Source organism: Harpia harpyja, chromosome 2 (genome assembly GCF_026419915.1).
Source record: "Harpia harpyja isolate bHarHar1 chromosome 2, bHarHar1 primary haplotype, whole genome shotgun sequence".
In the NCBI taxonomy this organism is placed as follows: domain Eukaryota; kingdom Metazoa; phylum Chordata; class Aves; order Accipitriformes; family Accipitridae; genus Harpia; species Harpia harpyja.
Genome location: NC_068941.1, coordinates 33,644,095 through 33,705,042, shown reverse-complemented (window position 1 = coordinate 33,705,042; position 60,948 = coordinate 33,644,095). Strand labels below are relative to the sequence as shown.

The following is a 60,948-nucleotide window of genomic DNA, read 5'->3' as shown; positions in this document are numbered from 1 at the left end:
ATGAGGTGAAAAATTATAAAATCTCTAATGAATGGAGGACAATTTTTCTGTTGGCACAGAGAACCATGCTTTTTAATACAAGAACATTAATCACGACAGAATCATTTTTTTGCACTTGGGTCTGCTGTTTGTAAAAGGAAATTTCAAACAAATCACACAATAACTTAATTCTAATGAACACTTACCTATTGCAAATCACTACCAACATTTTTACAACCAAAAGGGGATCTGTATTATCTTACTAATAGCTTGCTAAAATGGTCAAAAGTCCTGTAGACTACAAGAAGTATATAGAAAATTAGAGAAGAAGAGAGGCACTAAAAGTTCTGTGATAACTTTACAAGATCTAATTAATTTCAGTATACGAAAACCTGAGAAATAATTTCAAAACCTTCTCAGCATCACACACAAGTATGATTCTCTCAAAGATGAAAAAAAATTTTAAAAGTTCTCATTACAATTAAGTCAGCTTAGTGCAAATCATTGCAAGGACAAAAAATACACAAATCAGTGACATAGCAATAATTTTTTTGTCTTACAGAAACAATTTGGAAATTGTTTACCTTTCTCTAGACATTATTTTGTTGTTGTATTTACTGTGAGACAAAAATTCCATTAGCTTTCACCCATGAATTGGAGAAGTGGATTTTAGTGCAGTTTCTGTATCCTGTAGGCCAATGACATCAAAGCCATTTGGTATTCTCTAACTAACTAAATACGCTTGACTCATATCATCTCGTCTTATGTTTCTTCTGATGAGATTGGTTTTCTCACTCGTTAGCAGTAGGGGAATGCTACTGTGCATGTTTTCTTCTCAAGAACCAGCCTAAATAGAGATGACTGCTGGTGTCTCTTCAATTGACTAAGGCTAGGTGGATATAAATAAATTTTCTTCTTGTCTTTGATTGTCTATACCACTACTGTTCTACATAATAAAAATATCTGGTATAATAACTAAATGCTTTTATTGAACAGGATTACTAGTTATTATTATTTTCTTTTTAATAACTCAGGCATTGCAAAGACCAAATCCACAAAACACCATGTGGCTAATTTCAGCAACTTCATAGGTCCAACTATATTTTCTTAGCCAACAAAACCATTATGGGCTCCTCCTCAACACTTGCTAAGATGGTAACACAGTAATTCAGAATGGGATATACATAGCTGCCATTAGGAGATATTGGCTGTGAATGATGAGGTAAAGCCATGACAAAACAGATAGCAGAATGGAGGTGATCAGATTTTGAAGTTTCTGAGAAGCAGTATGTTTTTGATCTCAGGCAAAAGCCTTCCATAAATGTTATATTTTTCCATGTATGCAAGGTCTGGATTTTATTGCCGGAGAATAGCATCTTTTTCTCCTTTAAACTAAACCACATTTATGCATGTGTTGCTCCCAGTGTCATTAACAACTGTACATACACAAAAGCTACAGAAAACAATGGACAGGTTGTAACCAATATTTTTTAAGAGAGGGCAATAAACAATCAAGGAGAGTTTCTGATGATACTAGCTGTTGTGATGTCATCAATCTTCTCAAATGGTCTAAAAGATAGCTAACAAATATAGACAGAAGGCTCATATTCTACTCCTAACTCTGTTTCTTGCCACCTTCTGGATAGCTATTTCATGTTTTTTACTTACTTTCCTTATCTGTATGCTATGCTATTTACACAGACCCCCTTTTATGAGACAATTTGGGATCTAGATCTGAAATGAGTACATGAGAACTAAACAGTTCAATCTGAAGTCAACACAGTAACTTAATATGCATTGGATTTTATAGTGACAATCACAAAAGAAATGTTTTATATTCAAAACTCATAGAAGAATCCAATTAAGCACGGGAACAAAGGCAGTACATCATAGTGAAGGTAGGCTGTTTTTTCAACATTAAGTAAAAATACTGACATTTTTTTCCTCTAACACAATCTAAGATTGCAAGTTAAAAGACCGAGCAAGACAGCTAGTAATCAGTAGGAAATTAACAACTATCCATGGAGGTAGTCAAGATAAAGAAAACCAGTACTGAATTGGAATTAAACAGGGTGAAATACCTGAAATGCTTTGCTCACCTGTGTAAGACTTTCAGATACAAAAGGCCTGTTTGTGGTTCAGAGAAACAAAATAAGAATTAAAAGTTCAGAGAAAATGTTTTCCAAATTCTTTGATCTGGAGTTTGGTCTAAAGAAGCACTTCTCCACAAGTTTTACTAAACAGCTTTGGTGAGAAAACAAGCATTTTTCTAACAAATCAATTCTACTTTATATTCTTTCCTTGCATGTGTCCTGTATAAAGAATTATTTCTTGGAGCACCTTAATCAGCACAGTGCTCCTGATGTGTTTTTAGGGACATTCTCCTTATTTTCTTCTACAGAACAGAGACATCCAAAAAAGCTCCCTCCCAAAACATGCTGACCCACCAGTATCCTTAATTTCTAATGGAAGAGGAAAGAGCAAGTGGAATATTGCACCATGGAGCCTGACATGTCACTATTACAGATGCTATTAGTCATCTGCATCAACGATTCTCCCAAAGTCTTTTGTCACATACAAAGACTGCAAATGACACACTCAGAAGACAGAACAGCTTTTTGAGTGTGGTACAGACATCCAGGGCCCTCTTTGGATACTGTAGTTGCCTATACACTGCTTTTCTGATTTAGTCTTCTATCTTGAAGAAGGTAACAATCCTTACTTGAAGTTGTTTGTCCTTAAGAGTCAGGAACTGTCATCTCTCTAATCTATGAATCTTTCATAGTGCTTTCATTCAGAGCAGCATTTAATAGCTATATTATTGAGAATTACATTATCTCCTAAATTTACATGCTATCCATAAATTCAAACTACGTCTTCCCTGAAGTTCACTTCCTATGCCATTCAATATCTCCTATTTTTACCCCAAACCTTAAATGCTGTAGCACTGAATTTTAAAATGGAAGAAGATGGAGAAATTGTGGAGGGTTTTTTAAATTAGAATAAGGCGTTATGATCATAATAGGGACTACAAAACATGTAAATACATTATCTTCTTCAAAAACACTGTAACAAGTAAAAAATAAATAAATAAATAAATAAAAGAATGTATTGGGTACAAAAGAAATGTCATAGGGATTAAGACCTGAAAATACAACGTAACCTTATCTTTGACAGGTGCATTATACCTACTGCTAGCAGACTTACAGCTTTCTGTCTTGTTTTCATTTTAGCAACCTTTGTCAGCTTGCCACACCTGTACATTTTGAATTAAACTGCAAGATAGGGAGAGGAGTTTCTTTTCAAATCTTAGAGAGATAACTTGTGCATCAAGTATTTTAAGAGCTGATAAGGCAACTACAGCATTCCTGGAAACTTCAGGATATTATAGTAAAATAAAAGTCAAGAGCTACAGTATGCATTTGGTGCATATGCATACATAAAATGGTTTGCTGGCACCTACCAATCTATACCAAGTAACCGCCTGCAGAAGGATAATCCAGGTTAGTGCTCTTTTCCATATGTATTTCTCATTTCTGAAATAAAACATGCACTTCTAGAGACAATATTCTCTATCTTCTTTTTCTTTAGTCAAACTTCCATTGAGGAATTCTGAACAATTTTGATCCTTTTGGAAATAGCCTCACAGTATCTGTGCTTTCTTGCACCTGTCACATAGGCTGGAAGCTCAAACACCTGAAGCTGTTGCAGCATACTCAAGGAATCAACTACAGCTGACTAGCTCCCATAACTGTAGAGAGGAGAGTGGGACTCTGTGTCTCTTGTTATATGTTGTGGTTCTTACAGGTTGCCCAGAGTGGTTGTGGATGCCCCCTCCCTGGAAGTGTTCCAGGCCAGGTTGGATGGGACTTTGAGCAACCTGGTCTGGTGGAAGGTGTCCCTGCCCATGGCAGGGGGGTTGGAACTAGATGATCTTTAAGGTCCCTTCCAACCCAAAACATTCTATGATTCTATGAAATCTCTTCACCTGCGTACAGGTAAAACCAGTGGTTTCTTAAAAAACTACAGATTGCAATACAGAAATTAGCACACACAATTGATTCTGTATGTATATCAAATAGGAGGTGTTTCCACTGCTATCATTAGCATAACTGAATGTAATTTATGCATGTTCAAATCATCCTTAAACTATGTAGATCGGGTTTTGTAGCTCTTTTAACTAAGGCAATGCAAAGCTTCAGGCAGGCTGCAAAACTTGGAGCAGCAGGGCCAATACTTCAACATATAGAAGACTCACTTGTCTCAGTTTTTCCTCCTTAGGGAGATAACAAAAATCAAGTCTCCCTTTCAAATGTTTGGATTTAAAGGTGAAAAGTACCACGCAGGTGTATTATTATAGTAATCTGATGAACTAGGAATGGTCAAATGATTTTAAAAAGTCAATGAACTTTCATAGTTACTATAATACATTCTTGTCATACACAAGAGTAGCATTTACAAACAGCTTATATCCAAGGAATCAACAAAAGAAAGAATTAAAGGAAGGAACATGGAGTGCGTGGACTCTTCTTCACAGAAACTATGAAGGCATAAACTGACTAATAAATGCTTTTTCCATACAGCAAATATCATAGACTACTTGTCGTGGTTTAACCCCAGCCAGCAACTAAACACCACGCAGCCGCTCACTCACTCCCCCCCACCCAGTGGGATGGGGGAGAAAATCAGGAAAAGAAGCAAAACCCGTGGGTTGAGATAAGAACGGTTTAATAGAACAGAAAAGAAGAAACTAATAATGATAATGATAACACTAATAAAATGACAACAGCAATAATGAAAGGATTGGAATGTACAAATGATGCGCAGTGCAATTGCTCACCACCCGCCGACCGACACCCAGCCAGTCCCCCCGAGCAGCGATATCTCTGCCCCCACTTCCCCGTTCCTATACTAGATGGGACGTCACATGGTATGGAATACCCCTTTGGCCAGTTTGGGTCAGCTGCCCTGGCTGTGTCCTGTGCCAACTTCTTGTGCCCCTCCAGCTTTCTCGCTGGCTGGGCATGAAAAACTGAAAAATCCTTGACATTAGTCTAAACACTACTGAGCAACAACTGAAGACATCAGTGTTATCAACATTCTTCACATACTGAACTCAAAACATAGCACTGTACCAGCTACTAGGAAGACAGTTAACTCTATCCCAGCTGAAACCAGGACACTACTATAATCACATTTTAACATTTATAACATATTTTAAAATAAGTATAATTTACAACTCCTGTGCAGTTTGCCTTAAAGTTTTTATCAACCAGACACTCAGAGAAGTTATTTTTTCTAATGTAACTACAGATGAGATTCAAATAAAATCTTAAAATAAATCCTTTACCTGATAGAAAATATATTTTAATAGTGAATTAAAAATAAAAGATTTGTCCCTCCTTACTGCCAGGAGATACATCAAGAAACAATATCTTCTTTGAAGTTGTAAAACTTGCCTAAAAATCAATGAAAAAAAGTAACTTACTAGAGTTAATCACAACACTTCCTTCAAAGCTTAGTGGTGACTGAAATGGAATATATTTTTTTATTAATTTCCTTGCACACATCTTACAACACCAGAGTAGCTGAATTGTTTATTTCAGAACAACTCATACATATAAGCATGATTTTAGAAAGTTCACATGCAACAGACTGTGATAAGAGTTTGTATATTTTAGTATCACTTACTTTCACCCAACTGCACACAAGAAAATTATTCAAATTACAAAAAAGCTTACTGGAATGTTGACTTTAGCAAGTTTTTTCTAAATTCCACTTTGTAAAACTAAAAATAAATCTTTAAAAATTTTAACCCAAAATACTGATTTTTAAAAGGGATATTTGTGGAACTTAAATATAAAACACTTTTATTTTCATAAAGTACAAAATGCTTGAACATTTTTAAAATACTCAATGCTTCTAAAATATTATGGAGTTGATAAATTGTCACAAATTTAACACAGGTTCCCTCTAATTAAAAAAAGCGGTTCTCAAAATAAATCAACAATCCCTAGTGCACTTATAAAGAAAAAAAGATCAAAAGCAGTAACTGGTATCTTTCCTTCCAGTGTTAATTAGTAATTAAAAATCTTAGCTTCATTAGTACCTACTCTGAAATAGTTTGATTTTTTTTTTTTTTTGGTGGGAGAAGGGGGTGTTACACAGACAAATCCTGAAACAAAAATCATGAAAATTAACCAGTTTTGAAACTGCTTGCCTTCATCACAGTTAAAAAAGGATACGAGACTCCAGTATTTTTTTTAAAATAAGCATCTTCCTTGAAGACCTCAGCTTTCATTTGGTCTTGAGTTGCATGTATTGCATAATTCTACTGGCCAAGTAACATCCTTTCTCTGACAGTTCAGGTATGTCTCATAATTTTAAGTAGAAATAAAAATACTAGTATCGGTTCTTTGGCATAGTACAGAAGCTGACAGCTCCTACTATTTGGATTGACTGCAAGTCCTAAAGAAGAATTTCCTATATTTGGAGCAAGGGGGACAGGACGGGACTTGTCACCGTTTCAAAACCAAGTAGATTAAATGAATGTCCCTTCATGGATTTCAAGTGTCTTCCATTTGTAATTTACTTGATGTCTTCAGTACTGACTGCATTTTCACTTGCATTATCACAGCTGAATATTTCCTGCATACAAGGTAATCAACAGTATAGCAGTAAACCCCGTTAGTAAACCAGCATTCTGAATAAGGAAGAATGTGAGATCCATCTTTCTTCCTGTCACTTTCTCTCGCAGCATATCATTCATCTCTGGGAACTGAAAAAAGGCATATTTTTAGGTAAGTATTGCCATCTCGTGGTAGCACGCATAACTTAACGCATTAAGAACTGTACCATATTGCTACTTTGGACAGAATATTAGAATTAACAGAGGGTGAAGGCAGTCACAGGAACATGTCACCCTAATTGCCCTGGAAAAGCACTTCACCAAGGACGGTAAAAGGAAAGGGTGTTTTGTTCCTCTCTACTGTGATTTCACCTGGTTGTCTCTCATGCAAATTTCCTCTTTTTGATTCCAGCAGTCTCCTAGGGTCCAACTGTTGGTCCGTATGTTGCTAGGAATAGCTGCCCTTGTATTGCTAAGTGTTGTGTTTCATCCTTCGGTAGTATAAACTAGTATATACTAGTATAAACCAGTATAAATCCTTGTTCAGGTAATGGAAGATAAGGATTATTCTGCTTTATCAATAAGCAAATGAAGTGAAGCTCAAAACATAGACAACCCCTCAGAAATAAGAAACCTGTTACAAATAGAAGGTCTGGTGGGCTGATGAGGTAGTGGTAAAGCAAGGAAGAAAGAACATTGTGAAACTGGTGGTAACACACGCAATATTACATTACAGTGCAATGAAGGGATTCTTCATTCCATAACATGCATCTTAATAGCAACATAATAGCAAAGGATGACTGATCTGCTGTTAACTGCAGAAACAAAGATAATTCCTCCGAGAGCCAATGGAGGTGATGGCAGATGAGCACTGGCAATGAAGTCTTCTGTATGGGGTGATTCAGGGTATGTGTTTGCTGCAGATAAAGTCTACTGCAGTGGATTTTGACAAACATAACTCAAATAAGCTTTAAAATCTTCTCCTGTTGTGCTGAGAGTAGTATGGCCAGAATGCAATGAAGACTGTATATTTCATTGTTAGCTTAGAAACCTGCAGGTTGGGTGACTCAGAAGCTGTATCTTTCTTTGATCTCACAAGGCAAAAACAGCCATTGAAGGTAATGCAACTCTTGAAGAACAGATTAAGGTTAGTGGGAAGTGGCCGAACCTTCCCAGAAATCATTCCAGAGCTCCGTAATCCTCTTGCACAAGAGGCAAAGACCACAAACCAGATCAGCTTCATGCCATACAGCAAGGCTCATTTGTGCACACACCTCAGTGTACACATTCTCATATACCCACAGCCTCACCACACAGTGATCCTACTGGCAGAGGCTGGACTATGCCAATGCTGGAGGAAAAAAAGAACAGTAAAAAGAAAAGGAAGGAAGGAATGACATTCTAGTTAATCCTACCTGCTTCTGGACAAGCAAACCAGAAGTGTGTGAAAATCGTAACAGAAAGCAGAAAGCCAGATCTCTGTACAGAGCAGTTGAATACCCTATTTCAGACTTTTCAGGGGGAAGAAAAATTCAGATAGGTAACTGATACAATCCAAAAACCTATAAAGAGAGAGAGAGAGAGACTGGGGGGAAGGGGAGAAAAAGAGAGAAACAGAGAGAACAGAACAACAGATACAAAGAAAAGAATGTTACCTACTTTGATGGATTTAATAACAAATCTAAGTTGAGCCACTCTAAATTTATGCCATGAGTTTTACACATCATAGTTGAGTACACTACTATTCGTTATATAAGAGTGAGGCTAAATGAAAAGCATTAGCAATTAAGGTACTGCAAACTTGTAAAATAAACTATTTATATTGTTCATTTAACTCTAACATTATTACTTATTAAATCCTATGTTATTACCTAAACTATAAGAGTATTTAATGAAATAGTCGCTACATGACAGTTATTAAATGCATATAGAACCAAACTGGGGTCTCAAATCTTTTCAAATTCAGGCCTTACTCCTCCAGTTCTACACTCAAATGGATTCTCACATGGCAGATGTAAACACCTTTGCAGATACACCTGTTCTTACAACACTCAATTCAACACAATAAAACTTAAAATTCTTGACAGATCTCTCTCATTTTGAGACAAAACATCATCATAAGAGTAAATTATGGAATATTGCTGACTGCATGTGAATCCAGATTTTATTTCCCAATGCCTGATCTGGATCTTAGCACAATTTTTTTGGCTTCTATCTTCTAGAACACTTTAAAAAATAAATGATAAACAGACTGTTTTGAATAGAGTTCAGCAAATTTTTTAGTCTGAACCAAGAAACTGGGGTTGGCACTGTTGAATTTAAACCAGAATAGAATGAAGTCAGGTTTTTCACCTAAACAACCCCAAAATTATCATTGTGGTTACACAACACCTTTGAGTTACACAACTCAAACCTAAATATTTAGTTTCATTGTGTTTACCTTTTTTTTGCTTTTCTTTCAAAATATGGTTTCAGTAGACAAATGAAGCTTTTAAAAATAATTAAATACTTTGCTACTTTAAAATACTGAAACAAAGTATTTAAACACTTTTTACTCTTTGATGAAACCAGCCCAAATTCATGAAAAGCTTGTCTCTGAAACTCCTTTTCAGCAATAATCTGATCAGCCCTATTTGTGAAGTGAAAGGCTTTCACATTTCATGAATAAGCATAACTATTTGTGCACCTCCACTAAGGGTATAATTGATGATTTAACATCTAATAATAATAATAAGGAGATGACATTGGCATGAGAGGGACAAAATACTAAATTCTACTGGAGAGACTTAGTGAAGTCTTTGTTTTCTTGCAGAAAAATAAATATCTGAAAATGAAATTATATCTCACCATATCTGCCAGAGAGATGTACAGGAACATTCCACCGGCTACAGCAAAGATGATGTTAGGAGCAAAGTTGTTGCCTACTAATATACCAAAAGCCATCCCAACGTAACAGGAACATGCAGACATAAAGTTGAAAAACAGAGCCTGCCGAGTACTCATTCCTGCATTAAGCAAGATGACAAAATCCCCTAAAAGAAAAGAAAGAAGATAAAAAGAAAAAAAAATAGAAAAAAAAGGAAAACCATTTTCAGAAAACGATATTGTGATTATTTTCTGATTTCAAAGGAAGGCTGGAGAAAAGACACGTTTTGTATACAAATTATAACCCCCTGCTGTTTTTCTTCATTCAAGTAAATGATGAGGATTTCCCTTCAATACCAAGGTAACTGAAATATTCTATAGCAAGTAAATGATGCACAACAGAGCTAAGGAGCACAGGCACACAGAACTACCTATAATGATTTAAAAAAAAAAAAAAATTAATACAACAGTGCATGTAGCATACATGAACAGGGCAATTAATACCTCTCTAATATACATTCCCAGCTTCCACCCAGCTGCTCTTGGGAACTTCCTGTGCTAGATGTGTATTTTGGTGCTTGCGAGGTTTTTGATTAGTATTTTTTCCATTAATTTGTCTAAACTTTCTTTCAATCTATGCCAACTTTTGGCCAGCACAACCTCTTACAACAGTGATTTCCACAGTAAACAACATGTTGAATGAAGTCCCTTACCCAGTTCATGAGGAAACTCTTCACACAAGATGGCTATGGAAGTACTAAGCCCTTGAAGCAGAGACAAAGTGAAAGAAGCACCAATAGCCAAACCGTCTATGAAATTGTGTACGGCATCACTCAGTGTCACCATCCAAGCAATGGTCCCAATCTTTGACAGTGGGCGCCCATTAAGACACTTGCATAAGCTGCCTTGGGTGGCTTCTTCCTGGAAAAAAATAACATCATAAAGCAATTACATAAAACACTGAATAAAGAAGCCAATGAATCACACTTCATCTTTAAATGAATGCCAAGTATAAAATAAAGAACTACTGCATATGAAGACCAAAATGCTTGGTCCAAGAAGCAAAAGGCACACATAGCAGCAGCAAATGTTTTCTTTTCAACAAGTTAACACACAGGGCCTAATCACCCTTCTGACTACCAAGCTTTATCTGAATGCCCTTCAGCTGAGGCAGAAAGCAATTCAGACCATCTCTCTGGAGTCTCTGTCAGATTAAGAGAGTGCCAAGGCTCCTCACAGACAACTCAGCCATCTCTATTAAGCATGTACAGTCAGAAGGATATGATCACAGTGACTGACAGCATCTCTTATTTCCTACCAAAACCACATCTGGACCAGCTAAATACTGCCAGTACATCATGCTCTCAGAGACACACTTAGCCGCCACAGTAACAGCCAGGTACATGTGAATATAGACACACATCCAGATACTCCATAAACTTTATTTCTAATTTTGGGCAATGATAGTCAAGCCGAGCTATTCAAATTAGTTTCTACAAAGTGAATGTTTAATAAAAACTGCAGGGGGTAATTCTGACTGTGCGAGTTGAAGGCTCAGAGCATGAAAACAACAGGCTAATATAAAACTGCAATGCACATACACACCAGGGATCTCAATAATTCCTCCCAGAAATGGAAGTAATTTATACATGCAGTGCCATGAAATAATGAAAAACTTGAAGCAGATAAAAGGAACTGCCATTTTAGCTGGGAGCACAAACTAACCTCCACTAAAAAATTCCTGATGATCCATTCTGATAAATTTCTGTACACACATATACTGCAGTTATACAATATTTGGATCATATTTCACACACACAAAAAGGATTTGCATATAAGGCATTAACTAGTGCTTACTTCCTGGAATACATAAGCAGTAATATATACTCCTGTGTGCCAACAGACGTATTTATACACCTCTCCTTCTCTTGTAGGAGAAAGGTGTAGAGGAACACCTCTTCCTCCTTACAAAAAGGACACAGATTATTCCAAGAAATTTTCCTTAGTTATTAAAAAGAACCTTGCAAATTGTTTTAGTTTTGCCATATCCAATGCAAATGCTACCAGGCAACTGAATTTCGAACTTCATGGGAATATAATGATTAATAAATTCTTACAAAATCTTTAAAGACAGAGCAGTAAGGTCTCTGTCATTATTTGCTTACCAGACTCTTATCTGACATACTACATCCTTGTATGTAGGAGCGCCTTAGGACAGGACAGAAGTTCAGGTCAAGGATTTCTGTGTCAGATGCCTACTGCACTACTTGGAACTCATAGCTAGTACAGGCTTGGTTGAGTTATGCCACAACTGCCATTAAAGCACACATACAGCTCCTATTCAGTGCATAGGATACTCTGAAAAAATACCTTTTTGATGTGAAAATGAGCAATGGTATCCAAAAATTGGGAGTTTCCCTGCTGACTCAAAGACATAGGTTTTAGACTTGTACTATGTGCTTGCCTTCAGTTTTTGGAGGCTTTCCTCTCAACATTTCATCTAACACACAAGCAATGCCAATCATATTTTGGGGATGGTTAATTTGTACCTGTACTAATTCTGTTTGAGATAGGATCATTTACAAGCAATAGACCTCTCTCTTAATCCACAAAGGCAACTTGAACTTCACTTTTGAAAGAAATATTACAAAGCAAGCCACATAAAATACATATATTAGGTAACTGGAAGTAAAAAGAAACATGATTATGAGAAAATTCAAATACAATTAGTGAAGCTCTTCCACCTATTCATCCAGCTCCCTGAGCTGAAGTTCTGCTCCTCTGTGTTTTTTTCTGCTCCCCGGTGACCATCCTTCAAGCTGCCTAAGAACTGATGGAGGCATTGTTTTGTAGATCGTCCTGATTTCTGCCAAAAGCACATCTTCTTTCTTGGGCATGTTTCTAGCTTCACTAAGGAATGGGAGTTTGAGACAATGCACAGATTTCCATTTTGAATAATTCTACTATAAAAGAACTTGTTCTTTTGGAAACCACACACACAAAAACCACAAAACCCCCAGCAAGTGTTTTCTGATAAAGCAACAATATTAATCTTGAAAAGGTGTATTAGCAACTTCTATTATACATGAGAAAGAGAGGTGGTGGTGGTTTTTGTTCTGTAAAAACTTTCTATTACCAAAAAATTCACACACCAAATGCCAAGCATCTCATAAAATAAATGGTTTTATGAAAAGAGGTTATTAGGATGAAAATTCCTAAAAGAGCAATGAAAGCAGTGAGCAAATAATACAAATGTGCAAAAATGTCACTTGTACATACTTGTTTATGCTTGTTCCCGTCAAAGCACATTTGTTTTATAGAATCATAGAATCATAGAATCATTTAGGTTGGAAAAGACCTTCAAGATCATCGAGTCTAACCATCATCCGTGCGCACTAAACCACGTTATGGAGTACCTCGTCTACGTGCTTTTTTAATACCTCCAGGGATGGTGACTCAACCACTTCCCTGGGCAGCCTATTCCAATGTCTGACAACCCTCTCAGTAAAGAAATTTTTCCTAATATCCAATTTATTTGGGAACCATGTGCGTGCCTACAGTTTTCTGAGGGCTGTAGGGGCATAACTGGCTTGGCCACAGAGCTTAGTGAAGGACCCATTTTATGGCACCAGTTGCATGGTTGAGAATTCCAATGACAGTCCAAAGCATTGCATATGTATAACAAACACAAAAATCTGATCTGAAGGGCTTTTGCATTGAAATAAAAAATTTACAAGTATATGTGCTGAACTTTCTGTGTGTGTATGAAGAAAAGGAACATTGGAGTAAGAAGATGCTATTAAGAACTAGCTGTTGAACTCATCAAGAATGGAACTGACTCTAGAAATGTGCTGAGGTTTGGGTTGTTTTACCTATGTACTTTTTTTTTTAATTGCAATTAATTTAGGAGAACAGTGTTGATTTACTTCTAAAAATTACTTTCTTGATCCAATCTTTCAAAATGCAGAGACAACTGTAGTTTAGAAACTAGGAATCAGTTTCTGAGATGCTTCTGTAGTATATATATGGCTATCTGCTGTTTACTGTGCAGCTTTGAAGTATCATAATTCTTGCGTGTAACCTATTTTAGATAATATCTTGACTTCTTCTGTAAATTATATAAAGTACAATGACATTGCTTGTCTGGGTTTACATTCTGAACTCTACTAGATTGTGTGTCCGATAGAAGTAGATGAATGACTAATACATATTCTTAATGTTTAAGATAAGGCAGACTACTGACAAATTTACCCTACAAATATATAGGATTCCAAGGCAAAAAATTAACAACATCTGTCTCTGCTGGACCGTTACCACTTTGTCGTGGTAGTTCAGCAGACATCACAGAAGAGATGCCAGCTAAGGAGCTCTGTAATATCCAGCTGGACTATCAGGTCAGACTTTTATTAATTATTAGTGCAGTTCTGTATTATTTGTATCTCCGCAGTTTATGGTAAACCAAAGACATCCTTGGTATTTTTACTCTTCTGAACGCAATTTTTTCTTTAAAAGTAATGGCCTCTCCTTTGTTCCCAAACTTAAGAAATTATAGAGACTCACTTATTTTATCCTATGATATCTCATCAGATTACTATTGCTATTTCTAATGCATCTCTGACTCCCTCAGACATGAACCAGACGTGTTCTTTTGTGTCCTCTGGAAGTGCCCGCAGGACCAGGAAGGAATCCTGACAGTCCTCCAGGGCATAAATAAAGGCCACCATAAAGTTTTGTTATACAACTCTAACATTGTGCACTCCAGGATACAGACATTTCAGCAATTTATCTCTAAAACAACTTTTCTTCAAAGTTACTGTTGTCAAGCTGTGTAATTTTAATGCATAGTAGATACAAATTTTGGGTAAGCACAAAAGAGGTTTCCAAGCTTGCAATTACTGCTGCAAGTGAAATCTGAAAGTATGTGACTAATTAAACATTTAGATTTACTCTGGCAGTCAGTCTGTTCTGGCATTAAAAGAGATCCCTATGGCTGAAAACAGCTACCACACTTTGGCACAATCGGACTTCAAACTCCCTTCTTAAAGCTTAGATGATGATTTCTGGCTACACTGTGTTTGCCCTCTCTAATAAGCTTTAGATTACAAGGACACATTAAAATTCTGTTAGATATATAGAATCATAGAATCATGTTGGCTTATGCCAAATGGTTTCTTCATAAATACCAAATGCCTGTAAAGCTGAATGCATACCTACCCTCATGGCACTACACTAGCTGCCCCTAGTGTAGTAACCCCTCAGCCACACTGGCCCTCCCCTGCCCCTAATGATTCTGAAGGCTGCCTGGCCCCTTTGAACCTGCCTGGAGGAGGAAAAGAGTAACGATGGCTTTTTTGTTGCTGCCTCCAGTATCAGCCGCGGGCTATCTGCCACTGGGGATTTCCTTGCAGCCAGCCTTGGCTCCAGAATGAATTTTACCCTGTTACTTTCAGAAGGTTTTAATACAACATATTCTCTTCCTCATTTCGGAGAAATGGAGAGGAAGAAAGAATGGAAAGCATGAATTTTCATAAGAACAATAAGTAGAGGAGAAGAACCTTTGTGAAATTTTAAGTTCTTAAAATCAAGACTGCATGTAAAAGGAGATTCATGAATATTCCACAATGGATCTTGGGGTGACCTACAATACTTTATGATCACAAGCACTGCATCTAAACTAGTTGCTAGAAATAAATGCTATACAGTTACATTTTATTATTATAATATATGGTATGATTTTGTTATGTTTACATTATGCATAAGCAGATGGCTAGCCAAAACGTAATAATGGAATAGGTCCAGATAAAACTTCTGGTAAACAGGGCAGAAAAACAACACCCATACCACTGGAGATGACTGTCTCCCCACAGAGCGGAGGGTTCTTTTGTTTGTTTTATAAATCTACAAAATACAGTTTATGGACACTCATAATACTAATTCCCTCTTGGTGCCCATGCAATTTTAATTACTAAGCGCGTTTCTCCTGGTTTTTAAAATGCCCAGTATCCACCACACTTCATGACACTTCTACAGTAAGGACAACTACAATTCTGGTACTTTAAAGTATCAAATGCCCTGTGAGCCTGCAGGGTCAATGCAGAACTGTAAGATTCTCTCCTGGCTGTTAGGGCCTGCCTCTGGCTTCCTCTCCTGCTCTTCACTACTCCCCACAAATACCTTACTGGCTAAAGAACATGGGTGGCAAAACGGAAATCTTTACTACGAAAAAAATCTGCCTTAGCCATCAAGGAATTGTTTCTATGTGTTTTTATTTTTTTAAAATAAGGGACAGTACTGCTCCTCCCTGCACAGGGAAAAGAGTAAAGAAGCACACCACCTTTCTCTTCCTGCTTCCGTTTTCTTCTCAGACAAAAGGAAGTCATATTTGTAGTATGAAAACAAATACAGAGAAACATAGAGAACAAATCTGAAAGAAAATAATACTTAAACCAGGAGGAACGGCTTCTGTCTCAACATATTACCTCCATAATTCCCACAGTATCCAAATATACTGGACTAGCACAAGCAGTGCTCACAATATACTGCATGAAAGTTACTGTATTTAGTTTTCCTCATTAATCATTAATTCAGAGGAATCAGGTTCTCACACTTACAGCTTTATGTAGTCAGGAACACAATATGGATCATGCAACACTAAAACACACTATCACGCTTTATGCAAAACAATAACAACAACAAAATCAAAATTAACTGAATTATCTGATTAAATATATATCTCTGTCCTACCCATCCTGACACTGATATTAATTAGCTCTTCTGTTGGCTACAAACCAAATGCATCATTCGGCTTTTGTAAGCTTGCCCCCAAACCCCACTTTTTTTGTAGGACTCAAGCAAGTTATAAGCTGTAAGTCTACAAAAACTTGACAAAAGTAATAAAAATTCATATTAACTCTCCCCTCAGATATACTTACATAATTGTCAAGGATAAAATAAGTAAATAGACACAATTTTCACACCTGTGCTGAGACCACACTGATGCTGTCAAAACCAAGATTTCCATTGCTCTCTATGACAGCTGAATTTGCATAACACGTCCCTCCATTGCTGGATGATAGTGGTTTGGGTGGGTTAGTCTTATCCGGAGAACAATTCTGTTCGCCATTTTCAGAGTCAATATGGCCAGTCTAGGTGACAAATAAATAAGTAGGTAGCTAATTAAAACAAAAGCAAAATAAGAAACATAAGAAAATAGAGACCAAAAAAGAAATGCTGAGGGCATCATATCCATGCTGCCTTGCTTTCAACACCAAGTAAATGTTTAAATGGGCAGCAGTAAACATTTAAAAGTTTAAATGAACTCCAAACGTATCTAAGTTCCTAACTTATCTCTTACTTTTAGCTAATCAGAATACATGTGAGGATTTTTCATTTTTATACCTTTATACAGAACCTCCTAAACTGAACATATGACCATAAGTGATCAACGATTACTAGTTATTCGTGGCTGCTTGTCAATAGAGCTTATTAGCCTTTGTCAACTGTTCCCAAAAATAAAGGGCAACAAATTCATTTTTTCTATTTATTTCTTTGGTGCAGTTATTACAAATGAGGGACAGATGATCTTCATAATCTTCAATATCAGCAACAGTTTGGGAGGATGGACCTTAAATAAGGTAAGAGTAGGAAGACAGGACAGTTTCCTTCACAAGACATGAGCAGAGAGGACCAGAAATTTTGAGAGGCCGTTCTCTGAGACAAATACAGCTTCACTCATGTGAGTACACAGAAAACAAGTACTCTGACACAGGGGTAGAAAGCAGAGCCCTGTGCAATAGGGATAACTGCAGTGTCAGTAAAGCAGGTCTGTGTACCAGAGCACAGGGAAACACAGAGCTGAAGTTACTGACGGTGAGATTCAGGCACTGTCAGCACAGTTACACTTTACAGATTACTAATAAGGTATATATGTTACATTGATTTCTCCTGCCCAAAGGGGAGCTCCAGGGGCAGACTCCACTCTCTCCAGCTCTTACATATTTCCACTTTTTTCTGATGCATTTATCTAGCACGGCAACAACTTGGCCGTTGAGAGCAACTAGAGCATACGCCAGTGACAGCAGACCACACTCACATCTGGATTCTATTCCCAGTTCTGCTTTTAACTCCCTCAAAAAAGTGAGATTGCTTCCCCCATCCATACGGATTTTAAACAGATATATCAGAACATGCGGTAAGGCTGAATTCATCAGATAAAATGGAAAAAAACCCCACATTTTATTAAACTATCGAGTATCTCATAAAATATAACAGGTACTTCAAGGCAAGGCTTGTTCAGTTTGTGATACATTTCATTACCTGGTTATAGATCTTCAATATCACTTTAAGAATCCTTTCCACAAAGAAGAGAATATAGAATCCACCAAACACAGCAACTGCTTTCTCAATATAGTTGTCTACTTTTGGGTCAAACCCAAATGCCTAACAGTGAAGAAAAAAAGCAATGCAAATTAGTCTGTAATGTTAGTACGTTTCCAGAAAAAACAAACGCCACACACACACAGATACTCCTCTAAAATACAGACTGTCTTTCTACTGACCTTGAGTTTCCATGAGGATGAAATTATGAAAGATCCTGATCTTTTTAGATTTTTTTAACTTGGATGAAATGTTAACCGTCTCTGAATTCAGTAGAACTTTACATACAGAACATAGTAGTAAAGTGCAAGAAGAGGAAGGTCTAACCTGTAGCCCACTAAAGTTCACTAGAATTTTATCCAATGCATTTCTCTGTCTAGAAGCAGAATAACCCTTGATCTTTCCCGTGGCACAACTACACACAGATCTTGATGGCTCTGCTCACCCAGCCAGAAAGAGATGGTAGCTAATGGCACTGAGGCCCACCCACAACTCTTTGGAGACTGCAGCCCACACACAGAAACCCACTGCAGCATGCTTCTAAAATTAATACACTTTAGAAACTAGTATGCAAACCAAATAATGATTCCCCTTGCTTACCTCTGGAATGAGCTGGAAAATTGCATTAGAAAAGAGAGTACCAATGGCCAAGCCCACAAAGTAGGTTAAAACCTTGGGGAAATACGACTTCCTTAAGAGAGGAGTTAAAATCAATCCCAGAAGTGATGCCAAGTTAATGATAGTCACAGCCAGGAACCCAAATCCCCAAACTGTGGATAAACAAGCAGAAAAATAAAATATTTTAGTATAACACCCACTTCGGGCTGTTCATGATTTTTCTAACAGCTAATTTGGCATGGAACTGGGAAAAAGAGTGGCTCCCTGGTTGAAATTATATTTCACAAACACAAAAATCTTAAAATGCATAGATAATTAAGATGCATACCTGCAGAAAGTAAATATCTGGAAACATTGTCTGGGACTACCATATTAAAAAAGGAAACTGTGCTAGTGTAAGATCTGGGATAGCCTATCTGCTGCTACTAGTATAAATCAGGTCTCTCTACAGCCAGTGAAGAATAAAAATTCAGGCTTAGGCCAACAGTCAAAGTAGCTACAGCATAGACATAAGACAAAACTTCTTACTAGTCCAGGGTTAGATCCAATTGTCATTTTCTCCAAAGGAACTCCAAGATAGAAAGTCTGCTATCTTGGCTGTACTGGATTCACAAATCCTTCCTGATAAAGGATGACTCCTTCAAATCATCCTGAGGTGGTAACTTTCTGTTCCTAACAGTCCTCCTTCTCCTCTAATTCAAAGTAGTTCTGCTGGCTGAAAACGCTGCCCATCACTGCTTATCAAACAGGTGAGGTGGCAGATAGCTCATAGTAGAGACAATTATAATAGAGAAATGAAAGCATATAAAAAAAGATGTTCTAGGTTCAAAAAGATGGACATGTGATTTAGGCACACAATGGGGAAAACCTTTCCTAAGAAGTGTCAAATGTACCAGTGTTCACCATAACTTGGCTTCCTTCATCATAAGCATAGTCTCAGATTTTTAGAGTTCAGACACCAGGACTTGTACAAAGCCATACCATAATTATTCTGGAGTCTGAATTATAGGTTGGGGGTGGGGGGGGTGGTTGCTGTTGTTCATAAGCAACACAAAGTTGTGCCTCTATGCATGACTACTGTTTTTCCCAGTGACATCTCAAGTCCCTGTGAGCACAGAGAAAAAAAGCTTTAAAGGTTGCACTGAGGAGGTCTACAACATTGCCTCAAGTGATGTCACAGAACCACAAAGTTACCACATAGACAGTGGGTTTGTCTATAAAAATAAAACACGAATAATAAAAGCCAACACAATGTTGGCTATATGAGAACAGTGTGGTATAATCCAGCAAGTTGCATCATTATAAGCTTTACAATATGTATGCAGAGTAGTTACCATAAATTCCTTTGTGCATAGCAGAAACTAACAGATCAGATTACAATCTGCAGCCTAACTATTCCTGCAACCCAATCAGCAAACACACTAAACCAGATTCCTCACCTGCAGCTGGGATGGCTCTACTTTGTTTGCACAGTGTCACAATTTTTAGATGTAATGAATTTTACATTATGTCAGGAACAGAAAGCATTAGAAACATTTAAAGCATTTGCAGAAGGTAAATCAATGCCAATCAGAACATTCATTTGCCATTTTTGAGAGAGACAGAGAGGGAAAAACACACAACTAGATATGGGTAGATTCACTAAGCTACACAGGAGATTAATTTCCATTAAAATATATGACAATTAAGCTTGTAAATATCTTTTTGGAATCAAATCTATAATAAACAAATGGGCTTCCAATGCCATCAAGAGTCACAAACCACTGTTTACACTTTGGGATTACTATACAAGGATGAGCCTCTTTCAGTTTAGTATATGGATGACAACTACACATTATTCTGTGCAAAACGTACATTTTAAAATGAGTTAACAAAATAAAAACCCCATTTATCAGATATGAAGCATTTAGTGTACTTGCCCAAATTACTTCATCAGACACATGAAATTAGAACAAGTTTAAAAAAAAAATTAAAAAGCCAGTACTAATTACTTTTTACAACAAAAGACAAAGAGGATAAATTTACAAGTTGTGTGTGTAGATCAGTGGATGACAAAAATGATAGGATTATGGAGCTTAAAACCAAGCACAGTGTCATGGTTTAACCCCAGCCAGCAACTAAGCACCACACAGCTGCTCACTCACTCCCCGCCCCCGCAGTGGGATGGGAGAGAAAATCGGGAATAGAAGTAAAACTCATGGGTTGAGATAAGAACAGTTTAAGAGAACAGAGAAGAAGAAACTAATAATGATAATACTAATAAAATGACAACAGTACTAATAAAAGGATTGGAATATATAAATGATGCACAGTGCAATTGCTCACCACCCCACCGATCGATGCCCAATTAGTCCCTGAGTGGTGATCCCCCCACCCCCACCAGTTTACATACTAGATGTGATGTCACACATTATGGAATACCCCTTTGGCCAGTTTGGGTCAGCTGTGTCCCCTCCCAACTTCTTGTGCCCCTCCAGCCTTCTGGCTGGCTGGGCATGAGAAGCTGAGAAATCCTTGACTTTAGACTAAACATTACTGAGCAACAACTGAAAACACCAGTGTGTTATCAACATTCTTCTTATACCTAACTCAAAAACGTAGCACTACACCAGCTACTAGGAAGACAATTAACTCTATCCCAGCTGAAACCAGGACACACAGAAAAATAGGTTATTGCCAAATTGTGAGAGAAGTTCTCACAATACTATATGCTTCATTAACAAATGGTCTAACTTTCATGCTGGTACTCTTTGTTCAGAACAGCAAAACATACTGGGACAATTCACTTGAAGTACATGTTATGCATGATACAACTGTCACCATTTTGTACGCTTAATGCAACGGGAGATGTCTCCTAATGTACTAAAGGACCTGTGCTCACAAGTAGGGACATATTCTAATCCACTGGTATGTATCCCCTTTTGTCACAAAAAAAAAAAAAATGGAAAAGGAAAAGCCTCTATTCTTCCTGATTTATCAGGGATTAGGGGTGCCAGAAGACAGATGTGATTTTACATTTAAAATTATGTTCTAGATCTGGATGGCCCAAAGAACTTGGGATTTTACATATTGATATTTTGTTTCTGATTTACTCACCCAGAGTGGAAGAATAAGAAAGAATTAAAATAAGCTATTAAATAACCTCAGACAGTGAAAGAATAAATTAAGTATTATCCACCCTAGGCATTCCACAGATCCTGCAATGAACCTCAGTAGTATGGGGACTAGTTTAAACTAATGAAATTTTTAAAGGAATAAAATAAATCTAAGATCTTTCTTATGTGTTCTCCAGGAAGGTGCTTCTGGGCCTTGTGGCAAGCTTCTCTTTGAGTTCAGAAAGACCTGAAGTGTAATTGGAAAGAAAAAGAAAAAAAAAGATCACCCCATAATTACGCAATTATGGGAACTGGTACTTCAAGAAAAATACCACAAATTGCGGTGGGGGTGGGAGTGATAAAATTCCAATGCAATCAATGTTGCCAAAGTTCCTGCATTATGGACCATATTTCACAATATCATGTATGCACTGCTGTCTCAAAATTGGTTTTATTCACTAGGACTCCATCCACACTAAGCTTTTCATGAGTCCAGGCATCTCAGAAAGCTGGCTAGTCTGACTTTACGTATCAGAGCAGAGCATTCTACTCAGGATGCACACTCACTCCCCCTGACACTGGTGACACGGTCAGCTTTTGTCAACTTCTTGCCAATTATTCTTTCTGTCTCTAGAACCGTGGCCCCAACAAAGAGACAGCCAAGATATCCAAAGCCACAAGAAATCCAAAAAATAAAATGGCAGGAATGCAAGTAACCTTCCTGAGGCAGGCTCGGGGTCTTCCTTCGCCTTTTCCTAGGATGAAGAGGAAATAAGGGTATGAATACCTTTCTGAAGAAGCCAAGCAGAGAACACAGAACCTGTTTGCCTTGGACAAAAGGAATGCCACCGGGCATTTCCAGCCACTTCATGCAGCTCTATACACCTCCCTATTATCTTTCAGAGAAGCAAGAAAAGGAAGGACATGAGTGGGCGCCTCAGGTCAGCTAGGTTAGACATAAGTTATGCAAACCCCAAGGAAAAAGACATGCTATATGCTGCCTTTTAACTTCTACTGTGCTTCGGCAGCACTTTTTTTTTTATTGCAAGTAGCTGTCCCATAAAGCTTACTGTTCTAATTTCTTCTGTATGTCTTGCCCGTTCATATTTTGGAAGACAGAATATTGTTAAGTGTGTGTGAGACTTTGGGCAGAAAATTCACATTTAGTGCAGCTGGAAACATGCACAGAGGATTTTACTTCATGGGTAGTAATTGAAATCAGCTGGTCTCAATGCTGCTACAATACAAATTCATTTTGGGATGGGGTGGGGGTGTGCATAAATCAATATCTGCATTTGGCACCAGGCCTTTCTGTGAATCTCCTTTCAAAATAGGTACCACCATGTGTCACAGCCTCATACACTTGTGGTTTTAAAATACCCTAACCACGGGCCTCGCAGATTTCTTGTGCTGCAGCCAAGGGAGGGGCAGGGAGAAGGCTGTCTTGCTTATCTGGCTACTGGACATTGCTTCTGAGCTGGAAGGATAAAAGAAAAACAAGAGGGATGGTCTAAATAGCTCAGGAGGTTAACTATAGGCCAAGCTTTCCATGTACAACCTACTTAAACAGCCCCCAAACAAAAAAAAAGAGAAAGACAGGTCCTACCCTCCAGTGCAGATATTATGGACTTCTTGACGATATGTGCCCTTATATGGTATAAGCAATCTAGAACAACCATGGTAAATTGATGCCATGGTTTCAGTGATTAATCAAATATAATTCTAATTATTCACTGACACAGCTACGTTTTAGGAATGATCTGTAATTCTTAATAAATATCATCACTTATATTAATCAGAATGTTATTAATACTAAAATTTCAAAAGTTATGAAAAACACTGCTGTATCTCTGCTCATAAATACTGTCATTAGGCACCTGCTCATCCAACATCCTAACTTTTAACTTTAATTCAGCTGACTCCCTTGGAACAATAAATTTATTTGGAATACTGAGTAAAATAAATAGACCATTCCATATTTGATACTTATTAGTGCAACAAGTGACTTCATTAGCCAGCTGAATCTTCCCTCTCCTACATTTTTTACTGCACTGTACAGTTCTGTCACAATAAATACAGAAATAATAGCGAGAAAAGTAGGAGGAAGGAAGATTAAGGCGACTCAGCCATGTGATGATGTTCCATGTAGAAGGGGCAGCACAGATGATGACATGAAAGCAGGAATTGAGGTTTGGAAAGAATGTGAGTATTTTTCCTCAGTAAAACAGTCACTGGCTCCCCTGATGTCATGACTTCCCCCTGCAAATAATTCCACTCGAATGCAGTAAATAATTTTACCTTGAGTTGCCTTGGTACATGCACATCCCACTAAGTCTGATTTCCCACTGCAAATCACCTGTACAAACTTCCCTTCTGTACTCCAATCTTCTCTCCTATTAACCAGCTATTAGCGAGTCCTTATGCTTCAAGGCACAAATCATTTATCCAAATAAAATGGGTCAGAAAGACTCTTCCTTTAATGGGCAACTTATTCCATAACTAGCTACTTGGTTCTTTCACCTTTCTCTAAAACATTTTGAATAGGTAACTGTCGAGAGATAGGATATTTGTTTAGATAGTCCGCTGACCTGAAACAGCATTTTAACATTATGTTCCCACTTTACAACTATATCCTCCTAAACAAGACACTCCTGTTAATGTATAGATAAATGCTTACCATTCCCCTAAAACCCCACTCCAGTTGCAGTATTAATGCAATTAATATTAACTAACCTTGTAAAGAATGTGGTTTAGACGTATCCAGAAAGTTCTCCCAATGATCACACGGGTGAAAAATCAGCTGTTGCAAAACAGCAGGACATATTGTAGAGAAGCTTGAATTTGATATGTGACTGTTGTTGGGTATCCCATGCAAAGAAAAAATTTCCTCACCGGTCAAGCACTGGAACAAAAAGAGATTTTGCCAACTTAATACATTATTGCAAAACCAAAAAATAAGTCATACGCTGAGAAATCCAAGAATTACAACATAAAAATACTGTAACACATTTTCAAGGAAGTGTACACAGTGTTTGTATGCTGTGGATGAAAACACTGTGATTGCTTAATGTGACGCAGAAGTGATTCAAAGTATTTTAAGTAAGATAAAATCACAAATCAATGAAACATGTTCTAAACAGACATTTGCAAATCTTATGCCCCATGAACGAGGACAGTTAAACTTTACAATATATTTAGAAAAATAGCTTCAATGTAATTAAAATCTCATGTAATTACAAAATAATGAAAATTTAAGAGCAGACTAGATACAGTTAAAACCTCAGTGACAAATGATTGGTAATTCAGTGACTTCTTATTCATGTAAGTGACCGCTTCTACTTTACAACAATGCTTCTTATTTATCTCCCCAAATTAGCTGTTTCAAAATGGTCTGAACGTTAGCAGCACTCAAAATTTTTCATTCATTTTATAGCAATAATTGTTAACAGTAAACGTTGTTTTGTAAAACCATCCCATACTCCAATGAGATAAACTCTTACTTGGGATCTTCACTTTGCCTTCAGCTCAGGACATAACAGTATCTAATGGGTCAAGGATAAATGTACTTAGCTATGCTAAACCAGGCCAGTGGCAGGGCTTGTTGCTCTGTTCATTATTTTCAACCAAAAAGATACAAGACAAACCATGAAATATCTTGAAATATACATCTACAGAAAAATTGGATATTTTTATACGAACAGTTCTGTACTGCTGAAGTCTTTGATCTAACACTCTCCGTTTATTCACATTCATTATTTCCTACAATGTCCAATAAGGAAAGTGTGTTCTTTTTGGGGTGTAAACAAAAGTGATTTGGCTTATTGCTATACAACAAACACACACCAAGGTTGAGTCTCAAGACAAAAAAAAGTCAAACGTTTTCCTTCCATATGAGACATCAAGTTAGAGCATAAATGCCACTGTAGCAAATCTCAGTGTGGTTGTAAACATAGAGCACTGGAAGCCTTAGCAAAATAAAAACAAATGGTCATTCCCTGCTCTTTTCAGTTTCGCTAGCCTTCGGATTCCACAGCACTCCTCCAATAATTCAAGATTATTATTTATAAAGCAAATTCTTTCTAAAGGTAAGCCAAAGCAACTGCAAGTCATTTACTTCAACAGAGCTACTTCCACTTCCGTTAATAAATATTTTTCTAATACTGTCCAAAAGGTGAAAGGCATGCACACATCATTTGAATGTGACTATCTCTGATTTAGCTTGGAGGAAGAGAACATGCAGGCCTATTCAAGTGACTTCAGCTAAACTACATGCAGGATGTTTCTGTCCTTCCTCTTTAGTGACCCAGTCTAGCAGAGCACTCAAGTACATGCTTGAACTTAAACGCAAGTATAAATTTTTTAAGGCCATGAGACGTTAAAGACTCAAATATATAAAAGTGATGTGCATATGCTTTCATCTTTCAATGTCAATGCTAATGTCAAGGTATCACATACAAAATAAATATAACTAGATAACAGAAAATGTTTTTTCTGTTTTAAAGCATGTTGCTCCATTTAAACTCAATGGAAGTAGTGCAGAGAGAAATCATCACTGAAAATACAGTCTTTAACAGCCCAATGCATGAACCTCTGGAGCTTTCTAAACTGGTCATGTGTCTAAACATTTTACCGTTAACTCTGCATTATGGAATAATGCAAAATACATGGCTAATGTGTCCAGTGTGAAACAAAGAGAGGATAGTTGTGGTCTATAGGAATAGTTCCTATATGGTGCTTCTTGTATTACTGGCTCGTAGAGCCATTTCTGGAAGTCTGCAGTGAAAAGCCCTTAGGAAAACAAGCCAGCAGGAGCTGAGAACTCGTAACATAACTATCTCTAAGAGAAATCATCTTTAACTATCTCATTCCTAGAAATAAAGAATGGATTACTAGTATTTTAAAATACTAATATGTTAGTATTAATATTAGTTCACAAAAATCCAAACCATGTTGTAGGTAGAAAAACAGATTATGGAGAGAAAATAAATCAGACACAGCATGCATTAGTAAACTTGAGACTTGTGACTTTGGCTACATACAAACAAATAAGCAAGAAATACCATTGGACAAGAGCTCTTTTATGTGAAGATGAGAAACAGCATTTTATTTAATTACTATTATTATTTTCATCAGGGACAAACCCAGAGGATAATGATTCCTATAAATGATTCATTGTTATAAGTCACCTCATCCTCTCAGTAAACTGCTACATACATCCAAGAGCTAAAAAGCAAGCTTGCACGAGTTCACTGGCACAATTAAAGGATTAATTAAAAGATTAAACCTATTAGAAGCCTTGGATTGGAGCTACTCATGTTTGCACACTGCAAAACTCTGCATTTATCTTTGGAGGATAAATACATTAAGACAGCCACACTGCTGTAAAAACATAAACTATTTATTTTGTAAGACTGATGGATGATCTCAGGAGAAAGGAAATATAGCCTCATGGAACAGGGAACTGGGAATGATGTCCCAGCTCACCAAGTCTACCGTCATGTCTGTCCCCTGCTATTCAGTAAGCCTTGTCATAGCGATTAGGTGAGGGGACTGGCTGTAATGTGACTGTCACCCAGTGTTTAATAAACAATTGCAAAAAAGATATGACATAATTGTTCATGTCCCTGAACTGTTAAAAAATAATTTTAAAAATGCTTTCATCAAAATTGGGGAAGACTTAAGTCAGTAAAATTTACACAATTACAAAGTATTCAGACTTAAAGAAATTAAACCATCAACTGGGTTATTCAAACAGATGTTTACTTTTCTCCTGGTAAGGCTCTCCCAAAAATGATGGACCAATATGGGATTTTTTTTTTTTTTGTTAAGATGGTAAATGAAATAAAGTGATGCCCAACTATCTAGAATCTCTTTACATCAGTATCTTTATAAATGAAAAGCAGATGCCAGCTCACCACATCCTTTGAAGGAAAGGATGGGATAACTGCTCAGACAAAAATAATGCAGAGATGACCTCTAACTGGGAAATTAACAAAAAATGCTACAGTAACAACCGTCTTGTAAATGTCTCAGTCCCTTTTCTGATCCTCTAACATATTCTTATCTTTGCTCTACCTTTGTTTTATCTGTAGCATTCCACATGTGAAGTACTAAGATACCCAACAGCAACCTTGTCTGCAGTTTCTAGATGTTGCCAGATTAAATACTAGCCCAGCCCACACCAGGGCTGAGCAGTGGGTCACACAGTAGCAACAGCAAAGAAAGAATCCAGTGAATACCTACCCGACCAGCTTTTTTTTTTTTTTTTTAAATTAGCCTGAGCCTGGATAAGGCAAAATAGAGACATATCACTATGACTTCCTCAACTTACCTGTAACAAATTAAAGCATCTAATGCTGATGTGGTGACACCTTCTTGTCACTCAGCACACGTAAGAACTGGATGCTAGGAGATGACTATGCCTTCAATAGGCAGCACTCCATGAGAAAGAGTCAAACCAGATGAAGCTGCTTGAATGCACTTGTGTGCTTTAGGGATTTCATACACACCCCAAAATGTTCAAGGCAGCTGTTCATGCTGGGAGCTGAAAACTGTCCATGAATGCTGAAATTTGCTGAAAATATTGTAGAAATAAGACACTTAGAGGGTAGAACAACTAAGCCTATTTACCTTCTCACTGGCCAGGCAACATCAGATCATGGTGTTGGATCAAGACCATAAGCCGCACTCTGTCAGACCATTCCCCCTTCTTTCAAAAAGCCCAAGTTCGAACTAGTGAAATACTACCAAAAAACCCAAAATCAAAGTAGATACTAGCCTGGTTCTAGTCTATCTGAAACACTAAAGTTACTGAGTTTTGACTCATCTTGAGGTAAAAATTTATTATATCTGATCATGAATATTAATAAAGATTTTAACTTCATTTTGCTCAAATGGTTTTTTTGAAAATTAAAATGCGTTATATTACAACACAGTACTCAGGCATAACATCTAGACTGGCATAAACATAGATTTGGAAAAGTCAAAGAAGGAAATTGGAGCATGATTTTAGCACCTACTGGTTACGTCAAAGCACAAAATAAAGGTGATGTTAACAAGCTTTCTTTCCAATGCCCGTTTACCTTCCATGTTGACCAAAACTTTTGAGAGTGTAATTTAATCCTAACAGAAAAATTGAAGAGCAAGAAAATATAAGCACAAAATAATTATAAAAGTGCATGATGAAAGGAAAAAAAGAAACCAAAAGCATAAGGAGTTGGAGACAGTTCAATCAACCATTCCAAAACAGTACTCAAAAATTTTGTTTTCTTTTTTGTCTTTTACAGGAAAAAATTAGCATCTTCATGGACAACATAGGGCGCAAGTTAACCATCAATGCCTACATGAGTATACGTTCAAACGCCATCATCAACAAACTAAATCATTTTTTCTTCTCCCTTATCTTTTCATGTCAACCTCATATCAAAGGAAAACAGAAATCAAGCATCCATCATCTTCTGGCTTCACATCCAGACTCTTTCAATCTTTAAGAAAATGGATCAGCTTCTGGTGGATCTTCTCTTGTGAGATTAATAGGCTTACCAAAAATGTTATGAATGAAACATTAAAACTAAACACTAATACTGGGATAAAAGAACAGAGACTGTTCCTTCCTGCCAGTTTTTGAAGTGCTGTATCACCTGTCCCTTACAGATCAGCTCTCCACTAAAAATTACTTCAGGCTTGTATGAGGGACTCTCTGATAGAGCAGGGGTGCATTGATTGGAAGAAAGGCCTGGGAGTCAGGCTCCTGGACACCCACCTGGACACTGAAGTTAAGAACTGAAAGTCTAAGATAAACCTTGTTTCCTCCTACAGTCAGATATTTATGCAGCCTGAATGGATTCAGCCTACCTGAGAAAGACCTGAATCACTCTCCAGAGGTATTTGCTTTCCTCCATAGAAAATCGGTATCCCTTAGGCTTCTGATGCCTTCCAATACACAGTTAGATTAGGCTACTTGATGTATTCTGTCATAACCAGTAGATACTCTAAATTATCAAGTTGTAAGCACAAAGAGTCACGGTGTTTGAAAATGATCATGTATGATTTACTTGGTATGAGCATGCATTTGCATGCACCAGCTGCCCAAAGTCATTGATATACCTAACGTCCGAGAGGGATCAAAAGCCAGGAGGTAAAATGTATTTGCTTAAATGGTACTAGCTGATGGAGGAGCCGTAAGGCCAATTTTAAGAAAGAATACAAGTCACTCATCAAAAAAGTATACACATTTCAGTAAGGTACCCTAGACATTATTCAAAATGGACACAACTAGAAAAGGCCTGTAAAAAAATTTGTTTCAGTTAAACTTCAAATGATTTATGAGGAACGTGCATTTACAGTAATAAGAAAGAGCATTACTTTTTTTTTTTTTCTTTCCTCTGTAGCCTGTGCCAAAGCCTGTGTACGAGAGCTACGTGCTTTTGCAGAGGGAAAACCTGAAGGACTGAAGAATCTACTCATTTCTATGCCCTTTTCAAGAAAGCTCCTTTTCATAGCCATATTCAACACCACAAACTTGTATTTAGTTTTGTGGCTGGGAATGTTTATGTTTTTAATACACTGTGTTGGAACAGTGTTCAATTTGTGAGATTTGAAAGCAGTGACTCTGGCAAATATTGCCATGCTTATACTGAATACTACATCGATTTCGTGGCATTAACTCCCAATTAAACCTCTGGCATTCTTTCTAAAACAAAGGGAGCTTATCCAAGGTTTGTCTCCTTCACAGAACAAGCAAAAGAGCTACTACTCCAAACGTAAAAAAATTTTCTCAAGGTCTCTAGAACCATGCCTCTTCTGTTTCTTAGGGAGTGGAACCAAACCAGAGCAAATAGTCACCCCTGCTTTCCTTTCATTTTCATGACTGACTTCATGTCCCTGATTCCTGAGCAAAAGGAAATCTCCACCAGCCTCAGGATTCCCCCTCAAGGAAACAAACTTAGTCTAGGACACTACAGAGATGTGAAATTACCTAGACTTTAAAAGTAGCAGCGAGGTCCGAGTTTTGTATGGTGACACCAGAGTAAAATATTTTCATGAAAAGTAATATTCTGATGATATTTAGTCAGTAAATTAAACACCATTTTAAACAGGTTTGAATAGATTAATTGATGGGCGTACACTTTGCCCTCAATTTAGATGGAAGATGTGAAAAATTCCAAAAAAGTTTCTTTACGCGAGTAGCCCTGTCTATAATCAAGTTTGCGCTACCACACCACAATTGTATTTTAACAAGTCCTGAAGATTTGCTCGTACGACTCCCGGAGGGAAACACTAGCTGATTCTCATAGGCTTTTTGCTGTCGGCCAAATGCTATCTACCCAGGAAAAGTGCCAGCTTAAGAGCGGAGCAACGAAGAGGTAGAGCTAACCCGCCGGGCAGCCCCGCACGGCGGCAGGGAGCAGCTCACGGATGCCGGTTTCCCCCCCGCCGCAAGCCGGTCCCACCAGCGGACCGGTACCTTTGCCCGAAACCCGGGCCCAGCGCCTCAGGACACCTTTGCTCCCTCCCTCCCCGCTTCAACGTGAGGAAACACGACGGCGACGAGATGCAAGAAACCACGGAGCTGCCCACCCGGCTCGGCGCCCTTGTCCCTGGACGTGCGTTTCCAGCCCAGCCCAGCCCTCCCCTCGCCTCGCCGCCGCCGCGCAGCCACAGCGGCTCCCGCCGCCGCCGCCGCCGCCACCGCCGCCGCCACCGCCGCCGCCGCCACCACCGCCGCCACCACCACCACCACCGCGCCGGGGTCCGCCGCGGTACCTGGTTGTGGTGCAGGTGGGCCAGCGGCAGCACCGCGCCCAGGGCCGGCGCGGCGCCCAGCCGGTGCAGCAGCCCGGCGAGCTGCCCGGCCGACAGGCTGTGGTTGGCCCCGAACAGGCGCAGCACGTCGTCGGCGAAGGTCTCCGCGGCCGGGGCGACCCGCGCCCCCGCCGCCGCCGCCGCGCGCGCCAGCATCTCCAGCCCCGCGGGACGCGGCGAGTGTCGCTGGGCGCGCAGCACGGCGCAGCCCCTCCGCACCGCCCTCGCGCCGCCTCTGCCCGCGCGCCCGGGGCTCCGCGGGGCGGGAGCGGCGCCCGACCGCCTCGGCCCCTCCCCGGGGGGCGTAGTGGGGGGACGGGACGGGACGGGACGGGCGGCGCGGCGGTGCCCCCGCCGCTCCGGACGGGGCGGGCGCCGTCCCCCCGCCGGCCGTCCCGCTTTTCGGTCCCCGCCACGCCGTCGGGCTGCTTACCGAGAGTCAGCCTAGTCCCGCCGGCCCGGTGCCGAGGGCAGCCGCAGGGCCCCCCCCCCGTAACCCTGTGTCACGACAGAAGGGTGGCACGGCGCTGCCCGGAGACGGCCTCACGCCCCAGCAAAGGGGGGAGGCTGCAAAATTCCCGGTTGCTGCCAGCCCTGGCCCAGGGGCCAAGAGTCGCAAGACCGTCAGAGGCGTCCGTGAGGCACAGAATCTTCCCTGAACTGCCCCAAGCGCCGTTTCCAGACCTACACCTGCTGAGCTCGGCCTGCCCGCCTTCCCCTACCTGCCGTGCGGCACCCTCCCCCCCGCCTGGGCCCCACGAGCAGGCCCCGCGCCCACCTGCCGTGACGACCCACGACAGGCCAGATGGGACAGTCGAGGCCAAGGTCCAGGCCCCGGCCAGGCGCACAGGCAGGTAGGGCCCCGCCGTACACACCTCACCGGCAGTATCTCCGCCGCAGTCGAGGCACCTGGACCTTGGAACGAGCCGTTCCGTTCGGCTGGCAGCCGGTTAGGCAACTCGCTTCTCTCGGGCCCCCTCCCTTCCGCAGGTTGAGACAGGGATTTGTGCCTCGTCTACCATTTTAGGAAGGTTTAATGCGCCAAAAAAGCGTGTTATTTCACGCGTGCTTTTTAACAATCTGAGAAAATTGCGACTGGTCACAGGTATTATCCCGGGGGCTGTCACTCAAGTGGTCTAGATGAAAATGCTCATGCTTCAGGACAGCAGCCGTGTAGTGGCAGCTCCAGCTCAGGAGAGATTTGTACTGTTAACGAGTTATTCTGTAACTGCCTGTTACAAAATTTCTTACCTATATCCCTGTAGTGGGCGGAGACAGCACATTTTTAGAGGTGAGTTTTTTAAACAGATTCTCATTTAGACCTCTGTGGAACTGTGCTGAATTACATGAGCTGAGATGCTGTCCCCCATTCCAAATTTTCCGAAATCAGAATTTTGTACTGTGTGTGCCAAGCGGTCTGGGTAACAGTCTAGGTAACAGCACTATGAAGGAGGCACGGTTAAAGATACCTCACAAGCTGCGAATCTCCTTTGGATAAATTCTTCATAAACAACTTCCATACCACAATGCACAAAGCATCTAGCAGGAAAAAAATGCCAGCAGTGTAACCCACTACCAGGAAATAAAAAATATAATTCTAGATAGAGCTACAATCATATAAATTCTGCTACTGGAAAACCTGTTACTCTTTCTGAATTAGAGCCCAAATACCTAATAGACTTTCATGCTTCCCTCATATTTCCTTGGTGACAGCTGAAAAGAGCCCCAGCACAATTTAGCTGCAAGCTGTTTCAAATGACAGTCCCTGTCTGCACTGGTTACACCACCAGCTGTGGCTGATGATGCTCCACCCCACCCACCTCTCCATGTAAGTGTGCATTTTGGGTCTCTTCCAGAGAAATCAACACAAGATTTCCTTTGCTGCTAAGGGAATCACAAGATTCTTCTTCAGGCAGCAGCTATATCAATAGCAGAACTGGTACCTCCTATACTTTCTTCTTCAGTGTGTCTATTTCTAAACACAGCTCTAGTAACAGTCAATTATTGAAGGCATTCTGAAATTTTAAAAAGGTATATTTGAAAAGTGCCTTATGACCAGTAGATAAACTGGAAACAATGGCAAACTGGTTAAAACAGGTAAATCAAAACAGGTTGCTGGTTGCATCAAAAAGATTTGTCAGTGCTCTGTTTTGCAGGGCCGAAAGGTTAATCTCAAAATTGATTATTTTAAGACTTCCTTTTTATCAGTAACAGAAATATAAAGGATTATTTAAATTAGTGTAATTAAACTCATATTTGCATTAGTTCTTAGGCCCATATTTGCATAATGCTGAAAAGTTCAAGGAAGTCCTGGATAATTCCATTAAGAATTATTCTCTGTTGCCAGTCCTCTGCAGAACGAATCCTGCTCTGAGAGACAGCCAAAACTTATCCTCAAGGAGTGATGCATTCATACTGCTCTAGTTTAAAAGAAATAAAAAGTTTCTAAACTGAGTGTTACCAAAAAAGACCACAAGAACTAGAAGGGCATACTAACAACAAGACCAGAGGCCACGTACCTTTCAAACTGTACATATAGCACTTGAAGGACTACTCCAAATTTTGTGTATATTCTGTACAGACCCAATCAGAAAGTCTGATCTCTGTTCATGTCAAAAATGATAAAGCTTAGCCAAATACTAACAGAGCCAAATTCTCTTTCTTCAAACTGAAAGAACAATCTGTTTGTACACTGTAAACCAAGTATTCCCCAACAGTACTTCACGGTCCTGATTCACTATTGTTTTGTTTCCTGCTTTTCTTACACCTGCGTAACTTTACTGTTGCATTTAAACCACCCCAAGGTGCCAGCACACCAGATGGTGACTGCCAGTGGGCAAGATGACACTCAATCAGCTTCTCCAGTTTTCCGAAGGGCCAAATCCTCTCTGAAGTGGGTTTCTCTTAGGAAATTCAGTGAAGCTGTAGCTAATTACATCAAAGCTAGCATGATTTGTAACTGTATGTGTTATTTACTTATCTCAAAGTCAGAAGAACCCTCTCTGTTTATTGTCATTCAAACCAACTGAAATAAGTCTATTTGAAAATAGCAATCATATTATAATTCTGTCGTTTGGCAGGTAAAATAGATACACCCATCCCTTGGATTAACATTTGCACCCTTTTTCTCTCAACTCTTACTTGGATGAAATATTTAAATGGGATTAAAAAATGATATCCTGTAACTAAACACCCTTGAATGAAATGACATACAGCAATTAAAGTATCTAGGCAGATATGTAAAAATATTGGACTGACACCTTTTTTTCACGTATTTTCCCTAACTCTTTTCATTGTGGTAAGTGAATTCCCAGCAGTTCTATTTTGTTCCTTTTTAGCTTGGCCAGGCAGACTCAAACACTCACAGCCACTGTATTTTAACTTCCAGAGCCTCACAGGCAAATAAATTACAGATAAATAGCACGCTTAGATAGATATTCAGTTTTCAAAATTGCCAGCTCAGGAATCTTGCAGTTCTCAATTCTGTGCTCTTGCAAATACTGAAAGGGAATTCAGGGATTAGAGCTCTAGGAACACAGTCAAAGGGTACTGTGAAGACTCAAAACCACAGAAGCCAAATAAAAAACATACTGTTTGGCTTAAAAATCTTAAGATAAAAAAGCCTGAATCTCATCAATCTGTGGATCTTGACTCATTTTGGAAAGCTTGGCTTCATAGAACAGCATTAGAAATACTTCCTTATATATCATAGTAGAAAAGTTTCTGAATTACAGAATTAAAAGGAATCTTTCCTTTAAGGCACCTTGGCCAAAGTACCTTTTATTGGTACAGTAAAACATTCAAATGTAAAAGTGGGATCTCAAGTTCTACAGAAGAGTTTGACTCTGTAATTTTAATAGTTTAATAGTGAATTACAAGTGCTAGGGGCATGATATGGACCTCAAAGGATGAGAGGTATAATGGCATTGCTATGGTAAATCAATCATAACTTGCTTATTTTCTGAGGCTGCACTATCGGTACCATTTGTGTATTGTTTACTATCCTGAAAAGCTTGGCTCCCACAAAAGGTTAACATTATGCAATAGATTTCACCCAGCAAGAAGTATTACTCGTTCTACAACCCTCCACTAGCCAGTTCATTAGCTCGCTCTCTGTGAAACTGTAAAATAACCTGCTTCTGATAAGAAATGTGATATATTTGCTCCTTAGGACTAAATATTGTTTAAGCAAGTATCTTTAAAAACAAAAATCTCTATAATAAAATAATCAGATCAAAATCTTCACTGCTTACATTTTCAATTACTAATATACAGAGATATTTAAGGATCTTCAACCACAACAAGAATAAGAGTTGTCTTTAATGGAGACATGCAGATGAAACTATCTTCAGTTCATAGCTGCTCATTAGAAAACTAAGCTGAATAAAAATCCACTGACACTTTAGAAATATTTCCTGTCCCCACCTTGTTAGTTTAGGGTCAAGTTTATTTAGATCATATTTCTACTGTCAAAGCTTAAAGCTGTTTTGAATCTAAAGTTTTGGCCTAGGGCCATCTCTAATTTTCAATTGGTAAACAGACTTCTAAGTTACAAATCCAGTAGCTGTTGGGCTACAGCTTCTGATGGTATGAAGTGAGATAGTGCCTGGAGAGCTGAGCCAGCCTATAGCAGCTGTGGGTCATGACTCAAAGTACCCAAGATAGGTGTGCAGAGAGACAGGAAGTAATAAACTTTCTTAAAAGAGAGCAGTATTCATCTTCACAGTGAATACTGCTCACATTGCCTCGTATTGCTCAAATAATCTTTACCAGATGACTCTTATGGAAAAAATACAGGTCTCTTGCAATTTTGAAAAAAAAAAAAAAGAGAGAGAGAGAGAGTTTTTTAAAAATGCAGAAAGACACTACACGTACTTATCAGTTAAACTTCATTTTGTAAGAAAAGGGAAGTTCAGCAGTTTGGAGTTCTTTTTCAAGGTAGCCTTATTTAGAACTGTAGCATTATAAAAAAGAATACAAATTCAAAGTGAAACATTTCAGCTATTCTCCCCAAGTCCTGCAAACACACTTTGAAATTTAAATTTTCTATTGTTCTAAAATTAGATCAAAACCAACCTTAAAGTCTCAAAATCATTGATGAAACAATTCATGTTTTGTAGGAACATGCCTAGTAGTGACCTCTTACCTGGTGATGACCTTTAAATCCACCAGAGGATCCCAGGGGAGGGTCGGTACATGACTGAAAGCTACAAGCTCAGATTATATTGACATATCTACACTGATACATAATGTATGTATCTAAAGAACAAGGGTTACCAGAGAATAAAGGAGAAGCAGTCATATGTCAATATTAGTACGATTAGATAAGCGGAGTAGTGTCAGCAGGATGCCTAAGACACAACATGCTGGCGTTGTATTTTACAGGCTGGATTCTGCAGGGATCAAGATGAACCCTGTGAGACAGCAATGCTAAACCAGCTGCAGGAGTCATTTAGCTTTTTTCCTCATAATCCAGTAGGGTGAAAAAGTAAATAGAGTTTCTGGGAAGGTACCAGAACAGCCTTACCAGCCCCCAGTACAGGACCTGGGAAAAAAACAATTGTTCTGGACAATTTTCTAGATCCGTGGCCTTCAATGCATCATTCCTTTCCTTTGTTTCTTGGAAATACAGCTGCTAAACATGCTTGAATAAGTCAGTTCTTTCTGAAAACATGAAAACTCAGCTCTGAGTTTGCAAATCATGTCATTATGCTTAGCACATCTCCAACATATGTGCCGTACAGGCCCCTGGGATTGGCAAATGTGCACTGAACCCAGCTTAATTTTTCAACAACTACTAATATGAGAGGGGAGAAAAGGTGCTATAAGGTAGAAGACATCTTACTTCAGAGGAAAACCACAGCTGCAGCTAACACTTTCCTAGTTTGGGATGCAGTGGGTTATCACAAAGAATCAGGCCCTTCAGTCACTTCTCTTCTACACACTTACTTAACACTAAAATTTAAAAAGTTCCAATTAACAAACAGTGCTCCAAGCCTGCATGAATTCTTCAGTATTGTCGCCATGCCAAATTTAAATTCAGGTTAAAGCACTGTGGTGCTTTAATCTATTAAAATAATAGCCCCCAAATAACAAAGTTTTTAGATTTGAGACATGGCTTTCAGTCAAATATTAGTTCAGTCATTTGGGGGCATACTTGTCAAGTCATACTTGAACACAAAAAGCATCTCAGTTTTAACTCCATCCTGAATGTATTTTTGCATCTAACTGCAGATACCTGCAACTAACAAAGTGTGTTAACATAATCTCAAAGATATTTTGTATCATTCTGTTGCAAGACCAGCAGCATTATCACAATGGAGCACCAGAGGTGCACACAATTCATGACAGCTTTGAAGTCTTTGTGCTTTCATGAACTTGTACAAATATTTGTAGCCTAGATTAATATTCAAACTCTGCCTGGCATGAAAACAAGTTTTGTTTTATTGAAAATAGGTTTTCTAAAACTCTGACAACTCATAATTATGCTGTAGAATACAGCCACAGGATGCCTTTGAGGCTAGATAAGAACTAAACAGGATTGAAACAGGATTGAATATTCATATTGATAATCAAAACATTCAGGTACATCAGACACGACTTTATAAAATGAAAGAGAAAATGGTATGAACCCTTACATATAGGTGTAACAGTTAGGTATGAGGTTGCCTACGGACAACCGTACCAAGTTTGGATTTCATATACACCAAGGTGAAGCTTCTAATACCATACACAGAAGGAGCACAGCAGATCAACCAAAGTCAGTTCCTATTTCATCTTGAGGTTATTAATATCTGAAGCATTATATGTATGAATTATCACGTACTTAGTTCACACAACAGTGGAATCCATTTCTGTGCCTATTTCACACAATACGACTGTGCATAAACACAAACGAGAGGTGTTTAGAATGTTCTACCACTAAATAATTTATAGGAAAATCTTTAACGTATGCAGCCAGAGGTACAAGGACACCCATAGGCTATGCATAGCACTTGAAACATAGTGTCTGAAGCATCCAGTAAAAAAAAGAAGATTATTATATTCAGTGTTACTGTAAATAGAATTTGCAAATTTTTTAAAAGTTATCTTAGGAATCTGAAAGCTATTAGTAACTTACGTACTTCAAGTATTTTTAGAATGTTTGTCCCTTAAAGGAAAATATATACAATTCAGTGAAACAGAGAGCTCTTACTGTTTCTGATGTTCTGTACATTTTCACAAAGGGCATGGATGCATCCAACTTCAGGGATTTAATTAAGCTGATGCTTGTGCGCTAAAAGTCAGTGGAGCGGAACAAGACCTGCCAAAGGGTAACACTGACACTAGGTATTCCTTCAGCAGTTAGAGCAGAAGCACTGAACAAATACCTGTTTCAGCTACATGTATAAATCAATAATAGATTCAACTTATGTAACAGCATGTTCTAGAGCTCACTAGAATTTATGGGAAAAAAAGCTCCTCTGAGAGGGTTCCTCATGTGCAGAAGGAAACAATACTTCTAGTAGCAAGTAGCTGTTCATCAATGTTCATTCACTGGTTTCTCCTTTCTCTCCCCAACAAATTTTCTAGTCAAGCAGAATATTTCAACATCCACCCTTCTCACAGTGCCCTATTTTCCAAGATATGTCACTCTGCTGAGCAAAATACGAGCGGATATACAAAATTCATATATTCCCTTGGCATTCTCACTTATCACTAGAGGAAAGTTGTGTATATGCACAGTGGCATTTCAGTACGATTTGACTAACTTGTCTGCAACAGCCTTTGCCAGTATGAAGTATAAGTTTGAACCTTCTCTCACTGGTACTCTAAGTGCCAAAATGTTAATGGAAATTATTTCTGACAAGCAAGTATTTAATGTATATCTATCTAGACAGTGATGGTGGTTTTCAGATCTGAATGCTTACTGTTTATGTAAGAATTTCTAATGCCATTTGTAACTTCATCATGGCACACCTCTTTTAAGAGTTTTATTTAGTGCTGGAGTTGGATGTTACAGCATGTGTGTGTGTTTGGGGTTTTTTTTGGCGGGGAGGGGGCACTGAAGAAAACCATTTGTAAGTGACAGCAGATTCTTTTCATATTTGACTATTTTTGCTTTAAAACCTTGTACTCTCATTTAGACCTAACACCATTAAGCCTAGCTTACTGAGGCAGGAGTACTGCTAGCTCTGCAGAGTAGTCTTTATACGCAATGTGTACAGAAGGCCCAGACTTAAGTCACAAACGTATCAGAGCATTGATTTTAAAGGAATCATGAGTTTACAGAACCAGAAAGGTTCTGTGCCTAAAAAAAAAAAAAATATATGTTTTAAAAAAAAAAGATTTTAGAAGCTGTATGTTAACTTATCATCAGGTCAGAATACTAAAAAGCCTCCACAGAACCATCACCTTTGTTTACCACAACTCAAACATGGAAATGAGTGACTCAAACCTTAAAAAGTAAAAGAAAAAGTGAGGAAAAAAACCTCCAAACAAACAAAAACCACCACAACCTTTCAAAATATATTTACTATCAGTTGTGGAATAGAAAGTGTTAAAATGACTAAAGGATAACATAATACAAACATTTGACAGAGAATACTTCCTGAACAAGTTACAGATTTAAGAAGTTACAGATTTGCAAGTGTGGGTCACATGAAAAAATTCACAAAAGAAATCAGAGAACTAGTTCAATACCATTAACTTAAAACTGGCTGCAGAAGTGTTCGATAATTTTACAGCTCAATTCACACACTGGTTTCTTATCGTCCTAACCCTAAAATGCTGTAGAGGATTTATAGTCAATTAACACTTTTAAAGGTCTTTGAAGACTAAATACATTATGTTAAGTCCTTTGACTCAATTTATGCTCTTCTGGTATAAATCAGAGTAGAATCTCTCTGGCAAAGCAGAACAGAGGACGAATTAGAATCACAACTTGTAAGTCAAAAATTAAGAGAGTCCCACAGTCTCTTGCTTGGCCTACAAAAGGTGTCCTCTCAAGCAAGCCCAGCAGGGAGAAAAGAAACATAAAAGTTCAGGTCAGCTTGTTCCCCGTTTTTGTGAGCTTGTGAGGCAAATGTGCAGACCCAGCATTTTTCCAAGCTCTAGGCTACAGAAGCAGACAATAAATTGCTATAGATGAGGAAATGGCCTCTCTGTATCCACCTGTATAGCTGTCAAAGTACACCAACATGAACAGCTTAGAAAATTATTCAGAAGTAATTCTTATTTTTAGCACACAAATATGGGAAGAACTGAAAAACTTTGTGAGCAAAAACTAATAACTGTAAGAGAACCAATTTTAAAAAACAACAACAACAAATGGCCCTAAGCAACTGCTCTAGAAATGTTTCATTTTGGGGGTGAGTATAGACTACGACACAAGAGAAAAGCACAGCAGAACCAGTGAGAAAGCTTCATAAGTAATCAATTATCAGTCTACTGCTCGACACCACATAGCTGTTGAGATTCCTTGCATAGTTGATGGTGGTTAGTTATGATTTTTTAGGGAAGACAGATTCACCATCTAATCCCTGTAACTAAACACAGTTTCAGTTGTCACTAAAGGGCAACTGAAGCAATAGTTTAATAGCATTCAGCACCTCAGGTGTTTAACAAGCTCAACTTCCCAAAACCCGTGGGTGAAGGAAATACTACATTAGTTTTTACAGATTGGAAACCTACAAGTAGCGAAGTTGAATGACTTAAATGCAAACAAGTGCATAGAATCCACTGATTTAATTCCTACTGCACACCACCTCCTGCTGCTCTATAGAGCACGTCTTGTACAAACACCATTCAACAAGGGCAAGGCTGTGCATAAGATTAAATTCCTAACCAAGAGAAGCAGAAGGGGTGAGCTCAAAATTTGAGGGGCATGTTATGCACTTTACCAAGACTTCTTTTTTTTTAAATAAATTCACCTCAGGACACAGAAAACCCTGTTATTTAAGGACATGCTGTAATTTTGTTGCTTGGGAGTGAGGAAGCAAAGTTAAACATTGGTTCACAATAACGTGGGAGAAGCACTACTATCTCCTATTTCTAGCAACACATTACTTAACTGTCGTAAGAGATGACCCTCCTTAACTGTTCCAAACTTTCAGCTGATCTCTTTTGTAGGCAAAGCATTCATCTCTTAATACCTGTGAGATAAACGACAGGCAAAGGATTTCACGTGTGGCAAAGCTGCCACGTCTCTGAAATATCTGCCATCAGGTCAAGTGGCAACTGCCAAGAGGCCAGACAAGTTTTCTTTCAAAGACCAGCTGAAGCAGAGCATTAAAACATGATCTTTGGAATCTTTGGATTAAACATGATCTCACAGCAGAGAAGGAACAGGAAGAGAAGGATTTGGAAAGTACCAAATAACTATTTGGGGGGCATGAAGGGGGTGTTGAATCTGTAACTACATTGCCAGAGGAATCCAAAATTAAATAGTGGATCTCAAATGCGGTCCTCCATTTTAATTTTTTCATGCTTTTGTCATTTCCAACATACTTATCACAGTAAGAAACATAATGATACCAAGTCCTGACTTAACCACTCAGATGGTGTTTGAGAAATCTGAAAAAATCTCACACAGACTGGTAACATCAGAAGCTGTCAGAAACAGAAGCGTTTAAGAGAGCAAAACCAGCCAACTTATTCCTGCACAGTGCCCATTACAGATATCAGCTCAGGGCTAGTGAGGTCAGCCTCACATACTACCTTATTCCACTCAGGTGTAGAAAGACCCTTGCTAAGACCAGATTCATTTTTTGTACTGGTGTATCTTCTAGCACTTTAATGTTTTACATTTTTAGAGAATTTGAACAGTATTGCTAAAGTAACCCATATTACATCATTAAAGACCCAACAACACACACGAGTTTTGCATTGTAAAATTACCAATTCTGTGACATTTTAGGAATTTCCAAGGCCTAAATCCTTAAAGTGCCATGCAACATCACACATGCTTCACTTTGTAAGAGTATTTTATTGGCTTTTTAGCATCCTAGGTTTTTTTCGGTAGGAGATGTTTAAATTCTTGTTGTGATGAAAAATAATGCTTGAATTATAGTTCAGTTATTAAACATATAACACAAATTCAAAATGGATTTGCTTATACCTGTCTAGGTGATTGAAAGTAACATAAATAAAATTCAGATAATTTAGTGATGAGTATACATACCTTTGTTTATGGAGAAGAGATTCTGTCACAGTGTCAACTAATACCTATTGTGACTATGTACTTAAATACTTGCTTCTCAATTCTTCCATCTTCTCAGACACGCCATTTTCCTTACTGTTTATAAAGCAAACCTTTCCCCTCTCTGTCCTTCACTTGACTTGGTAGTAAGTAATATGAGAGTGTTTGAAATTCAGACAAAACCTCCTTGTCCTGAGAGTACAAGGGGTGGAGGAAGATGCAGCAAGAGCAATAGGTTGTTCTTAGTGCCTTACGCCACCCCCTTTGACAAAAGCCAAAGGACAGGACACTAAAGAGGCCAACCAAGGGCAGCTATTCCTGGGTCACTTGTCTCCAGCTCCTTCTCCATACTTTGTTATGAGTTTTCTGGTGAGTGGACTGAAAACTGAGAGTTATTGTGTTGTTTGTATTTTTAAAACAAAAATTAGACTTCTCCAAGACATTTTGATGGCTATTAAAATACAGGAAAGAGGTGTTAGCCTCATGATGGAAAAATGCAATGACTAACACCTACCCAAATACTACTCACACACAATGGTGACTTTAATGTTGCCAGGCAAAGGTTGTACATATACACAAATTCCTTTTTGGTCTTTTTAATGAAGCAATAGGATTTGATTCCTTGATTATGAAATATCTGGCAAGGATATGGTCCTATGGTCCTCATACACAGATTGGAAGCAGACGGGGTTGATCATAATGCTAAATTGAAGAAGGACAAAATCTTCATCTCCTGGTACAAGATTCATGGAATAAATAACTTAATATTAACTGTGAAGTTATTCCCATATTCCAGTATGTGAAAACAACTGTGAACGCTCAAGAAAGACTGTGTTAAACAACTGGAACACTTCCAAATTATTTATCCAAAATAAACTTCCATCAGAAAGCTACCATGAACACTTACTCATTTTAGCTCTTAAAAATGAGCAATTGCTCTTGTTTTAAAGCCATTTCACATTCTTGAATTGAAACTTCAGATTTTACATTCTTTTAATGTAATATCACTAACTACTACTGTGTTTAACACTGAACAGACTAACAGTTTAACACTGAACAGACTCACTAAAACCAACGAAAAACTCCTCCCAACTTAAGAAAAGCCAGGATTTTGAAGCTTTTCTTATAGGGAAAGGACTTGACAAGGATGGGACGCTTTATCTCTCTCTCCTCTCAAATCAGTTTCATCATTTCTAGTAGATGCAGAGTCAGCAGACAGGCATGGATATGGACAACAGAGTGGCCAATAGATGGCTGTTAGAAGACAAATGGATGGACAAATTCAGGGATGTACATCAACAAAAGATCTGATAAGCATGCTGCTGAGCAGGGAACTGGAATCATCCTGACAATCCTGTCAATGTGGTGTTACCTTAAATAGTGTTCTCACTTGCTGCCTAGCAAGTTGTACAAAATTAAACACATTTCATATAGTAATGGCTCATGACTATATTGCATTTTTATTTTAATCCATATGACACTTACTTGCTTTTTTAGGGCATTCCCTTTTAGTTCTCTTGCAGCAAACCCCCAGAGAATATTTGGCACAGCTCCTGCCAAGAGAAGGAGATTCACAGCTGTCCTCTTGGCCTGCCCCCACCCTTGAATCCCAGCACCCTTGCTGATCAACAGCAAGGGTTGCGCCCATGTGGTTTGTTCTGCTCTGACAGGTGCTGGCATTTGGCAGCATTCACAGCAAGCAGACAGTTGCCGAGATATGAAGACTTGGCTGCAAGTCAGAAAGCCAAGCTCATAGAAAGCATGGAAGGATCCAGAGGATGCAAAGGTGTTAAACCCCTTCTGTCCCGGAACAGCCAAAGGTGGCTCTAAACTATGCTGGCTGCCAGTAGTTACAGGCACTTCTACAGAAGCTAGAACACCAACACGAAAAAATAATTTGAAAATAAGCATAGCCAAATATTTACCAGAACACCTAGAGGATGACTCCTAGCTCCTCATCGTCTTCCAGCTCATGACACACTAAATTATTTGAGCTGCCCAAATCATGCTGTCTGGATTAGTTGCAGCTCCAGATCTGTCTTGAAGTAATACAACTACAGTCTTTCCTCTAAATGAAGTCAAGTCTCTCCATCCTCCAACATCAGACACCAGTCCTCCACTTTCTTCTGGAATTGCAAGGGGTGTTTTGCTTCCATTGTTTAACAACTGTGACCCTACAGCTTTAGTGCTACACCAACAGATAGGACTCCCTTGAAGCTGCTGGCAACACTAAAGACAATCCCCTTGCAAGACTGAATTCTCTTTCAATTTATTGTGTTTAAATGCTGAGAATTCCACATGTAAGCAGCACACAGAGCAGAAGGGCAAGTTATTTCTCCTTCTCCCTCTCTCTCCCTGCTCACACATTTCCACAACATCAGCACAAGAGCAGTCCTCAATTAGTGAGTTTGGGCTAAACTTAAGCAAGGAGAGTTATCAATTTAAATCGCTTTGTGCCTCAGCTTACTAAACTAATGCTCTTGATTACACATAGGCAGTGATGCTCAAAGCGTGGTTACCATAATCCAGGAAAGAGGCTGTGAAAAGTTACTTGATGTCTTCTCAGCCAACTTTATCTACTTTTAGCACATCACCTTCCCCTGGACTGATGCTATTCCTGCTTATTTATCTTACACTAAACAAAGAGTTACATTATCAGGAGACCTATGCATGTAGTCTACCAAACCACAGACAGATTGATTCTCCATAAAAATCTGTTTAAAAATCCATTTTAAAAAATCATGATGCTGTCATCCTACCTCAAGTTGCAGTTTTGGACAGGGTTTTGCCGTAGAAAATGGGCATCGCAGAGAAGCAGCACGTTATTGTCACGAAAAGCACTGTACACTTCTTAGGCCAGAACCACACTAGATTATTTGCAGCTACTTGAAAATTCTAAGAAGATTCATCAAAGCAGAAAGATTTTGTCCTTCTAAGACATATATCAATGTGGATAGATCAACATTTTCTTCCAAACCTGTACATGCGCTTTGCACAAATGTAAAAACTACACAAGGTTTAGGACAGCATAAACATGGGACTTGTTGACTTGGACAACCTGAGATGCCATAAAGTAGTCTTAAGTTACTCTAGAGCCATAGAACTGCATATGGGACAGAACTGTAAAAGAAATCAGGGTAAATATAGACAGCTTGCTAGGATTTGTAATACTTGTCCTTAGCTATGCAAAGTAAAGTCACAACTTGTAACAATCATGTAGGCCTTTTATCAATAGAGATAATATTTGATGTATCTTCAAGTCAGAGTTTGTCAAACACTGATGGACTCATTCATAAAATTTAAAATTCTTATGGAAGTAAATGAACAAAGTCTGTCATTACGGTGAAAAGATAAAGTACATCCTGGCAAAGCTGTTCTTTTTTTACAGTATAGACAGCAAATGCTGGTTCATCTTTTTTTTTTTTTTTAATACACTAAAAACAGTTATTCAACACTTGCTGGGCAAAGAGCTCATGTATATCTCATTTACATTGGGGTTAGACATGGCACAGTTTCTAATCCACAGAAAGCTATCCTTAATTAGAGAGTAACCATGCTGTAAAGTTAGATTAGAATCTAGGATCTGAAAGCCTCCAAATGTGAGCGGAGCATTGGTTTATTTTTAGTGTAGTCTATAGGGCTGATTTTAAGAAGTTAATCCCAACCCAGACTCTAAAAGCATACATACAACACACAACTAGCTACTCACGCCAGTGTGTTAGTGAGAAAATCTGTACTTCTAAAACCCCTTGGGGAGGGACAGGTAGGGAAGACAAGGCCTTTGCCTTACCATTTTGTCCTCATATCAGACACAGTTAAGAATGCACATGAGTACTAGCATTAGAGGCACAGAGGCAACTACATTTGCTAAGGAACTAAGGACCTAATGAAAGAATCCAGCTATAAACGCAGATCTGAGTTTCTGCCACACCAACAATGTGTCTTTCAGTCACTTACTGGGAACACCCAGTACGTCAGCCTTTCACCAAGTACTTATTAAGGAGCCATTAATTACCATGTATCCAAGTGCTAGAGTATTTCAGTTCCCTCTGCTCTGGTACAAGTATTGTTGTTCTTGATAAACCAGAACTGTAGCCAATCCTCTGGCTTTATGCCCAACTGTCTATTTGTTTTTAGTGATATAATCTGACCGCCCTGGATGTTTTATAAGAAACATGCTGTTAAAAGGACAACTTGAAACTTTTTGATTTGTTTGGACAATTGAAAACTTGGCTGTCCCTCTTGTGGCCTTCTCTGCACAAACACAGCAACTCTGAGGGAGAAGAAAATTATTTTGACACTATAAAGCAGGCATTTTGCTTTTATTGTGAAGATTTACTGGCAAAATTAGGCAGTGTGCTGTGCTTCCTCTGCTCCAGTTCCCCAGCACCCTTTTCATCAGCCCACCTCCTTTCCCTTTCTGACTCCTATTCCACATCCTTTTCCAAGCCAAACAGGGCTTCTACTTCACACCATCACCATCTCCTCTCTTCTGCTGCTGTTTCAGTCCTCTGGCTCCAACTGTGGGCACTGAGACTGAACTGACAACCCAAGCTGACTCAGCTACAGCTTCTCAGGTGTCCTTAAGCTATGCTCCTAGTTCCAGAAGCCAGTAAAGGTATGCCAGGACTTGTGCACTTGGGCTCCAAGCCATGACTGCCTCACCTGTGACACTATTTTGTCTCAACCATTGGGAGATATTTTACAGCTTGCATAAACATAACAACTTTCAGACACATTTTATGGATGCGTAAGTTTAGAAAGCATTCCTCCCAGGTTAAGGTAAATGAACCTGATATTTTCCTTCTGGATTTTCAAGTAGAGATACCTACTGTGCTATACAGCTTTGCTAGCTTAAGTAAGAATTCAGCAGTTCATACTTATGCTCTCATCAGCCATTCTGTCACTACAACTGCACTCCAACTAAACCTTGGTGAAAGTTTAGCTTCAAGGCAGTACCATTCTGAGGTGGTCGTGTTTTCAGTTTTTTTGTAAGCAATGATGATAATGCTAGATTTACATGTTATATACACTATCTCCAGGAAACAGTAACTTTTCTGTGTGTTATATTGTTGGCAAAGCAGACAACTAACTACAAAACAGAAGGGAAAGTAGGCAGCAGGGACCAAATGAGCAAGTTGGGTTTCAGATATTTCTTCTTCTCTACACTGACAGCAAGAGAGACAAATCCATACGCTTCCTACCTCAGCACTGTCTTCCTACACTGAAGGGTCAGGCTGTGCCCCTGATTTTATATCACAGGGTCACAACGGACTTGTTTACAAACACAATAAAACTTTATTGTTTCCCACCTTCCCTACATAGATATTGCAAATAATATTGTCCTTCACTACAGAATGGCTACTTAAAAATAAAAATGATCAGATAAACTGCTAGATACCAGTAAAGACTTAAGGTGACAGACAGAATGAACCAGTTCATTTGTGCAGTCAACAGAACAGCTGCAATTACTGGTAACAGGCTTTCCAAACACTTTCAATGCTTTACTTAAGAGAGTCTCCATTACCAGACAGCTTAGAGGCCTGGCTTCTCTTCATTACCTATTTCCCCGAGTTCAAGGACTGAGCCTTAAATCATCCTGCTAAAGCCACTGCCCTAGATTTAGAATACTGGATCCCAATTTCTGATTTTCCTCTAGTCCTGCTATAAATGACCAGACAACTTATCAGTTTCATATTGCCTTTACCCTGGGGAAGGAAAGAGATGCACGTACTTAAACCTAGAAAGCACCATCACTGAAGTAGCAGCAGAAGCAAGAGAAGTCTTGACCTGTTTATCTCATTCTGCTACCACCAATACTCTCCCTCAAGCCTTTTACTTCTTCACAGTTCAGGCACATCTAACCTGATCTAGTTTTGGAAATGAACAGAAAATTCAGTGATGAAGCCACCTAATGTCCTCTGAGGCACACAGCTGGCTCCTCTAACTGCTTAAATAGTAAACAGCAAAGTCCTTCCTCATGGAAATGGACTAACCCTTTGCATGTTCCCAGGTGGGAAATACAGTCAAATAGTAATCAGATAGGGAAGTTCAGATTGAGGATCCATAAGTATTTAGAGTTTGTTGATTGGCATGCAAACATAAAAAATGTTTTTAGGACAGGACCCTCAAGAACAGTGAACCCTCACAACCCAATCAATTGGCAGAGGCAAGAACACACAGAGTCATGGGGAAAGATTTTGTGTTACTACATCATACTATTTTTACTTAGACATATATTTGAATGAGCACTGTCTCTTCATTCCTTTTTTCTTCCTAAACGCCCCAAAAGGTACAAGTAGCACTAATTTAAGGATGCTTGTGAGACTAATAGTTTGCCAAGGAGGATGTCAGAAGAACAGCTTCCTCCACTAGAATTCTTCGACCTGTTCAAATATGAGTCTGTTCAATGATTGAAGTAGTTGCCTTGTCCAATAGTGGGCTTCCACAGGACATACGATCAAAGGTTTTCTGATGTGTGAACTGGGGAGACACCTGGCAAGAAAAGGTCTCTTGTTTACTGAATTGTGTGACTTACCTTGATTACCTTGAAATTAAAATAAAGATAGTAAGTGGATGCACAATATAAGTAATAAAAAATGCAGTTAATTTATAAGATTGTTTTGATGTACTTGTCATTTCAGCATAACAAAACATGTATTTTATAAGAACCACTGAAAACTGGACTACAAGAGCTTTGCTCTTAATAACAGGCACAAGCAAACTTCTATTTAGCAATTTCTGAAGTTTCATCAATGTTTACAAACAGAATTTGGAGGAAATCCAGGTCTATGCAATATACTTTGAAAATATCTTTGCTATCAGCAATGCTGTTTCTGTTATTGCTTATTCATCACACCTTTTTCACCCCTGTAGGAATTCTTGCAAGAATTCCAAGAGACAACATATCTCCTTTTTTATTTATTTATTTATTTTATACTGCCAGTGTTACTTTCTGCTGCTTAGGAAGCACAGTACAGTTGAATCTAACCAACCATGGATATTTAATGTCGTCTTCTTTCTATAAGTTAAATAGTTGTTCCTGTTCACAAAATAGTTTATTGAAAACTATTACATCTAAAAGCATGGAAGGTCTTCACTTCAGCGAAGCCAGCCTCCATGTCAGCAAATTTTAAAACTTCTTCAAGCTTCCTATCTTTATAAACCAATTAAGCAGAGATATCTGCAGAATACATGCTCCATCTAGGTACATATTTTGGTTCTTTAATTCAGTCATGTTACCAAAAAACAACCCCACTGACCTTTGACGATCATTACTGCAGTTCAGAATTTATTTATTCAAGATTCCTGAATAGATACGGTAACTAAGACATGCTGAAAATTCAGTATCAAAAGTGTTGATTGTCCTTACAGTTAAATCTAATGTTTTAAAAATTACGTTCAAGACTAATGTTTTAATTTTGGTAACACGATGTTTTCTGCGATGTGTTAGGTGTTAAACAGACTACTCAAAAGCATGCTTACCGCTACCTTATGTCAACCCTGTTCTTCAGGGCACCTAGCGTATCCTTGAGTGCTTTTACCAAGTAGGGGATCTTAGCAAACTTCTGGAGAAAGAAACTTCCAGATACTTCCTGGAAGTAAGGAAAATACTTAGGAGATAGGAAATGCTTTAGATAGTTATCCTTTCTCCTGAGAGAGCTCTTAGCTTATCTTTGGTTTACCACTGTTTCACTGACTTGAAGTGCTTTACCCTCCTACAGCTCATAGCAGCATGCATCACATTTTTTTCCTTTTAGCAACTATAAGAAATTAAATAATTCCAAAAGGTACTGTGCAACTGCAAAGGATGGTACAAACATAGTACATGCCCTTTAGCACTGCCAACTGTGCTTGCTCTTTCTAATCAGCTTTCCATATGTAATAACCAATACAGTTATTAATATACAACTTGCAGTGCTGTATGTGGCCAATAATTATATAACACATCGGCACAAATAATTTGCAGCATGTGCAACAGTATTTGGACATGCATAATGCTCAGAAAATATTCTTTTGTAGAGCTAGGAGGAGGCAGAAGTAGTACCTCTTGCGTCTTCTAACTGGCCTCTGCTGGCACCACCTCAGACTTCCTTTGACACTTGCCAGAGACTCTAACCATCTTTGCACTTTCTATGGGGGCCTATGGTTTTATTACTTTGTCATCAATTTTCATTCAAATCAAGGCTCAATTATAGTGCTTGAATGGTAGTTTTACATCAGGAAGCCTAACTCAAGCAGCAGTAACAGTTTCTCTGCATTACTCCCAAAAGTTAGAGCTGCTAAAGAGCTGAGGCAATTATACTTGACCAAGGACTTGCTAAGCATGTGAGATGTCCTACAGAGTAATTATATTTGCATTAAAACAATAGCATTTCACTGACACAAACTTCCTATAAAACTTTCACGTTAGCATGGAAGAGGTTTACTAAAATAATTACATTAGCCAAAGATAGCAAGATAGTGTTTCTTACAGTTCTGTTGCTCTTACCATGTTGGGTTTTTTCCCATAGTTCAACACAGGTCTGGCTGCACCTGGCTTGAAATGCAAGAATAATTGAAGTCACAGTTCTACTGCAGTGATATTAAATGTACAGTATATAATCAAGATAGGGAGTACTGACCAGCATGTGGCTGCATCACAACAGTTCAGCTAGTCACTTCACCCCTAAAAATGCCCTGTTTTCAATATCACTAATGACGCATATTCTGATTTTTATTTTGTGACTGGATTTGTCTTACTGCAGAATATTGCTGTACCAGACTGTTCTCTGCTAGTAATATGTTAAACCCAGACTAGGATCCCATTATACTAGAAGCTGGACAGATCAAGGCCAGTTCCTACCCCAAAAATCACATTTGAGTCATGGATGGTAGCTGCACTTGCAATATAGAAATGGGACAAACACACAGAAACCCACTGACATCAGTACATGCTTGCCTAAGTCATTCCATACAGACTCCAGATTCTGGTCTTCTCAGTGTTTAGAAGGACTGGCAGCAGTCATGAGTAGGCACAGAGGGCTCTGACTGATATGAAGGCACAATGAGATAACTGCAGCAGTACCCTGCCCCAGCTTTTTATCTTGCCCTCAACCAGCCTACCTCTAAGCAGAGTGCTGAGCTGCTCACAAAGTAGCGACGTGAGCTACTGCAGTTTACAGCCTGTGAAAATAAATCAGCACCAGTTTCGGTTTACTTTATTAGTGTCAAACTCTAACTTCCAATAAGTCCTGTATCAGTCTACAATATCACAGGAACTCTTACAGTATGTCTTTTTTGTATGTCAGAGACACAATCCTAAGAAATAAAAGCACTTGCAGCCATTCAGTTAGGATACATTCAGATGACTTAAGTTCAGAGAGAACTTCTATTCCCAAGCATTGTGCTAACAGTCTTTTGCCAGGAGATAATGCCAGCAACAACTTAGTACCACTACTTCTTCACTTTCCAGTATTCAGCTTGGAATTGTAACATTACTGAAGTGTTTTCAGATAACACATACTACCGTGAACACTTGCAGATGGTGAGTGAATGCCTCAAGTGTTTGGCTTTACCTCTACCCAGGAAATAAAATAAATTAGATATAAACTGATGTCCTGGTGTGATTTTCTACTTTGGGCATATGTTTGACTTTTTTTTTTTTTTTTAAATCGCCCTCCCCGGGTGGAACAAGTTAGTTTATCTGAAACATGTTTTCTGAACATACAAGAAAATTCTCAGAAAGAAAAGCCTGTGGACTACAATGAGTCTCCTAAATGAAAGCAAGGTCCCTTCCACAAGATCCCTATATCCAGTAAAATTTGGTCCAACATTTCTGGAGTTTCTTAAAAAGTACAAAGCTCCTGTTCTATCAAACTTATAATAATTATATTCTGCCATTTACCTCCTAAAACTGAACATGAAGAAAATCCAGGAACCCCTCAAGGTAAGCCCACAGGCCTGCACTGGTTTAAGTATTCTAGCCATTTTTTGCATGAATTATTCATCAAGGATCATGCATTAGCCTGGTTGTCAGCATAAAACTGCCACAGAGAGAAGACTCTTGACCACTTCCTCAGTTGATCTAAGTCAACGTGACTAATCATGGTGAAGCTATAAAAGTTACATTGCTGTAGAGTAAATTCAGTTTTTGAAGCACACCTAAAGAGGGGAAGCATCTCATACTTTCTTTCTTAAGTAGCTCACCTGGGCTTAAGGAGTAAAATTTAATCCTCTTTATGATGTAGATCTGTAGAGGGGATTAATGTATGCTCTTATGTTCTGCAAAAGGTTACTACCCTTTAACCTATTACAATACATTCAAATTAGACAATGGAGTCTGAACATGAGATGTTTGCTGTCAGTAACAGGGAAGCTGTGGTAGGTGCCGTTTCCAGGTGTTTTATAGTACTACCTGAAACACATATTCCTTCCTTCCTTCTTAAGGGGTTCAGAGGAGCAGCATACTACGTTCCCAAGGAACAGCTCCAGCACACCAGGTTCAGAACTCAGCTCAGCGAAGATCACTGTGCACTGGCTCTCATTCAAAGTTTTATGGCAAAGCTAAGTTCTGAATCCAAACAAAAACAGGCAGTTAATTTTCTTAATTTGCTTTCAATAGCCTTTAGTGAAACCAGCTAAAACCACAGTGCCATTAAGATGAGCAGTATATACTAGGATGCTTGTCCCTTTAAACCATGGAATCTGTGTAAACCAAACAGTGGAATGACTCAATGGTTTCTACTCAGTTGCTGCAAAACTGGAAGGCTCACAGCATGCTTTTTCTTACACATCTGAGGAAAAATAACCTCTATGAGCTGGTACAGTAGGCTGCTACTGCCTCATGCATGCTAATTGGTGGTCATTGAATAAAGGTTCCATTTCCAGCTGAGTCTCTGAAGCCTTTGTTTTTTAAAAATAAAACACTTCCTGGAGACAAGTGAAGAAACCACTAAATTGCTACAGAGTAATTACATGTGAGGCCAGATGAAGATACCTCTTATGATTAATTTCTCCAAACAGATTAAAAAAAAAATCATACTTAAAAATAGTAATTTTAACACTGGTCAAACTGTGGTTTGGTTACCTAATTACCAAAACTAAATGATGAAGAACACTATGGTTAATGTAAGGAGTTTCACATTAAATTAATCATGCATTTCCCTAAGTCCTCAGTATATGCTTACTGAAGTATTTGAAAAGTTTCAGAAAGTGGATGTAAGTAATGTACTTGTCTTCACTCACTGTCTAGTTAAGTAGATATTGTATTGGAAAAATTTGCTAACATTTTGGATGTGGTTTTCCTAGCTTTGTTTTTCCTTCCTGGACACCACATTTGAATGCTAGCTTTCTTCCCTTTAGTGCATCTTTCTGATACCATACAAAGGACAGAAAGAACATTCCTTAAATTCACAAATGCACCTCATGAAAACAAAACTCAACCAGTATAACAAATGTGTTTTGTAGTTTACATCCATTTACAGTGTATGCCTAATGAAAAATACAGGATGCAGTGATATTAAAAGTCTGACTCTATTTGACTCTTCTGGAATGTGAAATTATGAGGTCATTAAATTATATTTTATTTGTCAATTTTGGCAAGAACTAGCGCCACTCAAAGGACACTCTAACGATCCAAAGAGGAATGTAAGCAATGTAGCATTGTCAGATACAGGTGTCTGTGATGCAGGATCTATGAGATTGCTACAGGAACCCATCATGCTCTGCCTTGCTACCAATCTCAGAAGCTTTCCATCACTGAAGGTACCATTAAAAATAAGCAAGTTTTTCCAACAAAATGATACTTAACTGAGATTTAAGCTTTCTGCAGGACCCGTTCTCTTCAACTTTTCACTCAGCAAAAAATAATGTGTTACAATAAGGGCAAGACATCCCATCATGATTTTTTAGATAGAACTGAAGCAATGAAAGGTTCCAAATGAGTTATTTACAGCATGAAACACCAAAATCCAAACTCCTGAAATTATTTTCCTTTCATATGGAGTCATAAGAATTCAAAAAGCTTTCCTAGCTTATCTTCCACAAATCATTTATCATTTGATTGAGACCCAAGAGAACTTGGACACTTAAGAGACCACCAATGCTACAACAGGTTTGTAACATGAACCCTTGCTTTCCGAGAAAAGCATGTCAGTCTAGTTTCCCCTCCGCTCCTTGTCAGTGAAATAAATATGTTTCAAGCACAGAACAGAAAGCTCTTAACTATCTTCTGTGGCTAGGTGTGGTTATTATCACTACTCCTACAGATTGTTGTGAATTATCTCACTGTCCATTGAGACTAGGATACTACTGGTCTCTCCACATATTGGTGAAAAACAGTCCTTCATGAAGAGCTTACACAAATAAAAGAGGCAAAACTGCAGCATGGGAGAGAAATACCATCCTTATTTCAGACTAAGTAATTGGATGCAAACAGATTAAGGGACAAATCTGCAATGAAACTCAAGTGTGTAGTACTCATTAAACTAACAGAAGCTGTGTCCAAGCCCTTTTATTGGCCTTAGCCTGCATACTGCAGATCACACAGACTGTCAGAGTTAGGAGCTGAACCCATGCTATCTAAGTCCTTCTGTAGCCCATTAACCACACAGAATCATCCTTGTGTTCGTATATATAACCTCAACAATTATTTCATTGCCATAAAAGGAGGTTATAGGACATGGGTTGAACCCATTCCTGAAGCATTGCAAATTCCCAACTAATATTATGTTTTCTAAGTGTGTAACTTCCTATCAAATCCAGAGCCATAAGACACGTCAGTGCCATGGATGCCTCACTTATCAATGCCAGAATTGCTCATGGCTTGAATTTCTTCCATCTACAGTCAGTCACAGACCTGCAGCATGTGTTCCTACATGATGGCAACAGCAGCTGCTGGCCAGGAGAGTGTACGCATCATCCTGTTGGCTTACCTTTGATTTCCAATTTCTGATAATGCGTAAGGCCTTCTTCATTTTGCAAAGAACACAGGTATACAAGTAATCATTGTCCAAATCCAGTGACAAATTCAAGCCTAAATGACTAATGTCATTAGGACCATGTGAGTTGGATTTGATTAATTACTATTTTTAAGTCACTGAGAAGAAGGGTATAGTCTGACAATAAACTTTTAAAACACCTGAAGCTACAGCTCCTACAATTAATAGAAAACTAGCCCATACTTTCTATATATCGCCATCAAGTGGAGTTAAACATACTGTTACCATAGCCTAAAGCCTGAAAAAAAACAGGCTGTTAAATACATGTTTAATAAAAAGGTTTTGCAAAAAGTTAAGTTTGATGTCAGATTACCAATGAAACATAGGTCCAAGTGCCTGTGCTAGTTCCAGAACAGAATGACAAACACCACCACTGAATACATCTTCACCACACTGGCTGGTTAAAGAGGAGGGTGAAGAGGGAAATACATCATGCAGCTGGTCTGAGTGGTTTTAAGTACCTTCTTCTCCCTAAAGGTGAGTGACAGTTTCCCAAAACCCATGCTATTTCCTGACTTTTTAAGACTAAATCCTTTGAAAACTGGCTGACATTCACTGGAAAAGAATGGTGGGGCAGAGGGAGAAGGAAAAACTGTTCTTTACTGGCAGCAACAAGGCACTCGACAAAGAGTACAGCTTTAAATTCCCACTCTTTGCAGTTTTTATTTGCATAATTTATTAGGACTCCACCTCTGGTTCATCTCTCGCTTCAACTTTTTGCTTCCCCAGTGTCAGGAAGACCAGAAACAGCTACAGTAGAGCAGACCATGATCCCTTTGCAAGTATTTTGGACCCCTCCTGCTTCTTGGGACTCACCTCACCTCCGCTCAGCTGCTGCAACAGCATTCATCACTGTGGTATCAGCAGTAACTCATTCCTCTTTACATCTGGTGTCTATTAAAGTGGTTCACTGCATAATGGAGGGAAAAGGAAGTGAGGATTTTTTTTTAGGGTGTCAATCATTAGTACTTGCAAGAAAAATCAACTATCACATAATGAAGGCTAGGCAAATAGGACCTGATTAATATCTCCTTCAGGAAGGCATTTCAGGGTCCTTAGGTGAACCCTAAATGTACTTTAAATCATTTGCATTATATTGTAGTGTTCTCTGGGTGGACATTTAAGACCCAGTTTTTATTACGTTTGTATTTTTCCTGAAGCTGGCATTTTTTCAGCAAGACTGCAGGTGGCAGTAGCTCTACAGTTATTTATTTTTCCTGGTTCCCTCCTGCAAACACTTTTACCTGTTTAAAAAAAAAAACAAAAAAACCCAAAAACCCCACAAAAAACCCAAAACAGCCAAAAAACCCTCTTTCTCCCTTTCTGGTGAAAGAGGTGGTGGGAGGACTGTCAGAATCAAGAGAAATAAGAAGCATTCCCCCTCTGGTTGTCAAAATTCTAGGATGCAAAATGTTCTCATTTCCAAAGATTCACCCCTCCCCAGGAATTAGATCGGGTTCTGCGTCTGAGAGAGTAGAGTTAATGCTCTTCAGGGCATGCTGGAGTGAAGGGAGGGAGATGTGTTGTAATTTCCTCAGAGCATAATTTATGGTTGGATTTTTAATGGTTACATAGGCTTATTTTGACGTCTAAAAGCAATACTGTACAGTTTTCCTTTAAAAGTATATAATTCTATTTTGCATTTCTTTTTAATATTGGACAAGTGGCAAGAGCTAAAATAGGCCTTTAAAAAAAAATAACTTAAAACCATAAAATTTAGTTTTATGGATTGCGATTCCATATTCAGGGTGAAGACAGTGAGAAACCCAGATTAGTGGTAAAACCTGTATAGTATGTACTGGTGAGGACACTAGAAACAGCAGGGTTGTTTCTCTCCCGAGTTGCCCAGGTTGAGCTTGATTGCCACAGGGTTGGAGCTAGTAAGGCAAAACTAAACTTAAATTAAATCCTAAGTTACTTAATGAGTTTAATACAGTTAAGGTGCCAATTTTTGTACATGTTATATAAGGGACATTATGGTTCTGATATCAGAGATGCAGCCACAAGAATGTCAGCATTCAGGTAGGCTGTATATCCTCATTTCATGTACCAACACCGGTACCTTATCCAAATACACCATGACTACCTTTAGCTACATGATACCATCTTTTATTCCTCCCCCTCCAAGTCACTGTTCACCAAATGAGCAGTGATACCTTGTTCTATCCTCCTTGCACGCATTCCTGCACCTTGTTCAGTGAAAACTATTGGAATTTGGGCTGGAGGCAGTGTTGACTCAACACCTTTTGAGTTGGTTCTCCCCTGCCAAACAAGATGAGGGCAAAGCACAGCAAGGTTGAAAGTTGCAGCCTAGCTATATGTAGCCCTAACGCTACAGCAGCAACAGCTTCCCTCCCTCCCACACATACACACTATACTCTTGCCTAAATATTTCATGTTGTTTTTTTAACTATCAGTGAGGCTTAGTATCAATGTCTTTTATGAAGACACCATTGATTTATTCGATTAAGAATTGGAACTAATCTTGAGAGCAGGGTTTTAGGGACCATTTTGGTTTTAAAACTAGTTTCATATTAAAACACAAGGGAAAACAATGCAGCAAACACAATCTGACCTTACCATAAATAAAACAACAGTTGCCAACACTGGACATTTGTATCTGTACTGGCAAAAGTGAAATGGTTTACATCAAATTGTAACAGACCCACTGCTGCATTCAGCACTGAAGCTAACTCTCATCCCTGTAAACAACACTGCAGCACATGCAGTAAAGAAAGGAATCACTGATTCTCTTTACCCTTAGCAGCAATTTTATCTATGTGGGTTATTGCCTACTATATGAGCTATACAGTGAATCCAACCGGTGGATTGCAGATCTTATAAACCTATTGCACTTCATGTTCTGTAAGTAGTAACTAATGTTACAGAGTAATTTTAGGTCTCTTAACAGTATTATGTTCGTTTGATAATAAATATGCGTTTCAGATCAATGAAAAGAGGTGAACTTACTTGGAAGGGCTACAAAGGAACAACTCTGTGGCCTTCATCTTCTTAAAATAAGAGTTTAAGAGTCTCTCTGTATAAGCTTATGAAAGGAACATGATGGTACAACTCTGGCTACAGCCCAATTTGTGGATGGTGGATCACATCCTGTAATGTCCTGACCCCACAGCAAATGAAAGATCAAAATCTGTCAGCTTCCAGCATATTGGTTTCTGTGGTGAGGAAGACTTTGGGCAGGTCCTCAGTTGAAGCAATTGGAGGACCAGAATCCTTAGGCATGGTGTGGCGTGCACCTCCCACATTTTTACATGGCCACTTCCCAGTGACTTTCAAACTTTCCTTCTGATGTTATTTCCTCAGCTGGGTATCGAAGCTAGCTCTGCAAATTTGACTGGCACTGCACGTAGTATTAAGCACATTTCAGAAAATGATGTACGGAGGTTCTGCTTTCTCGTTTTCTACATCACAGCCTAAATTTGAGTGCAGAACCTCCCTGTGTCACTGTTACTCGTTTTACCACAAGAGTCAGTTCCTCTCCAGCATTTCTCAAAAGCTTGTCCGCATAGCTGGAAACAAGACCCCCTGCTTTTCCACTCTACAGACAACTCATACTATAGTCTTTTCCAGACTCTCAAAGTCAGTTATCTGTTTGCCCCAACAAGCAGACTATCACATCAGTCTGCATCACATTGCTCCTGCTATCACCACATATCCTGTAGGCTCACTTAGTTCAATTGCTCTACTCATTTTCTAGGCTGAGACTTTCCCTGGACAAGCTTCCTGTGCTTGTCATCTGTTCTTCACTTCTGGTGAATCCTGTTAAGACACGGCCTAAAAACACTTACAGGGTACAGACGATCTCTTCTAAGAGCCAGGCTCACAATTTAACATTCTCTCCACTGAGCCTAGCCCTAAATCTCTCAGGAGTTTAAATACATTCCTCCCCACAGAATTACAAAGTACATGAGTTCTTCAGAAACAGAAAGGCTTTGCAAAAGATTTCTCATCACACCACACTTTTTTTCTGAAAAAGGGCATTTATAGCTCTTGTGGGAAAAAGATGAAAGAAAAAAAAAAAGGAGCACAGCCCCTAAAAACAAGCACCTTTACTCTGATTCACATTGTTGTTGTCTCAGAGATTCCATATATAATTAAAAAACCCTAGGATATTTTCTGTTATTAATGTCTTCCTGATAAATCATACACTGTAGCAGCTAGAGAAAACTAAATTTTCAACTCCTGTCAGGGCTCTTCAAGCTCTCTGTCATATGACTGAAGTAGCCTCCTATTAGGTGATGAGATCTTCATCAAGTGACTTGGGTGCCAATATGCCTTTACCAGTACCCCCAAGCATACTGTTTCTTCTCTGTGGTAATCTATTTAATGTTTAGAAAGCTGTTATTTTAAGAGTAATTTCCTTAGCTCCATGACCTTCTGTTTGTACTACAATTCTTTGGTCTTTAGTTCTGCTGTGGAAAAACCTTCACACAGTGGCAAGCAGAGTACTGTACCCAGTTGTCTATGTGGGTTAGTGTTTAATGCGATGGATTAGACGGAAATCCACCGGGGCTTTTTTTCTTTGTTCTGTGTCAAGTCTGTCTCCTTTCTTGTGTGGCCAAGACAGACACTGATAAATATCGACTCTATTTACTCAGAATTTCCTCTGTATTCCTCCGGTCTTCGTTAAACAAGTTTAGGTTGATGTAGGAAGCCTGACATGCTGCCTAGGTTTTTTTTAGACCTATTTCAGCAAGTCTGAAGATTCCAGAGCTGCTGTTCACAGCTCAGAAGTACTTGCCTAACAAACGTCTGACGTGAATATTACCAAATCTGGACATTCTGGAGATTGTTCAAATCGTCAAATGCCTTTTAAGCTAGAGGTTAAAAACAGAATACATCTATTTTTTCTATGGATTTCAGGGCAAGACTAAGTTTTGGGTGGTCTCCATTAACTAGATGGGACTTCTCTGTATGCACCACTCTTATTTCCACCTGCCTGTTCTTTAATGCATCTTTCAAGTGTTTCCATGCAAGCCAAAGTGGAAAAGATTTAGAACTCAAAATCAATGGGAACTTTCCTTTCTAGAAATGGCCAGTGAGAATTTGGCCAAGTATTCTGTCGATTGCACATTTTCTAAACAGAATCTAGCTCAGGTCCTTATAGCAGTCTTGGCACAGAAGCACATGCAGGAGTTAAAAGGAGTCAGAACTGATTTTTTAAATTTTTTTTCGTGATGATATGGCTTTGATATATGCATGGAAAAAGAGGCACTTTGCATAGCTATTAAGAGAACTTAATAACAAACATAATAAATCTCAATAGCTGTTTTTTCTCTTCAGGGGTAAGGTGATGAAACAGAAACACTTGTGGTTGGTTTTGGCCCCTGGGTAAAGAACTGTAACAGGTTTGGGCATGCACTGCATGTGATCAGGCTTCTCTACCGAAATCTCTGACCTGTT

The 60,948-nt window shown here is 38.7% G+C and overlaps 1 protein-coding gene across 2 annotated transcripts; it reads right to left on the bottom strand.

Annotated features, from left to right (window-relative positions):
• Nucleotides 1-5,501: 5,501 nt before the first annotated feature.
• SLC39A8 (solute carrier family 39 member 8) lies at nt 5,502-56,436 on the bottom strand. Of its 2 annotated transcripts, none has more exons than XM_052775511.1 (8): nt 56,341-56,436; nt 24,295-24,463; nt 18,449-18,618; nt 17,789-17,911; nt 16,450-16,617; nt 10,186-10,393; nt 9,455-9,639; nt 5,502-6,757 (listed from the first exon to the last, which is right to left on the bottom strand). In XM_052775511.1, the coding sequence occupies exons 1-8, from the start codon at nt 56,368-56,370 to the stop codon at nt 6,611-6,613; spliced, it is 1,200 nt and encodes a 399-aa protein (XP_052631471.1). In that variant the 5' UTR covers nt 56,371-56,436; the 3' UTR covers nt 5,502-6,610. The 2 variants fall into 2 exon arrangements, with proteins under 2 accessions (XP_052631471.1, XP_052631463.1); XM_052775503.1 differs by lacking the exon at nt 56,341-56,436 and adding an exon at nt 31,327-31,593.
• Between the last annotated feature and the right edge of the window lie 4,512 nt (nt 56,437-60,948).

Bases quoted from the DNA above. Each gene is read 5' to 3' on its own strand.
- SLC39A8 (XM_052775503.1), bottom strand. From the start codon at position 31,521: ATGCTGGCGCGCGCGGCGGCGGCGGCGGGGGCGCGGGTCGCCCCGGCC. The intron at 18,619-24,294 runs GTTAGTTAATAT...GTTTATCCACAG, and splicing joins TAAACCACATTCTTTACAAG to TTTGGGGATTTGGGTTCCTG. The intron at 17,912-18,448 runs GTAAGCAAGGGG...CTTCACTGTTAG, and splicing joins TTTTCCAGCTCATTCCAGAG to GCATTTGGGTTTGACCCAAA.